Genomic DNA, 72089 nt, shown 5'->3' with positions numbered 1-72089 from the left:
AATGGATACAGCAAAAGACATTGTGCAATAATATGGGGTCATAGTTCATTATGTTTATTGAATCGTGTTTTGATGTTACAAAAGCGTGCAATAAGAATACTCTGCAATGTAAATCCGTACGCACACACTGCAGTACTGTTTAAGAAATTGAAAATTTTGAAAATTGATCAAATTGTGCAATTACAAGTGGCTACATTTATGTTTTCATACTTTAAAGGTGTCTTACCTGTCACGTTCCATAATTCGTTTACCCCAAATAGTGCAATCCATGCCTACAACACTAGACGTGCCAACGAGATATGTTTACCTTTTTACAGATATAAGTTTTCAAAAACTACAATTAGATACACTGGAGCAAAATGCTGGAATGAGTAGCCAATTTTTATTAAAGAGAGTCCAACACTGTCATCTTTTAAACGTAAATACAAAATGTTTTTAATCCAAAGTGCAATTGAGTAATTATTGTAATAATTTTGCCATTTTCCCCTTTTTTTATTGTTGTGATGTTTCATTGTTGTTTTTGTTCCTTTGATGTAAATTGCGTCCTATTTATTGTTGTAAGGGAATGGAATCGGCCACGATAGGCTTTATACGGCCTTTACTGGTCCTTCACGTGCTATGTTTGTATACATATGTATGGTGACTCTTTCTGAAATTGGTGAAGACGTTTTTTAACCGTTTATGAGCTCCTTGTCTCGGTATCTGACGCTTCCCTCCAAGAGAAGCACTTTCCTCTTAAACCTATGACTTTCCTTGTATACACTGTACTCCTTCATACAGTGCATTCCCGTTACAACTAACATGATTAAAACGAAATTTAGTTATAACGAAGTAAATCTTCCAGTCCCAAATTTATAATCATTAAAGTCTATGACGCAAAATTCGTTAGCAGCGAAATAGCGAAATTTTTGTTTTAACAGAGTCATGTCCGAGCGCCGTTGACAAAGGAAAACAAAAGAAATGTGCTCCTTTATGGAAAGGAAATTACACAGCAGAGTAAACATTTGCAGGGCTTATCGGTGAGGGCGACAGCTGCACATATCAGTGTTTAAAAAGAATAATTCGTCACGTTATACCCTGTGCAAACACCGTTTCCGAGGAGAACTTGCGTTATTAATCCGAAATGAGATAAAGTTCGTTATTTCGAAGTTTTGTTGTTAAGAAACACACGAATTAATTCGTTAGTTCGGAAATGAAATTTGTGTATGTTACAGTGGGGGGGGGGGGGGGGGGCTCTTAATTCCCAAGGTTCGTCATCCCTAAAGTTCGTTACTCATACCGTTCGTCAATCCAAAAACGAAGAGTAAGGTTCGTTGTTACGAGGGTTTGATCGTTAAACCAAAAATCATTGCTATTCCGACGGTTCGTTGATCCGAAAGTGAAGAAAAGAAATGATAAATAAGCCAACAAACCCTTGGAATTGCCATCCTTATATCCCTTTCCGATAGATGAATCTTCGAAATAAGGGACCTTTTTCATTTTTGGATCAACGATATTTCGCAATATCGAGCCTTATTCATCTTCTGACTAACAATTTTTTTTTTTGCATTGTCAAATTCGCAACGTACCGTGCACGGCAAGTCGTCATGAAAGCTAGGCGCAAACTCAAACAATCGGGAATCTCTATTGCAGAGGATCTCACAGCATCAAACTACAGAATTCTCAAAACAGCCAGACAATCCAAAAACGTCTCTGCTGCGTGGTCTCAAGACGGCAGAGTATATGTTACCATTGTTGGGAAAAGTGAAAGGAAGCACGTGACCTCTCTCCAGGACGCGCAAAAGTTGTAAAACATGTAAAAAAAAAAAAAAAAATCACGTCAGACCAGATGAACAATGAGGATGCTTGTTGCCATTATAATTCTTCCCACTGGCGGCACTTTTCTGTTGTTTTAACTTTTAAATTGATTGATTTTTTTTTTTGAAGTTATAATCTAGGTGTGTTGTAATTCAGTTGAATTTATGGGTAAAGATTTTTTATGTGGTCTATGTACCAAGTCAGTAAGGGTAAATCAAAAAGGTTTGAAATGTACGCAGTGCAAGAAATGGGTTCATATCTCATGTAATGGTATCGCAGAGAAGCTGTACAATGATGTAACAGAGCAGTTTGTAGGCTGGGAATGTCGTAAATGTACTATGAGGCGTATGCCGTTTTACGGTGAACAATATCATGAATATGAAAAGAAAACTGCAAGTGCATGTAATCAGAAAAGGGATAATTCAGAAAGTGTAAAGAATGAAAGTTTAAAAATTTCGCATATGAGTCAGAATGGGCTAAATTGTGCACATTTAAATGTTGTGAGTTTAACGAAGAATTTTGATGAGATTAAAGCTATACTTTGCAGTAATAATATTCATATATTTGCTATAAATGAAAGTCGGCTTGATGAAAGCATTCATTCTTCGGAAATCAAAGTTGACCATTATAGATTGATTCGGAAAGATCGTAATAGGTAAGGCGGTGGTGTTGCTGTATATCCCTCCATCAATGAGTTGGAGGCGATACTGTTATTGGTTGATGTTACAAAATGTACACCCCTACTTTTTGCGAACTGGTATAGACCTCCTACATTCAAAATGCAATATTCTCTCTGTGTACGAAGATATGTTGGTTTTTATTGAAGGGTTCGGAACACCTGTGATTTTGATGGGAGACATCAATCTTAACATTATGCAACAATCATTAAGTACTGATTGCCGAAGGTATTGTGAGATAAATGAAATTCATGATCTTCATCAAATCAATACATGTGAATATACGCGTATATCTCCTGATTCACGGTCTCTCATAGATGATATGTTGTGTGGTCAACCTGATAAGGTAATATCTTGGGGTATACATGACGTGGGATTCAGTGATCATTCTCTGAGCTATCTCTCATGGAAAGTAAAGCAGATGAACAATACAAATAATTATGCAGATGTGATCACGTTTAGAAAAACTTCTGGTGTTGATATTAATGCATTTAAAGATGAAATGCGGTCACAAAATTGGTCTGAAGTAGAAGACTGTGGCTGTTTAGATGATGCAGTGTCTCAATGGGAGAAATTGGTAATGGAAGTTGTAGATAAGCATATGCCAATCAGAGTCAAGAGAGTAAAGAAGAAACACTCTCCATGGATTAATGAGTTTATTTTTGAATTGATGAAGAAACGGGATAAATCGAAAAAGAATGCGAAATTGCACAACAGGGTCGAAGACTGGAGAGAATATAAGAAAATTCGAAATAAAGTTACGTTGGAAATAAAAAAGCAAAAAAGAAATATTACGTTGAAAAAATATGTGACAGTCAAGGTCGTGGGCAATCTTGGAACATCCTCAAATTATTCATGCCTACTAAGTCTTCAGAAATGGTTCATATTGTTGGAGACGGAAAAACTATAGCTGAGGAATTTAACAGTCACTTCTCAAATGTTGCCAACTCTGTTCTTTTTGAGGAAAACGAATCGCAAGATATCCCACTAAATTGTATGAATAGAAATGGAAACTCATTTGTATTAAGTCCAGTGAGGGAAAGAGATGTATTTAAAGAAATTTCTGCTCTTGCAAACAAAAAGTCAGCAGGCATTGATGGTATAAGTTCTTATGTTTTGAAATCACGTGGCTTGGAGCTTGTTAAAGGTATAACGTACATTATCAATAGATCGATTCGTGAGGGACGAGTTCCGAAGCGATGGAAAATAGCAAAGATCACACCATTGTTTAAAAAGGGAGATAAATCCGATCCGATAACTATAGACCTATTTCTCTCTTACCATGCGTCTCGAAACTCTTAGAAAAAATCGTCCAACGTCAACTGATCCGATTTGTGTTAGACAATGACATTATCACTCACCATCAGTCTGGATTTCGAAAATTGCACTCGACAAGCACTGCTGTAATTACGGTAACAGATGATTGGCTTATGTCACTTGACCATGGCATGTACACTGGAGCTGTTTTTGTTGATCTCCAAAAGGCTTTTGGTTGACATTGACATTCTACTAGAGAAGCTTGCTTCTACCTCAGGACTTAAGGGTAAATCCTCAGACTGGTTTCATAGCTATTTAAAAGGCAGACATATAAGAACTGCAGTTAACGGTACGTTATCATCAGAATTACCGATGACTCATGGGGTACCACAAGGATCTATACTTGGTCCGATATTGTTTTTGTTATTCATAAACGATTTGCCAAACTGCTTCGATAAATGTTCTAAACATTTTTATGCAGACGACACTGTCACCTACTATTCAAATAGAGATCCGAAAATAATAGAACATGTACTTAATGAAGAATTACAGAAATTAAGCGTGTGGATGAATTATAATAAGTTGAAAGTAAACTGTTCAAAAACTGTCTCTATGTTAATCGGCACAAAACATATGCTTCATAAACATAGTACACTCAACTTAAGAATAAAGAACAAATTTATATCTCAAGTTGAAAGTTTCAAGTATCTAGGCATTATCATTGATTCGCAGTTAAAATGGGACTTACATATTGGGCAATTGTGTAAAAAGATTAGTAAGATGATAAGTTTTTTGGGCAGAGTGAGAGGATTCGTCAACGAATCAACTATGAAATTACTGTATAATTCCGTAATTTTACCACATTTTGATTATGGTGATATGATCTGGCACTCTGCAGCCAAAGCCCATGTAGAAACGTTACAGAAACTACAAAACAGAGCAGGCAGGATAATACTCAAAGTAAAGTCGTCTGAACATAAATCAATAAGTGAAATTCATGATAATCTGAAGTGGGAAACTTTACAAAGTCGCAGCACAAGGCATGTTTATTTGATGATGTACAAAATTCTTCATGAAATGGCACCTACTTATTTACGTGATAAATTTATTTACAAAGAAATCGGTTACTCTTTAAGACAGTGTGAGAAATTGATTTTACCGAAACCTAATTCTCAAAATTGCAAACGTACATTTTGATATCGTGGTAGTACATTGTACAATGATCTACCTTTGTCTATTAGACAGTCCAGCAGCCTTACTGATTTCAATAGAGAAATCAAAAATTGTATATGTAGATTTTGAACCGTAAAATAGTAGAATTATTGAAAATGAATTGATGAATATATGTTGTATGTATTTACATGTATATTACCCTATGTCACCAGAGATCTAAGATGAGTCGGGGGGGGGGGGGAGGGAGGGGGTGTTTGAGGGATTGTTGTGTGATATGATTTTAGATATTATGTTTGGTATGAATTAAAGCCATGTTAGTTATTATATGTTCATAAATCTTGGACCCCATGGAAGAACAGATCTATCATGTTGATAGATCTGAAATGGGCTATCCACCGTTACATGTTATCATCATTGTCACATGTCAACTTGTTTTCATTGTATTTTGATACTTCAATCTTGATTCATGTTTTAGTTATGTCATGTTCAACACTGTTTATCTTGTATATGATTTTATTGTTTCGGAAATAAAAACAAACAAACAAACAAACAATTCTTTCGAATAACGAACTTTTATAAACAGTCCCGGATTAGGAACGAGGATTCGGAATAACGATCCTTACTTCACCTTTAGAGTTGCGAACTTTCGGAAGAACAAACCTTCGGAATAACGAACTCTCGGAGTAACAAACCTATTCGGAAATGTGTACTGTACCTAAACTGTAAATTATCACTTTTCCATGTGTTTTTAACCGAAGCATGCAAGACGTAGTAACAACTCTCTCTGTAAAATGTAAAATTTAGGCAAAATTAATGGGGTAACGTCGCATTTAGCATTAATATAGGAATCTGCGCATGGGTGGCATGTTTTCATCATATACTAAATTTGTTCGGTTGTAATAAAATTTTGAAGTAACAAAAGAAAGCTGTCAGTCGCGAGGACTTTGTTATAACGGCAAAGCACTGTGTTACCTTGCGGAGATGGGTCTTCTTCAAATACTTAAGCCATCATTCATTGAAAAGAAAGTGAATGAACAGGGAGACTCCTACTGGGATATTAATCATGCGCCTAGATAGATATTCTTTTGGAGGTTTGGGAAAGATCAAAACCATTCAAATATTATGTAACTGAAGTTCCTGAGGGTAAGAATAAGTTAATATATTCAGCAATATTGCCGATTACATTTCTCTGTTAATGATTAACACAGAAACAACGTTCTACACAGAATGCAACACTTTAAAGGAATCGTACAAGGCGCTAAATAACGTTATCATATTAGGGCTAGTGCACGGGAGTGCATAACCGCAGCTTATTTATATAGAAATGAAATAATGTCTGCTTGCTGCTCTAATGTTGCAATACAAAGCAATACTGCTGGAGGCATAGAAAAGCACATAGATATAGATTACAAATTGCTATAACCACGACCTCGTACACAAATACGTGTAATGAATAATTAGACGGGAAATGGGAATTAAGGTATCATGGCCATTCCCTTCGAATTTTCGAGATAACACTATAAAATTCAAGTCAACGACCATGTGCATGCCCAGGCCATACATTATAAAAAGGAAGAATGCGTCTATTATTCTTCTTCCTTAGTTTTTCTAAGTAGATCATGCTATTTGAGTAGAAAGATGTAGGCGGATGAAATTGAAAATTTTGGTATTATATCATATATGACATTCAACCAAACAAAAACAACCGTCAACAACCAGCGGTTTAGACTTAGGGAAGATTATATTACGCATTTACAAAACGAACTTTTCGTCCTAGCGTGTAACGACCTATTATATTGGACAAGGTCAAGCCAGTTGTCTAAGCTCAGGTCTTGTAATAAGTCGTTTCCACTAATGAACTCAATCTACCGTGAATCATGATCTAGTGGTGATATTATGACGAGGCATATCTTACGAAAGAATGAGAACCAGAGATGTATAAGAGCAATTATATTGGCCTTTCAAGGATTGCCGTCTTTAATGGTTACTTTCCGCTTCAGATATTTATCGTGTAATCAAGTGTAATATTTGTTACGTAATATTTTTCATCCCTGTGCTTTTTCCGCCTTCGACCTTGATCGTTTATCTCGCAGGAGTTTGGAAGGATAGATTTCCTTTTCTCAAAAGCCGAGGAACTTCTGTCGTTACAAAACAACTGGGAGAGCAGACTAAGCATATTTGTTTGTTTTATTTTAATTCTTCCATCGTTTAATCAAGGGTAATTGTTACGTAATATTTTTCATCCCTGGGCTTTTTCCCCCTTCGGCCTTGATCGTTTATGTAGCAGGAGTTTCAAAGGGTACATTACCTTTTCTCAAAAGCCGAGGAACCTCTGTCGTTACAAAACGACTGGGAGAGCAGACTTAGCATGTTTGTTTGTTTTATTTCAATTCTTCCATCGTTTAATCAAGTGTAATAATTTTACGCAATATTTTTAATACCTGGGCTACCCCCCCCCCCCCCCTCCGGCCTTGATCGTTTATCTCGCAGGAGTTTCGAATGATATATTATCTTTTCTTAACAGCCGAGCAACCTCTGTCGTTACAAAACAACTGGGAATGGACGGTATGGAGAAAACAATCCTTTAAAAAAAAGTCCAGAAAAATATTTAGCTCTTAAATCATTTGTTTTCCTTTACTTTCGATGTATTTTTCGTATCTTTGTATTTAAAAGCCTCCCCATCATAAATCATGATGTCTACAAAGCTGTCAAAATAGACCCTATGTTTGATATGCAATATGCATGATTTCTTTTTTCAGTAAACACTTTTGACATATATACACGTATACATATTTTTTATCTTCAAGACAACAAGCCACGTTTTCTTGCCCCTGTTTATTTGGTTGTCTCAAGAACAACGAAAGAAAAAAAAAATGTTTCTGCTGCTTCTCAAAAACCATGATTCATCGAACTGCCAAAAAAAAAAAGTCATCCGCAGGTTACAGCGCTTGTCATTCCATGGATATTTGCCTCACATTCACTGAATGATGGATTATTTATCCCAACTGCAATGGACAGTGTTTAATTAACCCATTTATAGTCCCTTAACCCACACAAATCCTTTGGTTTGGTGTAACAGAATTGCTGTGAATACGTATCTTGGTTACTATTCCCTGTTAATGTTTCACTGTAGGTATTGGAAAAAATAAATAAAAGGGGGTTGGCGTTTTAAAGTAAGCACTGTATCATAGCCTCAAACAGCTTTAATTGCAGATATCTCATGTAGACAAGAATTTGAGTTAAATCAATTTCCCAAATATTTTTCTTTACTTGAGCTGCTTGTTCTTCATTTAAAATGATTTTTGTTTCGGTGCAGAATAATCAAAACGTTCTTAATTGCTAAATGTATAGCTGATTCCTGAATTGGCAGCGCGCTTACTTCAGAAAATTCAAGTTCCTGTACCTCCCTCAAATAGACTTTTTTTTTTTTTTTTGCTTTTTGTGAATGTCTTTCTCGGTGTGTGCATAATATATATTGTGAATTCAAAATATGAAATGAAGTAAGATTCGGAGATGCCAATTTCATTTCAATAAAAGGGCAATTTCTGCAGCAAACTTCTCCTGGGGCTTGATCTATGTTGATGATGTTTTAAGAATCACAAACAAATTGCAAGTCGAGTGTGTGTTTGCTTTGACTGACGCTTTCTTGACATTCATCTCAATCTTTCTATTGATGTCCCCACTTCCATTTTCACTGAAGAAAAATAAATATGGAAATCTGTTTCAACTACAACAATCATTTCGCCTTTCCGCTTTCCCTTATAATACCCCAAACCGGCAATGCATACATACAATTCAATACAATTTCAATTTCAATTTCAATTTTCAATTTCAATTTCAATTTTATTTCCATTTCCATTGAATAAACGAAAAATATATATATATATATATACAATACATTTACAGAACAAATTTATAACAATTTTAAGGAAAACGTACAAGTGGTCACGAGTAACAACAGAATTTCGTTTCTAAGGTATATACCTAATACAAAGATTAGAATGGAAATGGAGGGTCCCACTTAAAAAGCAAAGCTTGTAGGGTATGGGACCCTCAAAAAATACGTACACAAAGTCAAAGAAACCAATGTCAACTGACATGAAATTAACTTAGGAAGGGAAAAAAAAAGAAGAAAAAGAAAAAGAAAGAAAAAGAAGAAAAAGAACAAAAAAGGGGGAAATGAGACTATGGTACAACACACGCCATCGTGGACACAAGCATACTGTACTTCATGATGAAAATGCAATAACAAAACAATACAACGCTCCCTGGTTTGAAATTGCGATTGATTGGGTGCATATGCCGGTATGAATGCATAGGAACGGATATAAAAAAAAAGAGAGAAAGAGAATAGACTCACTGTTATTGGTACAATAAAAGAAATATCTGAGGTAAACTTATGTTAGACAGATTGTTTTCCATGAAAGATAATTTCTGTGTGATATCTTAATACTTGTAAAAACAAACAAACAAACGACTTGATTGAGAGAATGAAACCGAACCTAATTTGGTTGTATATCATAAGATTTCAACAGAAAGAATTTTAATTTTTTCTTAAAAGAATTCAAAGTTTGTGCGGTTATTATGTCGTTGGGAAGTGAGTTCCAATATTTTGGCCCCTCGTAGATGAAGGTTTGCTGAGCCAGCAAAGTCCTAAAAAATGGCAAATGAAATTCGTTGGATTGCCTGGTAGGATAATTATGAACAGATTGATTTTTTGAAAACATTGATTCAAATATATATGGAAGATTATTTTTATTGTAATTATACATAAATTGTCCTAAATTAAACAAATACAAATCTTTAATGTTAAATATTTTATTTTCAAATTATTGCATTGGTTAAAGAGTCGCAAATTTATATGTGTACAGCATGTCTTTTGACTGAGTTTTTTGACTATCTCTTAAGCAATGTTAAGAGCACTGTGTACCATTTTTATCAATGCCAATGGAAATATTTGCGTTGTTGTTTTCCAATTTGGAGTGCTGCTTTTTCATTACTGCATGTTGATGAATGAAATGATTGAGTACCTTTAGCATGGTTAGCCTGTTGCATTGCATTAAATGCATACAAGGGGACGTACGGGTTATATTGAGTGTTTCGCGTAACCACGGTTACGCCAATGCACTGACTGTGATTCTATTGCGATATGTCAATAATGGATATATGAACTAATTTTCAGTGTGGCTTCCTTCATCAACATTATATCATACTGTGTTAACACTCATCGTCTAATTTGGCAAACACTTTGGGGAATATTATAATAATTCGGTGGGGGTAAAAAGAAAAAAAAATCTCCAGATATGTTATCACTTTTCTCCTCTGCACTAAATCGATTTTCACGAGATAATAAACCTATTTTGCTTACATGACTCATGAAAACTGTCATTTCGTTTGCTGAGCTGGAAATGCGTGTCTGAAAGGCTGGTGCAAATTTTCACCCATGCCTCCAAATAATGCATTGGGATTAATTCATTGCAAACCCCGGTTTCCTTTGAGCAAAGGGACTGGGAACGGAGGAAAAAACGCCATCGTTGCTCCGACCGTCCATAAAGAAAAAAACAAACAGCAATTTCCTGCGTACTGTAGAGCCACTTAACATTTGTCAGACAGTAAAGTCGGCAGCGACGTCCAACGTAATGAATCCAGCATTTCCACTTTGGCCTGACATAAGTCGTCGACTGATAGTACCGCTTGGTGATATCGCCTGCTCATTCATGACTTTCTTTTTTTTTTTTTTTTTTTTTTTTTTGGTAGCTTTGTGTGGAGAATTAATCACGATTGTACGGGGACAAAAGAAATCTTGATGGAAAGGTTCCGCATTTCAGTGACTGATTAATAATTAGAAAGACTGATTGATTTATTGATCTCTAGGCAAACCAGGCATGGAAATTTGCCGTGGAATGGTAACGTGTCCCAGCGATCTACGCTAATTATTACCTTGAAGAAAGAAGTCTCATTTAAAAATTAAAAATTAAATTAGTGGTAACCTAGAAAAGATTTTGTTCGTTGTTTTATATGCGATAAAACCCATGTTTTGTAACCACTGTGCAATTACTAGAAACATAATTATATCCCATCGATTTTACCATTATGTTCATCATCATGCATGCACTATAAATACAGTCTCAATACAAGAGTTTGTTGAACCTAATGTTTATAATCAAGAGAAATGGTCTCCTGATAGAATGAAACATGTCATGGCAATGAAGCAAAGAAGCAAAGATTTATAGAATAATGCAAGGTGGATTTTTTTTTTCCAAAAAGGAAAAAGGACCCGTTTTTAAAGATACTTTTTACCTTTGGAAGCAGTGATTTAAAAAAAAAAAATATTCAAGATATCACATTTGATGCATATGTGTAGGTCAGTTGTACCACAAAACATCCTACCATGTAAAAATTTTGCAATTTTGCCTAAAATATAAGGAGATATCACAATTTTTTTCTCAATAAACCAAAACTGTCGTGACTGTAGATAGTTTAGTCCAGAAACATTGTTATCATACTTCTTGTTCACATTTTGAAAATCTAACAATACTTAATATTGATTATACTGATTCAAAATTTTAGAACGCTTTTGAAGCACTAAAACTGTTTTTTTGTTTCATCCACAAATGGTAAATTATGCCTTTAATGACGAGTTATGTTGCTGAGATATAGCCATGGCAGATTTGTCTTAAACGTGAAGACATAAGTATGAACCATGTAGCGGAATATATGAAGAGTTTGTTTGCAAAAACCGATAAGTCCATTTTTGAAGATTTTGAAGTACGATCTCTGTCATAAAGTACAAAATAATACCTTTTAAATGATATATTGGTCACTACATATACAGGTATATTTCTTAAGTTATGGTCAAAAGAAGCAAAAATTTTCTTATTATTCTCTTTATTTTTCTTGACCTTTAATCGCAAATATCTCCATTTGGCAAATATGGACTTATCGGTTTTTGCAAACAAACTCTTCATATTTAGATGTTTAGTGAACTGCCAAGATGACGAGCTGGGTGTACTTTGGTATGATCATCCTCGGAATCATCATCTGTGCTCGAATCTGCTCAAAATTCATTTACCTTGATCAGTTTGGAATGAAGGAGTATAGGCTTTGCAATGGAGAGAGCAGCTAGTATCAATAGACTTATTATCATTTCTTCCGCATTTGGGTCTAGACCGCTGTCTTGAAAATGTCTCACCGTCAGGTTAAAAAAACAACACATACACACACACACACACACACACACACACACACACACACACACACACACAACAATGCACATCGATCTCTGTCAAGATAAATTTCCTGGAAGGCGCTGTGTTCATTTAGTTATCAACTACAAGGTTGCTCAGTCGGTGTACCTATCAAGTTGACAATACGGGTATTTTATGTCAGGAAGATAAAAGAACCCCGGATCGCTCAGCATACCGGAGAGCCAGTCCAAGATCAAAGGAATACGTCGGATGCACCAAGAGTGGATGCGTACTTGCGTTGCTTTCAAGTGATCACGTTTTGTCTGCGTCGCCGTGCGTAATTTTTGGCGCCTACAATTCACGAAGCCCAAACGGTGGTCTACCTGCTGCATGTACTCGCACGCGCGAGGACGCTTTATTTCCTCGTTAATCATCGTTACTCAACTCTGATCACATGGGCTGAACATGATACCCCTTTCAAAATCTGTCCGTGTCCTCTCCTGTGTTCTCGCTTGCTAATGGGGGTATCGCGTATCGCTAAGGGATAAGAAGTATCCATCTGAGAGAGTCTAAAGTGAACAAAAGAAAACAAAATGCATCGCCCACCAGTAGGCAGTAAGAGGAGAGGTGGTGGACGGACCCTCTTATCCCACTCTGATGTGACAGCGGGAGGAAATGTTTGATCTGCGCCACAGGGAACTTTACATGAGAAAGAAAGACTTCCGCTTAGAATCTGTACGGCAGAGATTTTGCAGCAGATGGTTTTTTTCTTCTTTTTGATATTATTATTTGTTTAAGATACATACGGCATAGGTTCTCCTCGAACAACTGCCGATTATCATTAAAGATTGTTTTCTTGACAACACACTCACTTCCACTTTAAGCTGATACGATCTCTATCTATCGTAAACATCTTTCTATCTCCCCCCCCCCTCTCTCTCATTATATACGTATTTATTTCTATAATCAAATGAGTGTGTGTGTGTGTGTATGTGTGTGTGTGTGTCTGTCTGTCACTCATTCCATCTTGACTCACATTATATTTTTCTCAAATCAGATTTCCTTCTGCTTGTCGTCTCTAAATCTTACATTTTTAAAGAAATAAAACTTTGGATACTTATTTTGACTGATCTGCGAGGTAGCAAAACATCAGCTTGGAAACTAATGCCTATATCTCCTACAGGAATTACTACATGTACTTCTTTTGGTAACTCGCATGAAGGTTTACTAATTAGGAGTTTTAACATCATATTATTCAATCAGTTTATTTACGCACAGTTCTAAATTCTACTGTCCCATAAGCCTGCTGATGACACCCAGACAATATTGACACTATGATCCTGTCATATGTATCAAACCTAAATGTGCATAAGCCAAACATTAATACATTTTCATATGTATGACACCGTATTATACTGTTATCATATTCAATTAACATCGTCAGAGGAGAAAATAAAAGAGGAAAATCCAGCACTGTGATATACGAGCAGTACCTTGCTTTAATAACGTTTTCAGAACGTTCACAAAACGTTTTTATTAGATCCGCTCTGTCTTCGTCATTTATAAAGGTCCACAAAGCGATTTTATTAGGTGTGCTACGTCGTCGTCATTTATAGACGTTTACAAAACGTTTTTATTAGGTCTGCTACGTCGTCGTCTTTAATGAACGTTTTAAAAACTTTTTTTTTTATTCATATAGGTCTGCTACGTCTTCTATTAGTTTCTATATTATTATTATGAATATTTATACATATTTCTAAATATTCAAATAAGAAAATATGAAATTTGAAAACTGGTAAAAACAGATAAAAGGCAATGAAATCTATAGCATTAATGATGGGTGTAAACGTTTTAACTGTGTTAAAAATAGTTGTTGTAATTACGTTATTCTTCAGTTATTTACAACTTCAAATTGCGTTTAATAGGTGTAATTAGGGTATGTGTGATTTAAGTAACCGTGTCTTCAGGCATTACAACATTTTTGCCGGTATTTAAAAGAATGTGATACAGATACATCAACTATAGCAATGAGATGTAGGAGGTATAGGTGGTACGACATTAGGAACAGGATAGGATTATATAGGATTAGGATTAGGGCACATCAATTCCAGATTGTGCTTGTATAATCTCATAACTAAAATAATAGTATGCCCAATGCAACCCTTATTTTTACCCGGATGCATGGGCCTCAAGTGGAAATGTCGGCTTGGGTCCCTCAAAAATTTTGTAAAATTTCGTAAAAGGTTCTTACACGGTTTTCTAAAAGTTTTTTACAAAGTTCTCTAAACGTCCTTTAAAGGCTTTCTGAACGTTCTCAAGACGTCTTAAAGGAATCGTATAGATGTTGGTTGAGACCTGACGTCAGATTTATAACTTGGTGAGATAATGAAAAACCTCGTTTATTTGATGATAATTGGTCTTAAAATGGCTGAGATATCCAAAAAAGCGATCCTAATCAAATTGACAGGCCACGACTTTTATTAGGATCTCTTTGCTTTTCCTTGATTTTGGATGTCTCAGTCATTTCAAAACCGATTTTAATCAAATAAACTTTTGATTCCCCTTATATAGAATTGTATGCTCTTGAACATTTCATATAGAGTTAAAAAAAAAACCCAAACGTTACAAGCTGAATCCCCACCTCAAACAGTACTGTAATAGTCCCTTTCAGGCTTTATGCAGGTCCTTCATCTGTAAAAGCGAATTCATGAAACTTTTTTCTTATAAAATCTAAAATCGTTTTCAGGCTTTGGACATTTATACAACGGTTTATAAACGTCCAAAACCTTCCATGAAAAAAAGAAAAAAACTTCAAAAAACAAACAAACAAAGTTTTAACCAAACGTATATCCAAAGAACCAACTTGGAACGCTCTTACAACGTTGAGAAAACGTCCGATTGTTAGCTGGGAGGTGGCCTCTTAATGTTTCTTTTTTGTTAAGTAACTTGGAAACATGCTAGCTATGCTCAAGTTTCGGGAAAGGTCCTTTGTTAATAATCAATAGACCTTGCAAAGATTAAGATCAATGATGTCACTTGTAGAATCTTGGTTTGGATTTTTTTTTTTTTTTTTTTGGGTGGGGGGGGGGGCTTAACCAAACACTCTGAAGAAAAGTAGTTGAAACATCTTTTACAAAAAATGATGACATGGTATGAATATAATTATGAATCATAATCCCTTCATTTTGTGGCTTCTTTAAAACGACGCAATATTTTTCGTTTTACCCTACTGGAAAGAACATGCAGTGTCCCACAGTGTGTTCACAGTGTGTTCATATATTCGACTATATACGTGAAAACACTCGAATTTAACAGTGTGAAGATGATTTCACACTGTGATGTAGTTTTCACAGAGTAATGCTTTGTTTCACATTGTAAATTGATGACTCACATTGTGTTCACACTATCAAACGCTCGAATTTAACAGTGTGAAGAGATTTCACACTGTGTTCACTATGTGTTCACACTGTGTTCACACTGAGGTTCTTACACTGTGGGACACTGTGTTCTTTCCAGCAGGGGAAAGTATCAGCAAATTTAACAAGAGGGACTTGGTTGCAGGATGCTTACATAAAAAGGATTCCGTCTTGGTAGATGAAAAGAAAATTATACTGTACGATCTCGAATCTTCGAAACTGCACTCTGTGATTAGGGGCAGAACTCGGGCGTGCGCAGGTGTAAACATTGATTGGTTCCAATTAAATATTTGACACCGGCCATGGAAATGGACTGTAGAAAGCAGATCATCCACTCTCCAAGGATGTTTGTTCCCTGGCTCTTCGTCCATTTGTAGATTCTGTGTGATCTAATTTCAGATGTGAAAGGACAAGTTGAAGGCGACTTTATAACCACGACAGAAATAAGAACAAGCATCTAAATTTAGATAATGTTTAAATTTGTCCAATACAAGTGCAGGTAGTATTTCATCTTAGTTAATTTGACAGTTCATGTCCATGCATGCACATCTACATACACATCAGCCTGTACAGGAGTAGAAATACAGTACATTTATATTCATGTATTCCCTTATAGAACTCAATATGTGTTGCTTTATTACGGAAGCTTTATTCTTGGAATAATCACGTGCATGGGAACCATCAGTATATACCGGGGGAACCGTTTATCTCATTTCTCAGCTATTTATTTCTCTACCGTCATTCACCACACATCAACAAGTGCACTCGGCTCAATACCCGTACATCAAACATCAAACATCGCAGTTTGCGAGTGCGATTGAGATAATTCTTGAGGACTCATTGCATGGTCGGGTCATTGAGCAATAATGGTTCGGGTAATGCACTCTCATGAAGTTACGAGCTAAAACAGACAGGTCTGTGCGTCAGACAGGCTGAAATATCTTGCTAATACTCGCCTCGGTTGCCTTTCACGATTGTGGTCTTTTCTGAGACCGCTTCGGATTCTAATCCGAAGTTGCGGCTTACCAGCTGAGAAACACGATCCTATTTACCACTGTACAAGCATTCACTGCTTTTTAATCGCGTCCGCTCGAAGTTTTGCCCTGGTGATGCACACGTATAGTAAGGTCCTCCGCGTATCTTCTACAGTAACACGATCCTAAATGTGACGCGTCCGTATCGAAAATCACATCAAAAGAGAAACACGTAACGTTCCAAGACTAACACAGACCTCGTCTAATTTCTGTGGCCGTTTACCTGTGAGTTTTAATGGACAATAATTTCCTTGTATGTTCATTACTTACACATTGCGTACATAAATATACTTATGGTAAAGTCCGTTAAGGTTCTTAAATTCGAAAATAAAACAAGGGCCTTTATTCCGAAGGTTCGTTATTTCACGTTATTAACACACATGATTATTTCCTACATACCTGTAGATGTTCGATATAAATCAGCAAATAAAAGATGGTCCGTTATTCAAAGCATTTGGCGTTATTCTGAAGGTTTGTTGTTTCCGAAACTGAAATAATGTTCGTTATTCTGAAGTTTCGTTTTTCCGAAAATGAAGAGAAGGTGCGTAATAATGAACCTTCTGAACCACAAACCTTATTTTGTTTTCAGTATTACAAACCTTCGGAATAAAATACCTTCGAAATAACGAACTGTAAACCATTATATAAATATGCCATATGCACTGAGATCCTCCTCCTAAAATTGACCAACTAATGAAATGAAAATAATGTTTCGTTCAATTTCTGTCACCGATTAATCTGTAATTACACTACTAGTTCTAAACACTGCAATATAAATGCAATAAATTCTTAAAGATGTATGTGGTTCAATATTGCGCAGATGATTAGCGTACTGACTGCGGTGGATGTGTTTATACACAGTTGTCAATAAGGTGATATTGATACCATTTTCATTCACTGTCGATGAAACCCACTGATTGATCACGTCTTAATAGAGTAATATTTATGGCACAGTGCACTAAACAGGTACCTACATGAAAATGGGAGCACAGATTACAACCCGAAATGTATCAAGATATAATTATAACAAACGCAAACAGAAAAACTGACCAGAAAGAATATTATTTATTAGTGAAAAATTGAGCAAAGAAAATGGGATTCCATCCCGATGGAATCCCATTTTCTTTGCTCAATTTTTCACTTATAAGATATAATTATTGCACATTAACCTGTATATATCTTTAGCATGCGTGTTCACTGTTGGAAAGATGTCTCTCAGATCTAAAAGAACAACAGGAAATTGAAGGACAAAGTCTTATGCAACATACGCTGATGTCTTTTTGGTCGACGAACAGTTTCTTAGCATGTTCAAATACGACGGGTTGACATTTCTTTCATTATTGGTTGCTGACGTCATTATCTCGATGGAGTTGTGATCCCAAGGTTTTGTGATGAACGTTAAACAAACTCTTCCCGTTATTTCCAATCAATAAGGGAAAAGGTCGCAGTAATTATCCAAAACTCTACAAAAAGAATGAACACTTAGATTAATTGGAAGCCTCAGTTTTTTTTTTAAATAGCAATATTCAACACGTTGCTTCTATTTTTTTTTCACAGAAGAAAATAGATTGTCGGCACTCCATTATGATTGTCATTCCACCTGCCTGTGATATTCATGTGACTTTGCGAGCCAGCGCGCGCAGACGTGAAGTGATTGCAAGGTTGATTTGTGTGTATGTTAGAAACAGCAATCAAAGACATTAACTGCGTTCTCATTCTTTTGGCTATATATAGAACGTCGGGGTCTTTAGTTTATTTTCTTAAAGCCTTCGGTCCACTTGAATCAAAGTGATGCAAGAGAGAAAGAGAAAGAGAGAGAGAGAGGGAGAGAGAGAGAGAGAGAGAGAGAGAAAAGGCAAGCTTGAGCGCGTTCATCAAACATGACCGAAATTAAAATGGCAATGAAAGTAACATTTTCTGTTTGTGCTTACTAGCCTTGTACCTTTTGTCTGAAATCACGTTACAATCCGTGGATGGGACGACATCGATGTTTGATCGATTTTTTCTTTTTTGCTATAATTATCAAGGAGTGTCATTCCACTTTGTCTGAAATCACATTACAATCCGTGGATGGGACATCGATGTTTGATCGATTTTTTTTTTTGTTGCTATAATTATCAAGGAGTGTCATCCCACTTTAATGTAAATCATGTGACCAAGATGGGCTAATATTAACAGACTCAGCTGCATGTGCAAGAAGCATACGTTAAATCAAATAAAAATAGATCTACAGAATAAGTTTAAATACTTAAAAACAGTAAGACATCACACCAATAATATTGATCAAAATACATGACAACTTGTGAGTCAAGTTCACAATTGAATTTCTTTGATTGTTATATTTATCTCTTACGAATGAATTTCACATAGATTAAAAAAGCAGAAGTATCATAAATTACCATACATGTAAATGCTTGATTTTTTTTTGTTTCATACTTTCCGTTTTTATTATTAGCATATTTATCCATTTACCTGCTAGAATTTATTGCACAAAGCCTTATCCAGGTGTTAAGGATCAATTTGTTTGAGACAAAATAGAAGGTTGCATAACCAGGTTGGAAAGTTTAACTTTCTATAAGAAACAAAATAGACTGCGTTTAGTGAGATATGCATACTCAAAGTAAAATATACGGCATATATGTTCACTGTTTAAACTGTTTAATACATATCATAAATACACATACTATTTCCTCTTTGTGTTAAAAAAAAAACAAAGAAATAATCACAACTGAGTTATAATGATTATTCACATACAATACTTTTTTTTTTCGACGTTAAAGAAATTTAGCGTTTTTGTGGGCCATGATTTTCCGACATTCAACGGAAGGAAAACGTGTCCGAAAATTTGGATTTAGCGCCGCAGATAGACTCCGCCCCTAGAAACGAGGGAGTGATCTCATTGGTCAGGCGTGGCATCCTGGTTTAATACTGATTAGTCATGCGTAATAAGACCGCTGGTGCAGCTAGACTTGAATGAACCGCCTTTGAAGGCGGTTTTCTCGAAACGCTGATTTCCTAGATCACTCGACATGCTCTCATAAAATCATTTATATCCGCAACCGAGTACTTTTATGTGTCGCGTTTATACTAGTACATATGAAATTAGAGCGGAAGAGTAAGGAAATATAATGTCATGCCGTTTTTAGATAATCGAAGTCCCCCGACTTTCGGATCCTTTTGTTGAGCAGGTCACATCGGTCATCTATCGATAAAAGTTTTACCCGAGAGAGAGAGAGAGAGAGAGGGGGGGGGTGGAGTGTTGGGGTGCGAGCGTGCAGTCTCGAGAGAGACAGTTGTAAAGGAGACCACTTCTTTAAAAAAAAAATAATAATGATAATGATGAATTAATAAATAAAAAAATATGGTGATTTATGTGGGCAATTCGTTTTATTCCGAAGTCCGTTAACTCGAAAATGAAATAATCCATATTGTTTATTATTCCAAAGATTCGTATGTTTTTTTGTTTTTTTTCGAGGGTTCGTAAATCCGAAACGGAAATAAGGTTTGTTAATCAGAAAATGAAAAAGAATGTACGTAATGATAAGCCCTGGACATTACCAATCTTATTTCATTTTCGGCTTAATTAACCTCTTGTTCGGAATCACAACTCTCATGTCATTTTCGGATTAACGAACCTGCGGTTGAACAAGTAACGCTGTGTATACTAAGTTCATTGTAATCCTAGAACTTACAAACATTTTCGAACATCATTTCGTAAGAATCAAAGGGCTGGTGATTTTCCATGCTGAAAAGATACCAAAATGTTATGTTTCCATTCATATATATGCCACTATGTATCATTTGATCGTGAAATATTGTATTCTTGTGTGTCCTCGTTATTCTGTAGTTAGCTCGTGTCGCGCCAACCCTGCTGGAAAGAACACAGTCCCTCACATTGTATTCATACTGTGTTCACTTAGTCGACTATGTGAAAACGTTCAAATTCCACAGTGTGAAGATTATTTCACACTGTGGTGTGGTTTTTCACAGGTTTTTCACATAGTAATGTTCGGTTTCACACTGTGAATTGATTCACAATGTGACCACACTGTTAAAATGCTCGAATTTAACAGTGTGAAGAGATTGCACATTGGGTTCACAATGTGTTCACACTCTGTTGCACATTGCTTTTCACACTGTGGGACACTGTGTTCTTCCAGCAGGGGAATTTCTGTTGTTTTTTTTTTTTATTGAATTACACATAATTCCAGTTTCTCTTTTTATAGAAATATTGTTTAAATTGAAGAGTTTAATCTCAAAATGAGGCAAGCACTTAAATAGAGACGGGGATTGAGGGGAGGGGTGAATGCTTTTAGTCTAGATGTAGTCACTTCCGGTACAGCTGGAGTGAAAGCAAACAGCTCTCCTGTCCAGTACATGAAACTGTGCGGAGCTGGAGTGTGAATCGGTGTGAATGCTGTGCGTGCATGTTCGTATAGTGTATACGAATCTACGTGGTAATACAGACGACACTACTTCGACGTGAAAAAAATCCTCGATCTACGTAGTTTATCAGTGTTATTCCTTGTGGCTATTATCAGAAATGTCATGAAATTGCAAAGCCAATTATGGAAGAAACGTAGATCAAAAAGAAAAAATGCACTGATCAGGTTGGTTTTCACTCCAGTCGTCGCTAAATACCCGGATGTCCGACCATGATAATACATACTATTGCTTGATATTTTTATTATCGTAGTGAAAGAGAACAACAAACATTAAAGTATTTCATTATATCACAGTTCAGAAATGCGTAATCATGGAGTGTCGTTTTACCCTGAAAAGGAAACATTGCAAAACATCCATCCTCTCCATAAAAATAAACCTAATTACAACTTGTTTTATGTAAGACAGACTTTCCTTGTTCAGTTATTTGTTTGTTCTATGCTATTATCAGGAACAAAGTAAATATGATCTTCATTATCAGCAACTACGCTCATGGACAACACGTGAGAGTAAAGGTGTGTTTTATTATGACGTAACATACCAGCATGTCCTGAAAAACCGCACTTTATTTGCAGCTGGTCAAAGACACCTGGTACGGGTCGAAGGATAGGCCAAGGTTTATGAATTGTTATGAATCAACCCAATCACCACATCATGACAAGCATAATGTTCCGCTCCAATCTAAGTAAATCGCACAAAAACCTTCACAACAATGTCGCAAAACGCCACGATTGGGAAGCCATGTCTTGGTCTGAGAGCGACAACCTGCTGCGGACCTCTTTATTGGAATTAGCCTTGCTCAAGACGCATCACTTAACATGATATAGCTACTCCCAAATTTCTTTCGTTTTTGTTCTTTTAATACTTTACTGCACTTACAGTTAATGTTCTTATTTCATTACCGAAAAACTAAATCTCGTGACTTTTTTTCCTGACTTTGAGAGCATCAGAAAGATTCCTTTTGGCTTCAAGTATTAAGCGCTGTGGATGTGTAATTACTCGGCTCAGTTACCTTCAAGAGTGTAATTGGGAATGAAGAAAAAAAAATGCCCAGGTAAGCTCTTGTCATAATTCTAACGCGTCAGCAATCGCATGCCTCTTTTATGGTCATTACATGGTTATTAGCTAAAGGAATACTTAAAGGACACATAAATTATACACATTATACAACCAACACACACACACACACACACACACACACACACACACACACTCATTCACACATACACCAATTGCAACTGGTTATCTGGCGGCTGAGCTACATGTCATATCAAAGGAATCATATAGTTTTGGTTGAGACTTAATTTCAGGTTTCTAACATTTTTTTTTTTTTTTTGGGGGGGGGGGTGAGATAATGAGAAACCTCTTGTGGAATATGAAAGAGCAAGTAATTCCATGAGGAATTCAACGTTTATTTGATGAAAATTGGTTTTGAAATGGCTGAGATATCCAAAACAGAGCAATTCTAATAAAGTATGGGACCCACATTTTGTTACGATCGGTTTGTTTTTACTTTGTTTTTGGATGTTTCAGTAATTCCAAACCCGATTTTCATCAAATAAACTTTGAATTCCTCTTAAAATGGTATGCTTTATACTATTTCATTAGTGTTTTCTTCGTATCTCACAAAAAGTTAAAAGCCCAATTCTCATCTCCACCAATACTGTACCATCCCTTTAATATTAATTCACATGGATTTGTATACAAACTAATGGTGAACAATGAATTCAACGACTAGTATTCATCCCTCTTTAAAAAAAAAACAAAAAAAAAACTCTTCATTCAAACACTACACAATAACATGATGCAAATCAAGCAGGATATCCGTAAATGTTTATGTAAATTGACATGAAATTCGGTGAATTTGAAGCAATTATCTTAAAGGCTTTGATTTCAATACACTTTTTTTTTTTTTTAGTTTGGTTGATTAGAAAGGTTGGATTCGATTTCATTATAAGCAATCATTCGTGAGATAATGTAGGCAATAAGGATAAAGGGCAATGCAGCGAGGGGACTCGTAAAAATAAACCATGTTCTTTTCTACCTAATCACAACAGCTCTTCCATGCCCCAGTATGACATTGATTCGATTGATTTCATTTTATTCTATTCTATTTCTGCATTCCTCTTTTTTTTTTTTTACAACACAATCCGATTGAACAAAGTTATTGATTAATATTTGAATCGAACAGTGGAGCTATTTGAATACAGATACATGTTTTGATAAAATGAGCAGCGCTGTCTTTATTGATGATACAAAATAAAGACGAAATATCAAATAAAATGAATTTTATGCATAATAGTAAAATTCAGACTCCAGGTACCTGCGGTTCAAGAGACAAAGAGAGTAGGATATCATTATCATACATTCGAAGATGCTTGATGAGGATAGATGTCAAAATAGCAGTCTTTGAACTGCTGTTTTCGAAAATATTCGTCAAGACATTTAACGCTGTACTGCAACAAAAGCTTGCTGCTGTAGATGGGCGACGTTAGCGATTCCAAAGGTTCGTTTATCTAAAAATGAAATAACGTTCAATATTTCGAAAATTCGTTTAAAACAGAAGAGAAGGCCGTAGAGCAAAGATGTATCGCTATATAGCAATGTCAACTGTGCCAGGGCTGGCCGGAAGGCATTGTAGGCATCATTATTGGTCTAAACGTCACTCAAATACATTCATTCCGACCTGTCTCACGAAAGATAAGCTTGAATGAGTCTCTTTCTTCTGCTTTTTATCTCTCTCATAGTCACGGGTACTGTGAAGTAGGGCGTGAAGTGAATTATAGCAGCATGAAATCGTAACACAATTATACCGTCTACATGTCAACCCCCATGTATCGAATGGTAGAGCCCCTTAAAGGAGACCTCCAGATGATTTTAAGACTTCTTGCATTTGAACATCTGTAAATATTGTTTATTTTGGGTGTATAAAAGATAAATGCAGTTTCAGAATTTGTTGTGCTTGGGATGAAGATTGCGAATGTTCTCAAAATAACAAAATCAGAAAGAACAAGGATGATGACGTAGCAGCCTCACCTAAGAGTTCGTGATTGGGTGTTCAGGGAAGCAGAACAAAAGAAGGAAGCAGGCATAGATTCTACACAGGTGAGCTTGGTAAGCAAGTGATATTGAAAAGGATTACATTACGTTGCTACATTATGTGAGCCTCCTTTGTTATCCCCATTGTTCAGTGTAAAATGCTTTGTTTTTTCCAGAGTTTTTGTGTATCTCCAATAAGGATCACGATAAATTCCATAAATTTATACATGGCACCATCGATTTATGTACTACATGATGCAAATATTTCATAAATTATGTGGAATGCCCCGTTCAACAGGAATGACCAACTCTCAAGTCATTCAAAAGCATATCATTGCATTTTCTTCGTTCCTTGATAAGTAACGTTCGCATTTTATACTTTCATCTGCACTACAATTGTAATTGCTGTTGAATATGTTGAATATGTTGTTGCAGTGCCAGCGAGTAGATAATCACGAGGTAGTTGCACACTATCTCATACACATTGGCGAAAGCGATCTTTCTAGAATATCCTCCACGACAATGGCCGTATTCAAACGCTGGACACACAGCGTACACTTTAACTTAGATAATGTACGCATAAAGGGTCCATATTGTGTTAATGAGTGGCGCATAACTACAAGAACGTCATAATGTTAGAGCTGCGTTTATAGTGGCATGTTTTGGGGGTTTGTTTGTTTGTTTTTTGTTTTTTTGGATGATTGGCAGTTTTTTTAATTCTGTATGATCTAAAACAAATACAAACTCAGAAGATTATTTTTTCTTTAATTCATTGGCTGTCCGCAGTGACTGTAGAAATGTGGTCCCTAGATTGCCGCTAAGTAGCAAATACAACTGAATGTCATGTAACGTTAGCAGAAAGATAATAATTATATAACTTGCGAAAACAAAAATGCTTGGTCATGCAGGCACAATTCATATTTTGTCGACATCAACATTGCATATTCGCTGTTGTGCTCGTGAGGACATTTTGCCCAGAACTAGTTTTATAAATTTCTTTGTTCCTGGTTCTTTTGTAGTATTTTTTGGTTGCTGTTGTTGTTGTTGTTCGTGTTTTTGTCTGCATAACACTCTAAGAGAGAGAGAGAGAGCGAGAGACTAACAATATGATAACAGAGACTAACAATATTTCAGTGACAACTCAATAACACATTCTTGTAATGGCTGCTTTGTTATGCCTTTCATCATCGAATTGCTTTCTCAATTTTCTTTTCCGCGTCATACGCATGACCAACCTTGATTTATCAATCAGCCGAGCATTTTGCGCTATTTAAAGCTACTCGCTGAAATTGAGTTTGACTTATGCATAGTACTGCCGCGTAGAGCTATAACTATTCAAAGATGAAGTTCCGTTAATCATTGCAATTGCATTACCTAATTGAATTTATTCGACTATATAGGACACGATGAGATGTTTTTTTTTTTTTTATTCTTGCTGTTTGAGATTTCTTTCATCTTTGAGATCCAATTTTGTTGAGAGCATCAGCAAATGCCTTGTCAGTCATACCAGTTTGCGTATTGATGTAAATATTTGAAATCCAATTACGTTGTGTTTGTGATTGTGTATATTTTTGTGTTTGAAATGGAAAATAAATGGAATGAAATAAAATTAGATAACATGACGAAGCTGAATGTTAGAGACGGGGAATTTTAAGACAACAAGAATACGATATGCAAGAAATATTCTGTATGCACCGTAGAGGGATCATCACTTACTATGAATTTCTAATATTTCCATAAGGACAGAAACGGACATAAATAATTCAATAGTGGTATGATTATGTTTTCCATTTAATGACGGATACGCGTATAAGCTGCGCCATCTAGCGACAACGCTCTGCCAAGATGCTATTGTAATAGTCTTTGCCATTTACCAATTCATGCTGTTTGCTGCAGCAAGACTTCCTTTGCGTCTTCGGAACCAGAGGTCAAGGGTCACCGGTAACTTATTGTTTCCTGAAAACTAGCCATCAATTATATGAATTAATCAAATTGACTTCAATAACTAGAGTAAAATCACATAAACCCATTGATGGAAAAACGTGCATGTTTGAAAATAATATCTCCTATACACAAGCTTGGAACAAGTTTTATCAAAAACTTGGCAAAGTTATAGAAATTCATTTTTTTTTATTGACATAATGTTCAATATTAATGGTAATGACACCATCTCGTCGTTATTCTCCTTCGGCTTTTACATAAAAAAAAAAGACTCTTTGTGTCATCATCGTGTACGTCATCACTGTTCAATGACCATTATAGTCTTATACAGAGTCACCACTATCATCTCCATAACAAGTCTAGAACGTTTTAATGATTAGGGAGCAATTTCTTCTTCTCCAGTAAATGTTAAGCAAAGAAAAAGTGGAGTATTTTTTTTTTGTCTGAATGAATACATCATCCTAAGAATTTGTATTGTATGAATAACAATACTTAATATATAATGGAGAACAGTATGTATTTGCATAAGATTAGATATGTAGTGCATGTATTTCTTTTGTTGTTTTACTATTTCTAACATTAGACGTGAAAACATTTCTACCTGCTCTGCAAAGGCCTTCTAGAATCTAAAACATATTCGCCTACTATAATCATTGAAACTTACGTTTTTCATATTCAGGGCCGGCGGAGCGTTTTCAAAAGTGTGGGGGCCCACTTCCGGGTTTCATGAGCTAACAAGCAACAACAAAAAAAAAAAAAAAAAAAAAGGTCCTCAGCTCATATCTCCCCGTCCACTTACGAGTTTCTTCAGCTAACAAGCGAAAAAAGGGCCTCAGCTCATTCTCTCCCCTTCCATTTCCGGGTGTTTTCACCTGACAAGCAAAAAACAGGTCTTCAGAGAAAAAACATCATCGCCGCCATACTTCAAGATCTCTATCTATTTCTATTTAGTGCCACTTGCGTACTTCCGGGTTAAAAAAAAGTGTGGGGGCCCAAAGTGATGACACCTTATGTATTCCTTTGTATGGTGCACAAAAAGTGTGGGGGCCCGAGCCCCCACGGCCCCACGGCTCCGCCGGCCATGATTATCCCTGAATGAAACACATTATTACCCGTGGGACCTATCAGACATTTGAGCTGTGGTTCTATGATGTTGTATTCCCCTCGTTTTTACGTGCCAGCAGGGACAAGCGAATGACAAGGGTATAAGAGTGGTATCTTTTTCATATCTCTTTCTTTGGCGAACGCCTATGGGATTTACGTGTTAAAAACGAGGGGAATATAACATCCGGGCACTTTTTAGCTCCCGGTGATGAAAATTTGCTGTTGATGAAAATTTCTCGCAGAGTGGTTTCGCGACAGAGGGAAAATTCCCATACATTTACACGTCAAAATTGAAGACGATCGCTGCCATCTGCTTTCTGAATGTAATCCTGTATGATATATAGAAAAGAAAAGTGATCATTACTATCAATACGGAAAAAAACTCTCTCCCTCTCCCTCCATCCCTCCCTCCCTCCCTCTGTCTCTCCCTCTCTCTCTCTCGTAGTTAGTCTTTACTGGAATGGTCTTACTGTATTTTCAAACTACTGAGTACGTCATAACTTGCTCCTTTCAATTCAAATTTTGTTGTTGTTGTTAAAACAAAAGAAATAAAAAGAAAAATGAATGTGGGGGAGCGAGTGCGCCCCCCCCCCCCTTTAATTTTGTAAAGGCGCCTCCCCTTTACGGAATTCCTGGATCCGCCCTGATGATTGTTATTTCTCTTTTGTTTTTGTTTTTGTTTTGTTTTTTGCATGCAGCTGTTGTAAGATTTTCTCTTTGCTGACGTCACAATGATAAATACAATGATACATTCATAGAAAGAGAGCGATATGCTTGGAAAGGTCGGTGACCGCTTATGATCCCCACAACTGATTTATACACATGTAAATTACACTCGTGATTATTATCTTCTTTTTTTTTTAAAGTGAGATCTATAATGTACAGGTTAATCACATTCGGCACGTTTGTTTTCCAATATTATGAACTATTGACAGCGCGTGGGATGATGCCATTTATTGTGATATGTTAAGAAATGTGATCAGCAGAACAAAAACAAAACAGGCACACAGATTATATCAAAATACAATGGAGACGTATACATGGGTAGAGGGCAACGAACGAACGTATGAAGGGGAAAAAAGCCGAAATTATTAACCCGTTATAGATAAGAATGAGGGCATTGTATTATGCATGTGGAAGATCATGTTTTGATAAAGAAACTGAGATCGCACAATTTCAGAGTATTATCAATTTTTCCTCACCTGGGCAAGAGATTTAAACCCGACATGAGCGCGGTGTGAATAACTCCCATTTTGCAAGAAATCACAATCACTAGTAACAGGAAATTGGATCACCTACATCAGGCTGGATAACGATTTTAAAAGCGCTCAAAAATTCAAGAACATAATCAAGCATCAAAAGCTTTTGTGTATAGGATACGGTGTATCGAGAGATGTAAATGTAACAATGGCTTCCGATCCTCTTTTCTTTTTTCGGAGCATATGTGAAAACTTTTTGCAGTTAAATGGTGGAACCACAAGTGTTTCTAGCCCAGGGAAATTTGGTCAGAGATTTCCGTTCATCCATCCACAGTAGTTGACACTGACATGACTGCTCCGTGCCCTGTCAGATACCAAGCAATCGTTTTGCCAAGAGTTCTGACATTTTTTTCTTTCTCAGAGGTCAAACTGTATTCTATGGTGGCCTTGAAGTACGCTCGACGACAGGTCATGTGCGCCGTGAATTTTGCGACCAGGTCGCAAAATTCGCGATTTGGGACGCCAAGTCCGTGACCCCGGACGCGAATTTCGTGACCCGGGACACAAACTTGGCGACCGGGGACACGAATTTGGCGACCGGGGACGCAAAATTCGCGTCCTGTGGTCACGAAATTCGCGACTTTGGGTCGTTAAGTTCGCGATTTTGGGTGAGGAATTATAAGAATGTTTTCAAAATGTATATCAAGTCACAATGAACGAAGATGATGATGTCATAGCTTCACCATAAGAATGCACGAGTGTGTGTGTGTGTGTGGGGGGGGGGGGGGGGGGTCAAGAAAAAAGAACAAAGGAAGAAAGTTCTACACAGGTGACCTTGTTAAAGGTGGTATCTCACCGGGCTTGAAACTAGTTCGCGACTCCAGATTTGCTAGTTTGGGAGACGTCTCCTGAAAATTACAGAGTCTCCGAGGAGTCGCAAGAAATTTAAACATGTTCGATTTTTCGCGAAGTCTCCGCGACGTCTCCGAGACGTCTCCATCAGTTGCGGAGACGTCGCGGAGACTAATAATATCCTCGACTGCTGAGACGTCTCCGCGATGTCTCCGCGATGTCTCAGAGACGTCTCAGAGACGTCGCCGAGACGTGCCGGAGACCAGAAAAACTGGTGAGAGGTCGCGGAGACGTCTCCGGGACTCTATTTGACGCTGTTTGACCTACATTAGAAACCACGCGACCAATCTGCGTGCTGACATCCTGCCTAGATCAAGTCAGGTGATCCTGCAACGGCTCCATCATATTTGAATTTTTTTGACACCTGCCATAACTCGTCTCAGAGACGTCTCCTTAGTGAGACCGCAAACTATTTTTATGTTGGAGACGTCGCGGAGACGTCTCCGTTGGTGAGATACAGCCTTTAATTGTTTAAGGGGGTATCTCACCGGGCTTGAAACTAGTTCGCGACTAGTTCGCGACTCCAGATTTTGCTAATTGCAGAGACGTCTCCGCGACGTCTCCGAGATGTCTCCTGAAAATTACAGAGTCTCCGAGGAGTCACAAGAAATTTAAACATGTTCGATTTTCGCGAAGTCTCCTCGACGTCTCCATCAGTTGCGGAGACGTCGCGGAGACTAATAATATCCTCGACTGCTGAGACGTCTCCGCGATGTCTCATAGACGTCTCAGAGACGTCGCCGAGACCCGCCTGAGACCAGAAAAATTGGTGAGAGGTCGCGGAGACGTCTCCGTGACTCTATTTGACGCTGTTTGACCTATACTTTAGAAACCACGCGACCCATCTGCGTGCTGACATCCTGTCTAGATCAAGTCAGGTGATCCTGCAAGGGCTCCATCATATTTGAAATTTTTTGACACCTACCATAACTCGCCTCAGAGACGTCTCCTTGGTGAGACCGCAAGCCATCTTTATGTTGGAGACGTCTCCGCGACTGCTGCGACTGATAAATTGGAGACGTCGCGGAGACGTCTCCGTTGGTGAGATCAAGGAGGTTCAAGAGAATGGAGTCACAACTGTCTTATTTCCTTTGCTAGATGTTCGATGCCGCCGCTAAAAAATATTTGAAGCATGTGCCAAACAGGATCTGCCACGCAGATAGGAAGACAATTGACTCGTGTCTCGTTGCATAATCACCAGCCACTTTCTAAGGAAGATATGTCTTTGTGATGGTAATTACTTTTCGCTATTCCTTCTTATAAAAGCTAGGTGGTACAGACACGAGGATGCGCGAACAGAAATTGAGGAAAAAATGCTGAAATGTAGATGAAAATTACTCGACTGGGCATACTCGGGCATTAATCTGATATATCTATCAATAAAGAATTATACTTGAAGATTAGTCCATGTTAGTTTTATTTGTCGGAATTAAGCGGAAAAGTGATAAACCTGCTTTCCAGGATGGTAAGTTTTAAACATTTTCACATGATACAGCTCTGATTTACACTTTTGCACAAATTTCTGCACGGGATTGACTTTTGTTTTACATGCTTTATCATCAAGTGAAATTTCATTTCATTTAGTAAATGAATAAGCAAAATATGGCCAATATTATGTTGCCGTTCAAAATGAATCTTCAGATTGCTCAACAAGACGACGGCTTCGAACATCGATCATCAAAGGTATAAATGCACCTGTGAAATTCTTTTGTACATCAATAGAAATCTGACGACTGTTTGAATAATTACAGCCAGTTGGAACTCCAACTCTTAAACCTCCTTGGTGAGATACAGCCTTTAGCAAGCGGTATTCTAATGACTGACATTGCTATATATCTGAAATGATTATGTGAGTCACCTACTCGTACATTTTTATGGGGAAGCTGATATGTCATCATCCTTGTTCAGTGGAATTTGTTTGGGGTTTTTTCAGAGTATTGGTTTCTCTGGTCAACGACCACAATATATTCCATAAATCTAAACATGAAGTTTTTGCACGACATGATGTGACATTATGAAACTCGCCTGTACTTCCCCTTTAATAGAGTAATGAACTCATGAACATCCGAATAATGTCAACTAGACTTATCATGAAAAGGAAGGGAAAATTGAAGGGGAAAGGAAAGGAAGACGGACACTCCTTCGTACAGACGGCAACCAGTCTATATATCTGTCATCACAAAGTCATTATCAGACAGTAAAATAATCGAAAAGATTCCAAGGCTTAACATCGAGATAAAGCATCCTGATACATCAGGAAGCACGACGAATTCGACATTGTCAAAAAACATAAAGACATGACCTCACTGTATACAACCAAAGACATTAAGCCATGTTCATTGCACCAACTATGTTTATGCCGTTCTCCCAAAGTACACCCTCAGCGTATTTTGACCTTCTACAGCAAATGGGGCACTTTCCATGCGTCACACCCTGCAAGCCTCCATGTGTTTCAACCATGAAATGACGTCACAAGCGCATACTCACTTCGGGGCAAGACACGTAGACATATGGTTTGCTTGACTGTGTGTGTGTGTGTTTGTTTGTTTTTTCTTTCTTTCAGTCGTTCTGGGTTTTTTTTCCCTCGAACTCTCAATTGAGTGTGATTCCTCAACTGAAAGACGTTGCGTTACTTCGATCTTTCTCTTCCGCAATACTTAGTACTCGATAATCCTTCATGTTACTCCGTGTACGTGCGCCCAGCCAACACACCAGTCAGTCACTTCAGTTCACAATTTTTCTACGTCTGTTATACAATGACGTGCAACATGTCACCTTACATGCGTGAGTTCGATGGCAAAACGAATCAACTCCAATTTTGTCAATTTGAGATAATTATGTGCGATTAGACCTGAACAAAAAAAAGACATTATAAGAAAATATGGATTATGTCACATCAAAACTTTAACAAAATAATCCTTGTTATGCAAAAACGTGAAATTTTAGTGGAGAGGTTTTCATTTTGGTGATGGATTGCTTCAAAGCATTTATGACAGAACTTAACCCAATTTGCTATCAATCTCTATAATATGCGTATACAAGTATACGTTTACCTTTCAGTACAATCATGTCAATGCTTACACAAAGAAATATAGTGTGTACCGTTGCGCTTTCAGGGGTCCTATTTCATTACTTGTAGAATAGAACTTTGCATACTCTACTCTCACCACACATCTTGACATCCGTGCCATCGTATTTGATAGCATACGTTTTGATTCCCCTCCGACACTGAAGTTTTAAAAGCTGTATGATAGCACACTGTTTTCAGAAGAAAAAGAAATCACAGTCGTGGTAATCTAAATTAAAAGGACATCTTAATTTGTAATTAAAGACGATCTTTACTGATCATTACACGTCTGCAATATATAACTTTTAATTCACAAAGTCGTGACATTGTAGTAGTCTTTGATAGATACAATATCAACACTAACTTCAGGAGCAATGTTATGTGTAAACATACCCGTCCCCTCTAGCAAGAGGTAAAACACTCTGTCCCTCGGATAGGTCATGTAATGGAAGTCCCGTATGTGAGAGAGTCACAAGTCATAAAAGATCCCTCTTCATTCATTCATCGCAAAGAGCAGGGTTCATTGACCGATGAAGTGGTCCCGTCATATTCTACTGAACCCATGGAAGACCAGCTAGTGCAGCTTAATATAGGCTATTCAGCCATCTTTGAAGATGAAAAATGAAGCAAACAAACAAAAAACAAACAAACACAAAGGCAAATTAAAACACTTGGCAAAAGCTCCCACTATGTTGGGTACTATAGTAGATTTTTTTTATTCATTGCGATTTTGTGAAGAAGCCTCTTATCGCAATATAGATAGTATGTCATAATGTGTAAACGTGGCTAGGTAATTGTCCCTTCGGCATGATATGATTCTTAGATCACTAGCGATGTTGCCGATACCTATCTAGAAACCAGTTCCTTTTTATTTCGTTCAGAATATACTTCCGAAGCGCAACGTTTTTACTTCGAAATGTTTTATAAAAAAGGAAAAAGTTGACCAACCTGACAGACGCAAATGGAACTAACCTTTCAACTGCAGCTATAAATGAAAAGAACATAGATAAGTCTCTGGGAATCTACGCCCTATAAAAAGCAGTGCTTCCACGTAGATTCCTCATATTTCACTTGTATTCCTTTCCTTATCTGTTGCATAAGATTAACAAAAAAAATCATTCACACACTCAATTATTTCTTTGAATGCTTTGTGGTTTATTCAAAAAACGTTGAATATAAGGAACAATCAAAACATAAAAATGATGAATGGATTGTGGGTATAACTGATATGATAATTCAGTCTGTAGTGTTATATTCCGATAAGATTATTTACTTCAGTATAAATCGCAGTGAGCACATTATTACGTCTGGTGGCGCCAAGCCCGTGTTGTCTGATAACACTTCGGATTGCATTGGTTTCTGTCACTGTCGTCGGATCCTGGGCACGCCGTTCATTGCCGCACTATCGATTTCTCCACAAAAGTCATGTGTTACTGCTATATACCACCCCACCCCCCTCATTTTTTTTTTTCAGACTGTCACGTTTACGCAAAAGCTTCCGTTCTCATTGTCCCGCCCCTCGCTTCATTTCCACTTAATACTTTTGACTCTAGGCGAATCACGACTTCACTATTATAATTCTGATCATTCCTAACAATACGTAACATCACTTCAGAATAATGAAAACACAAAAAGTGCCAAAAGAAACACTTTAATTCCTTCGAGAGGCGATCTTTTACTCTTCTCTCAAGTGCATATTGACGTAGGAGAAAAATACACGTTGTTTTGTTTTGTAATTACCGTGTGGAACGATATTTTGCGCTTATTATTTATGCACAGTGCGACTATACTTTGCTGATGATCTGCTTCCATAAGAAAAAAAAAACGAACAAAGTGCTCACCTCACGTATTTCCTGCGAACACACTAACCGTATACTTTACAGTTACGATCATACAACATCATATAATTTTTATGTGCGTCGTTGAAGAGCACGTAAAAAAAATAATCGGTGAGTCCTTCTAGTTCGTTCGACCAATGGAAGACAGTTGTATCGCTGTGGTGCTGATGATGCCACGAGCTATAAAAGGACCCGTCGTGTGCGCAGATGAGCACTTTCTCCTTCGAAAGACATGCGTGTATCTCCCAGCTCTCACTGCGCGTGTGTATCTCACATAGATAACGGTCTTTTAGCATTCGGTGGCTGGGTAAGTGTTCATTTCGGATTCTGGAGTGGCGCGAGGCGCGATTCGTGAGTGGCGTGTACTTGCTCTTGGTAGCTTCAAGCGTACTTCGGGATAAGGCAAGGGAAATTAGTTCTCCTACATCTGCTTGGTGCGATTTTTATCTGGGACCCAGAATATCTGACTAAGGACATTTGATACACATAGCTTAATCAATTCACATCCTATCATAAGGTTGCGGTGTTTTTGTTTTTTTTTCGAGCCTACTTTTCTTTGTGAATGAGTTCTTATCTTTCTCATCCCCCCCCCATCCTTTTTTGGAAGGGGTGGGGGTGGGAGGGGGTCATGTCTTTCCCCTATATCAACCTCTTTCGATTATTTGCTTTTTTCCCCAAAATTTTCAGCCTTTCCTGGTTGTCTATCGATACCATGATCCTTGAACGTCTTGAGATAGAGTGGAGTCTGAAGCAAAAATCGATTACGATTTAAGTATTACACAATGCATAACTCACCTTCCGCCTACATGTATGTGATGCTCGCATAAGTTGACTTTAATTGCAGTAAATAGTGTGATGACTTTACTATTCCGTGCAGGAGAAAAAGCAAGTATCCCCATGGTGATGGACTGAGCAGTACCGATTTTGAGCTAGCAAGCAGTAGCACAAATGATTTTGTTTCGCTGATTTGTGATTAAATGCCTTGATTTGATTTATTGATTTACATATCTGTATGCATGTATTATGTTTCTACTGAAAAATTTTGCATAATGATATTTGGGTCCCGAAATTTTAGCATGATCTTTGCTCATGATCTTAGATCTTTGCCTGGATTTCCTGCTCTTTGTTTTAAAATTTGCTTAATTTCATGAGATATTTAATGAATCGAGTATTACTTATCGTATAAAGATATACCGTATATAAAATTAGATATTATATAGTGATGTTGAAAATTATTTATCATCATGAAATAGAGTTGTCTCATCGTGTTCAATTCCCATTTTCATTTCCATCTTTCATCCAGAGTTTACAGAGCAAATCAAAGTTTGGACTTCCGGATCTTTTGACGAGTTTGTGAAGAGGATATCCAACAGAGAAAGGCAGTAAGAAAGTGTGACAGAGACAGGCGTGACCAGGGCGGAGATAAAGAGGATACTTCGTCATCACCGACCACGCCAAGCCGCCGACCCCGTCTCGGGCATCATTACCAGCACCATCACCATGCAGCCAGCTCTCCGCCAGTTGACTGCCGCGGTTGTCCTAGCAACCGCGCTCCTCCTACAAGCGGTTCACTGTGCTCCGGCAGCTGGTTCGACAGAAGTCAGACGGCCCCGGTCCCCCTCCATACCCCTCGATGATTACCTTGTCATGAGAGCCTTGCTCCTGAACGACAACAGGTTACCCGTCCCGAATTTACGAAACAGCTACCCAGTTGACCAGTCGGCGGAGGAAATGGGTAAGATGAACATTCCCATCGAATGATGTATTTGCGAAATTGCGTGTGTCTTGGTTTCCTTTTCTTCTAAAGGACAATGTCTTCATGCGCAAAATTTGCAAATTTGGAATATTCGTTAATCGATTTATTGCACTTTATTAGTCAGAGCGTCTTGTTTAGCAACTGTACATAAAATGTATTCAATCTTTGACACCCGTAATTCATGTATAGAACATTTGCTATGAAAAAAACCCCCCAAAAACCCACAATGTAATGGAAGGTGATCTTCTATCGGTCTCTGAAAACAACATTTAACAGCATCACTTATCCTCACTAACTCAATACAGATTTTAATTTTGAATTTGATTTACAATTTGTTTTCGTATTTCTCAATGAAAAATGCATGAAATATATACACAAAATATGACGACACATAATATTCAGCTTTGATATACAATAAAATACTACTAACATAGAACATGGCGCTCGAATCGTCAGAGATCGGTGAAAGTATATAAAATGCTACAGAGAAATACGATGAAAGAAGTTAGGGAGCACGGGTACAACTTGGAACCAAATTGAGGGGGGGGGAGGAGGACATTAATACTCGGGGTACAGAAGATTCTTCTTAAATACAATACGAGAACAAGTAAACCTCTTTAAACTGAAGAAAACAAATTATTGTAACTATTTTCTTGATCAAATGGAAATAAATCTACAGGCACTTTTTGCAAAACCCGTCTCGAGCGATCTTCAGGTTAAACCTACCCTTAACCTTCATCTATTACCTCTTGGCGATGATGTCGACTGGGGCTGTGTCAACCTGTTGCTCTGAAGTGAATATCAACAAGTTGAACGGTGAATTGTGTGATACTCAAAATGAAGGGAGAAGTTCATCAGTAAAATACTCCGGATGGCTGTCTATGTTTTTGAAGACTTTGTTTCATTGGAAAATGTGCAAGGAATAATATAGGTGCAGTATACTCATCTTGGTCTAAGCCTCCCTTCATATACATACCCAGTGGCTCATAGGTAATATGAATACAGATGGGGGTGGGGGAGGAGACAGAGGGAGAGAGACCAGGACAGGGCCCATTACACTTCTAGTTCATAATCTAAGCTGTTAGCTAATCACCTGTTACTATTCTCGAGCTATACGTGCTCAAACTGCTCTATAAGGAAACTGAGTTGACTGGTACACATACATGACATATTGCGTACATGTATACTTATTAAACGCATCATCGGTATTGGACACACTGTAGTCGTACGTGTGGAAATGATGCCTTGGAGAAGAGGACATATTTATAACTGCAGAAGCAAACGCAAATCCTTGCAGTTGGCTGGTTCATCCTCAGATATCTAAAATCTGGCTTTTTTTTTTTTTTTGGTTTGTTTTTTGCATTGAGACATAAAAGAAATCGGTATTATGATGCCTTGGAGAAGAAAAAAAATCGTACAGGAAAACAACAACAACAACAACACTGGACTGTATTGAATTTCTTCTCTTATTATCCAAGCAAATATCACGAAAATGTAAGCTCGACTACTGCGGCGCATACTAAGTGGTTAGTCTCAAAATTTACCAACCAGGATGAAGACGGCGTGTGTGATCCCCCTCCCCCTCCTCCTCCTCCTTCCATTCTGCTTCTCTCTTTCTAAATTTTCTCGCGTCCTATCGTTTGCCGTAATGAATAGACTTTGACATTCTAACACTTCGTTAATAGCATATCCGCTTATAAATAGGAACCGTAACTATGTGTCGTGCATTCGCCATGGGGAATCGCCTTTACATCGTGGGTGATTAATGAGGCTGTTATGATATGATTATGTTAGGTCTGCACTTATCATTAGGATTGATAGAGGTGTTAAGTTATCAGACTCGTACCTATCATGGTCGGCTCAATGTAAAGGGGGAAAAGAATCGTCTTTCTGTACGGGAACTGTCGGGGCCGGGTGGGCGATTATTTTATTTTTAGATTGAGGTTTGATCATTAAGTTGATATATATTCTTTTTTTTTTTTTTGTAGAACACCCGTAATAGTTCTAACTCAAACATAAAAATTATGTGCCTGTCTATTTACGTGTTGGTGTAAATACAGGGTTAAAAGGATGGGTGACGTTAGAAATAATATCGATGTATGCACGCTTCAGAAGAAAAAACAATGATAAACAAGTACAACAAAGAGCATAACCGTAGGACTTGTCGTCATGATAATGCGTATCGTGCTAAAATGGTGTTGAAGGCAGGACATGAGATACCCCGGACGGATTAAAGCTGCGTGCTCTTCTCACGCCAGCACGATATTCAGTTTCACCCGAGGACATATTTATAACTGCAGAAGCAAACGCAAATCTTTGCAGTTGGCTGGTTCATCATCAGATATCTAAAATTTGGCTGCTTTTATTGTTTTGCATTGAGACATAAAAGAAATCGGAGGACGGCGTGAGGTCGCCGACATACGTTCATGGTTAGTCAGTCAAATCCTGATGACATCTTAACGCAGCAAAAAGTATACTCTTAAAATCATTAAATTGGCAAATCTAAATTTCTTTGCATATGTCATATTCTAGAATGATTGGACGGAACTTGCTAACTTTATAACTCTTACATATTAACCGCATTCATAACGTACAAAATAGAGAGATGACGACCGGGCTCCAAATCTCGAGATTTGTATTCCTCTGATACATGTACGTGAGAATTCCATTAATGAGAAAGGTATTTACAGAAATTTGTTCATTTGGTTGACGAATAGTAATATAAATGATACTGCCAATCTAAGAATCAATCATAGATCTAGCGATCAAGATGCTTTTTGAAATTCTACGACAGAAACAAATAATGGTTCAATTCTTTTTTTTACCCAACTCTGTGAAACGTTAACAATGAACAACGAAAATGTACACCGAGTAAATCGCTAGGCATTTTGTTCAAAACTTTCCACGAATTTGAACTGCTGAAAAGTCTATAGCAAAGTCTTCATATGCTAAAGCTTCAAATGTTTTATACGCTATTGAAAATTGCCGTTTACTGATGTGTGCCCCGAGTAGTTACGCGTTCTTGGAACCCTTTTCCGCTTGCAGTGTACAAACTCCAGTTTTCGTCATGTTGGTAGCATGATTACTTTAAACGAAGCACGAACATGACCACCCCCACAATCTACAATCATATTCATAATATTCACAAATGCTTTTCCCATATTCCCTCAATCCTCTTATGTTTCAATGACCAAAGGGAACTGAATAAGGCTGTGTTTTTATTCTCAACGTCAAGTACTCTCAAAGATGTGCTTTGTTCCCACATAGAGGGCGTGTGCGAGAAGACCAAGAAATGACGCGTTAAAGATGTCGAGAGTCGCTTTTACTGGATCGGCGGTCATCATTATTGCAACAACAAAAAAAGAATAATGCAGCAAACGCAGACTGTAGAAATCTTTCAGAACGATACTTGTATACCTTCACGTGATGCTAACAAGATTGAAGAATTGTGAGGGAGTAATCTAAGTGTGCGGACTATACTTGAACGTTTGCCCCATTCCCAATTACACCAGGTCTTGGTTTTTATAAGCAATACTTTTATCTAACTACTTTCAACTTCTCGCGTCATTCGTTGCATTCCATCAGTAAGCGCTGACAATTTAATATTTGATTATCAAACAACATCAGACATATATTTTAACTTCAAATCCAATTTGTCACATCAATGCGTGCAAAGGCATTGGTATAGCCACAAAAGTCATGGCCTAGCGGTTTGAGCACTGCCTTCTATATATAGGGTTCGAAACTTGTCAAAGCAGATGTGTTTTCCCGCTGCATTTCAAGCAATTGTATTCACAATGCTTCTCTTCACGAACTCGAATTCGACAAGGGTTAGTTTAGATAGTCTCTGCAGGTAAAATGCAATTCAACCCAAAGGTCATAGAGTAAACTCACAGAACAGTAGCAGCTATGAAGTATTACTCGAGCTTTTGATTTTCACAGATTTTCACAGAAAAGTGAAAATGATTATTATTACACAGGCAGATTACAAAAAAAAAGACGATAATGTCGTCAGTTTACAATACTCCAACACGTTTGCACACATGAATGTTATAATATAAGTTTTTGGTCAACAACTGAAACAACAACAACTCACATTTTTCGTCACACAATAAAGTTGCTAGGTTATTAGGCCGTGGTATTTTGATGCTGCGTTCACTGCAGTGCCACTGTTCGTTTGTGTGTTGGTTTTTACTTCAAATTCAAAAATGCAAAAATTCTGTAATTTCCTTACTCTCGTTCACGTTTTGATGAAACCAATTTCGTTCTCTAGCTCTGCTTGAGTGTACCCTTCTTTTAAGAAGAAACTTTTATATCGCGTGGAATTGCGCTTGTGCGTGGTGTGCATCTCCATGCCTACGTGTTCCCCAGGGTGTGCATCAAGTACGCTGAAGGAGTTCGGGACCAGAATTGATTATAAAAACCCTTGAACCATCAAGACAGGAAGAGAAATATACTCTCCCCTGCCCCTACCCCCCCCCCCTTTCTCTCCCTCTTAAGCCCCCCCCCCCCCCCTCTCTCCCCCTCATTTTCTCTCTCTCTCTCTCTCTCTCTCTCTCTCTCTCTCTCTCTCTCTCACTCACACATTTATACATACAGGCCTATTTTTGTAATTAATAAGTCGCTGTAAATATAAAACTATTTACCCTGTGTTACTGTAACCGGGTCTCACGTCCCAGTTTCTTTTAGTTAAGGCCTTGAGCGCCATTGAATTAAAATCTCGACAAAAATGTGGAATTACGAAATGTATGTATCCCGAGGCCATGATGCAATGTACGTATGCCACCTGCATAGCCTTTATACAAATCAGAAGGTTTCATCAGTTTCCATGGCAGAAAGGAAATGAAAATATCGGAAATTGATCCCGGTTTGCCCTCAAGTATAAATCTTGCCATTTGTTGCTGTTTCATTAATTTCGGGTAAAAGTGTATCGTCAATATTTGATATTGTTCTTTTAGCCTTAATTGTTTATCAAAATAATTCCAACTTTTAACAGCTTGTAGATTTTGGTTGCGAGTAATTAGTTCTTGACTTAACAATGAAATGGTAATGGCGTATTCCTTTATTGTCGTGACGCGCGCAAAGTCTGTAAAACATACCTCATTATTCGAGAATTTGTTCTTTTCTTGCATGTTTCTAATGACGTCGAGACACTTGGCAACTTTACGTCAAAGAGTCTGTATCAACAAAGAGAATAATAAACAAACTAATGAACAGTGGTAAAACGCAACACGACTAATCTACTCTTCCAATGACCTAAACACTATGAAGATTGAATAATATCTATTTTTGCAGTACATAAAAGGCAAATATAAAACATTATGGAACGAATGTCACATACGAAAGAGTATTTGTACTTGACCGGAATTCCTCACAAACAAAAAGAAAATAAAAATTCTCATTGAGAAAAAAAAAAGGCTTTAAGTTTTTCAAGATTATCTAATGTTTGATTATGTGTTTAATCATTCAAAATCTATAGTATCTCTTCGCCTTTTTTAAATACTGACTACTACAATGTAATAAGTATTTATTTTAATTTGATATTTACATCTAATGTATATTTTCCCATTTAAAAGAAACGCAAATCAAGCAAAATAGAGATCGTCATAGGCAGGGAATCCATAGCCTCGCCTTATATAAAAAAGGACGAATCACTGTTCATGTTTCCTAGTTTCAAGCAAAAGGTTTAGCGTAAAGTTACTTCGAGGCCCGAGTTGTCCAAGATGTCCGAAGATATTTTGTTCCTGATTCCTCCGATGATTACTTTGACAACAAGACGCTTCCTCCAGCACTTGAACCACACAATAAGAAAATCAGGGCACGTATCTCATCTTTCATCTCTTTTTCAAAGCTCTCTCCTGTGCGAATTCAGATTAAATCTTTCTCAAATGACGCTCACGTGTTCACTGCCATTTTTGCAGAAATGGCGGGAACGGTTTTATGAAGACAGTGTGTGATAACAAGTGTATACTCACCCTACATAGTAAACACATGGTAAATCATGTTACTGACAAAAGGTGAAAGTAATACGAATTAAAATGTTATGAATTAAAAAAAAAATACAGAAGTGATAGAAGTAGAACTGTCTAAAGTGAATTCAATGCCTTCAAAACCAGAAGTTTTTTGTTGTTGTTTGTTTGTTTGTTTTTTTACCCTTCCGGTTATTTTTCCCCGTTTGGCAGTTTGCTTGTTTTTGTGTTCTTTGGTTTGTTGAAATTTCTTCCTAAGACAATATTGCGTGATTGAGTTAACTTATTAATGGTAGCAGATAAAATGAATAGAATAGCATATCTTCTTCCTGTCGAATCTCGACACAAAACAAAATTGCGACAGTCAAGCTATTTATTTCATCGTTTGTATAACCTCATCCACCCCAGCCCCCCCCCCCCCTAAAAAAAAAGAAAGAGATGCATAATCTCACATTTTGATAATGAAAAGGGTATATTGTTATTGTAGGTTTGAAAGCGTATATTTGCTCATTGTATTCCCCAGACCTACCCTTTCTATCTCTTTGTATCTGCGTCTTTCCTACGGTGTCAAATGGCAAATTCTTCCCATCTGTGTATTAAGCACGGGTAACGCAGAATGGGGAAAAGCGCGGTGAAGAGAACATTGCAAATAATCCCATCAGAACTCGTCTAAAAGCACTCAAAATCGAATGTCAAAAGCATGAAATATTCATCCGCCGCTGCCGCTGGCTGAGGGGCGGAGTGGGCTCTCGCTCGATTAAAGAGGCGATCACGTCTCAAGTGAGTCTGACATCGATCTTGTGCGATCTAATATTCATCTGTGTTAAGAGGAATTGTGTTCGATCATTCGATCGTCTCGCCGGAAACCGCGGGGATGGGATGGCGCTACACGGGGATAATCGATAACAACATTCCGTGGAGACCCGGTCCGCCGATCGTAAAACGCAACTGAATTGAAATGGGAAAACACTGGCAAAACGGAAAATATTGGCGAAAAACACATCAGCGCATGCTTGCAAGCTATGTCATTACCATTAACTGAAAATTCAGTTACCCATGGCGCCTTCTGCTAATAGTGACATGACTTCGCCTCTTTCTACCATTTCACTTTGGGGAATTAATCAGCTACACACTTAAGAATTTGGATCGTAATACGTTATCGCACGATTTTTCTCTTTTTTTTTAATGACAAGAGTTTGTGTTTATCCAAACACTTGTGATATGATTAGGCAAGCATTTCTCACCCCGTTATTAATGGTAATGAAAAATCGTCTAGATTTTTTGTAACAAAATCCTAGCCATACTCTAGTCATACTCTACTGCAAAGAACACAGTGTCCCACAGTGTGTTCACAGTCGACTATGTGAAAACGCTCGAATTTAACAGTGTGAAGATGATTCCACACTGTGGTGTGGATTTCACAGAGTGTTCACATACTAATTGTAATGCTTGGTTTCACACCGTGTTCACACTGTTAAAACGCTCGAATTTAACAGTGTGAAGAGATATCACACTGTGTTCAATGTGTGCACACTGTGTTCACAATGTGGTTCTCACACTGAGGGATACCGTGTTCTTTCCAGCAGGGTATGCATAGTGTGAAAGTTTAAAGTGGAAACTCTGTCTCTCTTTCTATGTCACTTGCTCTCATTTCCAATTTTAAGTTGCGCCTTTCGTTTGAGTGTCACATCTAGCCATATTGTGTTCGTTTCTCCTGCTTTTCTACTTAGCGGACTCATCCTAGCCACTCATTTCCCTCCTCCCTACCCCACCCCCATCTCCTCTACCTCCCCTTATGCACACACACTTTCCTGTTGCTTGCCCAGCTCTGTTAAGAGGTGATTACACTCCCTTTCGATCATTCAGCTTGCACAACACTCCAGGCTTATAATCAAAGTGCTTTGTGGATGATAAAAACTTACATTTTAGTCCCGCCGCGCCTTTTTGTTTGGTTATCGTTCGAGAAGGAAATTAGTTCCCTCGTCGTGCTCGTGCCGCATGCTTTGATTTACATTCATTTCTGGGAGTCGTCACTCGTAACAAAACGGCTGATACAACATTAATCTTAGCAGATTGCTATCCTCTGCCATTAGTCACTACATAGAATGCAGAGATTATTGTCAAACTTCAGAAAATTATATTGCAAATCCCTCCCACTGTACTTTGATGAAACTGATATATCTGTAGTATTTGCTCGGGTACGTGTTTCTCATGAAAGAGCTGAATTTATATTGATACTTTACCTCTACCTTTATGTACGAAATAAACCTTAAAGATGGCGCACAAAACTTTCTAATTTGACTCTGACCGTAAATTGATGAAAGTTTCAGCCCAAAGACTTGCCTTGAACAATCGCGCTTCAGGAAAATTCTGGAACTGACCAAACTGTTTTAAACATTTTACAATGCATGTAAGTCCGTCAGCAGATAGAGCGAAACAAAACCTTTCCAATGACAAGTGAATGATACCTCACGTGTTGCATAAGAAAGGATAACCATGGGCCAATTCTTGAAGTTATGATAAAAAATGTCCCGTTTTTTCTTCTTATGTTCTTCTTTTTTGCAGGTTATTTGCAAATATCTCAAGAATTAGGTTAACTCAATTTGGGTCCAAAATCTTCATATTAGCAGACAAAGGAGTCTGGATTTACTTCTACCCCAGCTTCCCCAACCCCAATTTTAAATGTAGTGGTCAAACTGAAAGAACATCTACCATTATCAATCATGCACAGAAATATACATAGAATGGCGGAAATCTTCACAGTATCGGTTGTATTTCAAAGAGTCTACGTTATCTAAAAAAGGTGACAAAGTCAACAGAAGTAAATCCCTCTCATCCCGATTGGAAATCAGGGCTTTCGAAACAACCATGAATAAATGTTGATAATACAAGTAGTGTGATTGTAAAACAACAACAACAACAACACTCATGCATAGCCGAAACAGATGTTACCGTCTGCGAAGTATGAAATGACTTGAAAGCTCAAGGGAAATTTAGGGAAAACGAACTAAAGAAAAAAAAAAGTGTCATGAGGCAGTGTTGAATACGAGTGGATGCAAGATCCAAACTAACACGAAGGAATTTCATAAAAATTCATGAGAAAAAGACATGATCGTAAAGCTGGGGATTGAGGTTTTATTTTCGGAGGTTTTTTTGATCTCACCGAGTGTCATTAAAAATCGGAGAATCATTGGCTTTTCTGTTGCGACGGAATGATTGGAGAAAACTATGGGCTTTAAGATATTATTCATTATTTTTCAGATGAAACAAAAAAACCCAGCTTTAGTGCTTCGAAATAGTTTTAAAATGTAAATTAGAGATAGAAACATCCAGTGTATAAATGTTGATCTGTGTGATCAATGTTAAGTAATGTCAAATATACAAACTGTGAACTATAGTCTGATAGTTATAATGGAAAAAAAAAGTTCTAGACTAAACTGTGTACAGTTAGGTTTATGGAGGAAAATAGTGACATCTCCTTATATGTTTTGATTTGATTTGATTTGATTTGATTTTATTGGTTCCTGCATTATGTCATTGCTCATGCAGATACATACATATATATCATATACATTGATGGTACCATACGTATAAATGGATATACATAAACATTAATTGCTGACAAGGTAAGTTTCTTCATTACCTTTAGAATGTACAGCAATACAGTTTCTTCATTGCCTTTACAATGTACAAAAGAACATATCAGTGATGCAATGAATAACGCAGAAGGGCTACAGCTTAAGCATTGCTTGATTTGCATGCAGCCCTCGTACATAATACATAACATATAGGAAACTAGGGGGAGGGATGACTTGCGTAGAGATATGATAGGAGAAAGGAGAGAGGAGAGGTCTGTCTGCTTTCGCTAATACACAAAGTTAGATCACCTGGATCACTGAATAGTAAAGCATGGCAAAGTATTTTCTCACCGAGGTACAGGTGAACAGTTACAGGTCATGGTCGGTTACATAACATTACGCAATAAATTCTAAACGGCGATAATTCAACGAGGGAATTTCATATACCATACAATTGCAATGCCACTATAAGATCACTGATATCCAGAGAGCAGCATTGTCTTTACAGCTTTCTTGAAAGAATACATAGACTTTAAAGTTCGAGTTTCTGAAGGAAGAGAGTTCCAAATATCAGGCCCAGTGTGTCTGATAGATTTGAGAGCCATCACCGTTTTAGGATTTTGTAGATGAAATTTATCAGATTGCCTTGTGGGATAAGAATGTATATCCTTGTTTAACTGAAATAATGAGAAGAAAGAAGATGGCAACTGACCGTTATACAAACGAAACATAAAAAGTGAATTTTGCAAAAAACTAAGATCATTTACCTTTAGTGTTTTTAATTCTACGAACAAAGGATCTGAATGGTCCCGATGACCCGAATTGGTACATATACGTATAGCTTTCTTTTGTAGAAGCAATATACTGTCAATGTGACTTTTCGCAGTTGCCCAAACAATGTTACAATATGAGATATTTGACAATATCAACGAATTATAAAGCATAAATAAAATATTCTTTCAGACATAATACTTAAGCTTACAGAGTATACCAACGTTACGAGACACTTTACCTGAGATGTATCGCACATGAGCATTCCATTTCATATTTTCATCGATATATATTCCAAGGAATTTGACACTTTCTTTTTGCTCCAATAATATACCATCCACCATTATATTCAAATGGCACATTTCATTTTTATGCTTCTTATTATGAAAATAATTAAAATTTGTCTTTTTTAAATTGAGTGACAATCTATTGCTCTTAAACCATGTAGATAATTTCGGCAATTCAGTATTAAGATTTCTTAAAAGCGACTGAAAATCAGAATTGGAACAAAATACATTAGTGTCATCGGCGAACAGAATATATTGCAGTAACTTAGAGGAATTTGTAATATCATTTATATACACTAGAAATAGTAGTGGTCCCAATATGGATCCTTGTGGGACGCCACAATGTATGGGTAAAACTTCAGAGTTTACCGATTCATAGTATACGTATTGCTGTCTATTTGATAAATAATCTTCAAACCATTCCAGTGGAATGCCACGAACTCCATAACAATGTAATTTGCGTAAAAGGATAGTGTGGTCAAGAGTGTCGAATGCCTTGCTTAGGTCCATGAACACACCAATGACATGTTTTTGTTCAGCTAAGGCAGTCGACACTCTGTCATACAACTGGGCTAGTGCTATATCATTAGAGTGAAATTTCCTGAAACCATATTGGTCTTGGTTCAGTACATCATTTTGTAACAAAAAATCATACAGTCTGTTATAACAAGTCTTTCTATGACTGTAGAAATACTAAGAAGAATAGAGATAGGTCGGTAGTTCGAAACAAAAGAAGATTCATCTTTTTTGTATATTGGAATAACTTTTGCAATTTTACATGCGTTCGGAAATACACCAGTTGACAACGACAAATTACAAATATGTACTAAACGTGTCAATATACTCCCAACAATCTGTTTTAAAAAAAGACGTGCTCATTTCATCATGCCACATGTATGACTAGATTTTATAGAATGCACTATATCAAGGATCTCATTAAAATCTGTTGGTTTGAAAAATAATGAATTATCGTTTGACGTGCCCAAGTACTGCGAGAAATCTGTCTGTGTATGATCAATCTTAGAAGCTTGACAAGGACCTACATTAACAAAGTACTCATTAAAACAACATGCTACATCTTTAGGATCACAGAACGTTTGTCCATTATTCGTAATTTGAGATGTTGACACCTTCTTTTGCTTACCAATGACGTCATTAATAACCTTCCAAGTGGCTGACATATTTCCAGTGGCATTTTCAAAATCTTCCGTATAATACATTCTGCGGGAAAGCCTGATAATCTGTGTAAGTTTATTTCTATATAATTCATATCGATTAACATTATCATTATCTGTTCATGTTGGTATTAAAACGCAGGATATTGGAAAAGGGCAACTCATAAACCATTTGATATTATTGATAAAATGGATGATATTTGTATTTTCGAAGGAAAAGAGCAGGCCCCCATTGATAAGAGAAATTAGAGAAAGAATGTTAGAAAGTCGAGAAGAAGAGAGGAAATTAGCAATGAAACGAGGAACGCTGGCCTTGCACAGCAGGAAATGGAATCAATTAATGACACGGTGATTCGTACTCCGCATCTATTGCTACCTCTTTGTGCTTTTTGTTGTTTATTGTTTGGTGAACAGGTTCGGTGTTTGTGGGCGTGTGTGTGTGTGTGTGTGTGTGTGTGTGTGTGCATCTGTGCTGGAGTGAGGTATGCCTGGAGTATGCCTATCTAGAGGAGGAAGTGTTGATGAGGTTATTATACGGGTGACTGATGAAGGGGTAATGTTTTATAGGTATAGATTATGTATAGACACTGATCATGTAGATTTGTAAAGCTTTTGTATGTATGTGTGTGCATAGGTATGTAGGCTTTTGTTAACCCCTGATACATAGGTATGCAGGCCTTTTGTTTGACCCCTCAACAATATTTGATTTCATTATCTAATAATTACTGCTGTGATGAGTATACAGGACGCAGTCAATGGATATATTTTGTAATGTGTATTGTACATACATATTGGTATTGCTGACCCATTAGGCATTATCAAAAAATATATATTTGTGAAGCAGTTGCTGTGTATTGTATAGTAGAATAATCAGAAATTGACACAATGACAGTCCTAAGAATTATTTTGTAATATTTTGATATACGTTTGAAATGTCACGCAGCAAGCAACACAACTAAATGTTGAATTGTAATCAACGATGGATGATGGAATCGAAATAAAATATTGTTTGAAACAAAAAAAATTATCAGGATGCCTTAAACTATTTTTATATAAAGTATTTTTTTTTTCTTAATGGAACGAAAAATTCCCTTTGTTATCCACGGATTTTTGATTTTTTTTTATTGTTTGTCTTTTCAATTGTTGGGATATGTTTGTTAAAATGAGAAAGGAATATATCCCAGAAGGTGTCATAAGCAATGTTTGGGTCTGCAGAAATTAATCATCCCACGTTTCCGTGATTAAATCATCGTTGAGTAATGATATATTTTCTACTGTGAATTTCCGCTTCTTCTTACGTTCTTTCTGCTTAACATAAGAATTCTGTGTGTCGCCACAAATGAAAAATATAGGTAAATGGTCAGAAATATCACAATACAAAAGACCAGATTTCGAATAATCTGTGTCAGTATTCGTAAAAATATTATCGATTATCGATCGATCGTAAAAATATTATCGATAAAAATATTATCGATATGTCAGGGTTTATTGTGAATTTTTTATATGGCAGGATGTTTTGTGATTACTGACTTTATGGACTATGTATCAAATGTGATAACTAAAGGAAAAAAATCACTGCTCCCAATTGTAAATAGTACCTTTAACATGTTCGTATGATTGTTATGTCCAGTGGAGATTTTTCTCTTTTCCTTTGTACTTGCATTGGATCGTTATGACTGTTTCCATGGATACAGAGGAGATTTGTTCATTGTGTCCCAGAAAGTTAACAGATCGTGATGATAACAATGACAACTAACAACAGGTAGTATACTGAACCAGTACTAGTCCAGTGATGAAGCAATAAAAGAAGTATAATCTTCAAAACATTTTTTCTTTCTTCTCGCTGGCGAAAACTCATAGGGATGCGGTATGCAGAACCGCAAACGTTTACTCGGACGATAAGAAGGAAATATATTTGCAAATGATATCGATATATATGATGCTGTGGTCTGTTTTCTACCGTTTGAATAAACCATATCCTTATCTATGACATCTAAATACACTTGGCAGGCCTTTCTTGGATGTAGGTCACCATTGCTGTGACCTAATTAACTAATAGGCTTCATAGGAGAGGAGAGATACAGGGGGGGGGGGGAAATCCGTGAAAGTAGAGCAGTCGAGAATTTGATATGCTAATAAAAACGCTGCCATCTGCTATTTTACCGTCCTCATTTCACGCAAATTAAAGCATAAAAGATGAAGTGTCACATCTACCCCCCCCCCCGCGCATAATTGGGGGGGGGGGGGGGGAGGAGGGGAATACAAAGATAATGCATAGAAGGGGTATAAGGCACACATCGGATTCGACGAGTTAACACTTAAGAAAAGAAAACTGTCGAGATTTTGATTGGTTACGTAAAGGGGTAAGCGTCAATGTGCTTTCACATAGATCAATAGCCCGTACTGAAATATTGACAGATGGTAAACACGGTGCTATTAATAGCAAAAGGTCATGCTTCATCGGGTATTGAGTCTTTATGTAAGTGGAGTTGATATCTTTTGAAAAACTTGGGGCAATCAATATTGCCTCCACATTGATCTCGATTAACCTTTGCCAATACGAGCATCTAGATTGGCGGGAATATCTCTTGCTCTTCCAGTTTAATTGTTTACATCCTATCCTTTGACTCAGAGCTGTCTTAGTGGACTATATGATATTATGTAATATAATATAATATAATGTAATATGATATGATATGATATAATATAATATAATGAAATATAATATAATATAATATAATATAATATAATATAATATAATATAATATAATATAATATAATATAATATAATGTAATATACATGTATATATGTATATATATATATATATATATATATATATATATATATATATATATATATATATATATACTGTATAACAATATTTGAAATGTGGGATATTTTTTTAATCACAACTTCAAGAATAGTCCTCGCTACATTTTACATAGAGGTATCACTAGAAAGATTTCAATTTGCTCTATCTAATAATGAGCCTACTTTGAAATGTTATAAATGGCACTTAGCCCATTTTGGTATTATACGCCAAGGTCACTACGTTTTCTTTCCTTGAAATATTTAAAGTCTGTTCCGTTGTCGTGCTAGCGTAACAGTGTAACGGCCAATTTGAAGGATAACTGCTAAATATTCTAACTGTCGCGGTGACTTAAAACCTTGGCGACACTTTAAAAAAAAAGTTGGATTCTCGACAATACTCACAAAAATCTGAAGCATATCGGCAGTGCCATTATCTCAATCTGAAACAGTCCATTCTTCAGCCACAAGACTGCGTTCACTAGTGCCATTTACCCATCGAGTTTTCATCACAGCTTGCACGCAAATCATTATCCGTGCATATCATCCGCTTAAGCTCTTGGGGATTTTTTTTTTTTATAGTTTGAGAGAGCAGCAAATGAGAGAGTCGACTGCGTAAAAGAAAGCCTGAAAGTTAATGGTGGGAATAAACTTTGGGCTCATATCGTCGCACTTAGTTATGTTGCCACGAACGCCGCATAGTCCGCAATTGCAATTACTGTGACTTTGTGGAGTGTTTGAGAGAGATTATTTTCTCTTGCAGAACGAACTTTGTGTTCAGTCCCTGTCATACTCTATCTCTTCTCATCTCCTCTATCTGCTCGCCGTATTAAAGGTCATGTTTACCTTTGGGAACAGTGATTTTAAAATGTTCAAGATATCACATTTGATGAAATGTGTAGGTCTATTGTATCAAATGAAATCCTATCATATATTTTTGCAATAAAGCCTAAAATATAAGGAGATATCATCATTTTTCTCATCAAACCATAACTGTAGACTGTTTAGTCTGGAAACATTTTTATTATAACTATTGTTCACACTGTGTGTATTTAACAATACTTAACATCAACTATACGGATTCAAATTTTTGCAGTGGTTGTTTCTATCCCAAACTCACAATTTAGTTCTATTTTAAAGCACTAATGTAGGGTTTTTGTTTCATCTGCACATGGTAAATTATGCCTTTACGTTGGTCTTGTTTTTTCAGAGTAAAGGGATGATATATTATTGGATGAGGTGCTGAGGATTCAGCTTTTAATGTTTTGCGAGATGTTTAGAAACCACTCTATGAAATGTTAAAGATCATACAATTTTAACCCTAAAAAGACTGGGCTATTTTGGTAGCTCGAAAGACTGGGGGGGAGGGGGGGGGGCCTAAAGGCCCCCCCTTAAGATCTCGGCCGTGGATCGCGCGATCGCCGCGGAAATTTGCACAATGGTAGTGTGCGATGTAATCTACAAGATCGTATATTCAAATTTTCCAAAATAGTCTTCTTTTATTTTATTTTGATTAATTATGCTAATTTATGCGAGAAATCAGACTTTTTTATCTAAATCAGTAAATAAAGCTCCAAAAGTGCTCATTTTTGGTCTAGATATTTTTTGTAGCATTCTGAGCAAATGTACTTGAAAAAAAATTTGATATCAAAATTAATTTCTTATTTATTTTATTGTTTTATGAATTTCTTATGTATTTCTTTGTTTTTTCGACCTTTTGTTTTTGTTGTTTTTTTTTCAGCAAAATTTGTGGCAGACCCTTTTTGAAGCATAACACTACTAAAACAAATTGATTTTAGCCATTGAGAGTAAAAATAAGCATATTTATATGAACCATGTGATAAAACTCAATTTGTATTGACTTTTTACACAAAATCACATTTTTGAGCCATTTTCGGTCTCACGTGCATGTACAAAAAGTTATGTAACTTCAGAACCGTACCCCCGGGCGTCACAAATTTAGTGTCAAAATGTGCGGGAAACTCGAAAGAAAAAAGTCATAGAGCATCGCGGCGAGAGCATTGCGTGTTGCTGAGTAATCGCGCGAAATGTCGAGGGGGGGGGGGGGGCCTAAAAGGCCCCCCCCCCCCCAGTCTTTTTAGGGTTAAGGGGAATTGAAGGTTTATTTGATGAAAAAAAAAATAAAAAAGCAATGCAACACAAGGAAATCCTAATTAAAATCGTGGCCTATCACATTTCATTATAATCACTTTTTTATATTTATATCTCCGGTATTTAAAGACCAATTTTCACCAAATAAACTGTGAATTCCTCTAAGAATTACATATTCTTTCATATTTCATAAGAGGTATGCCATTATCTCACAAACACAAGCTTTACACCTGCAGCCCCATCTAAACCAAAACTGTATCAACTCTTTAACATGAGGAAAGGTGATCGTTGATTTGCAACTTACATCTACTGACATCACACGTCATAATGAAATTCCGACAACTGAACAGTTTCATCGCAAAGTGGGGTAAGCTCCATTAATAAACATGTTAAAGTAATTCCATTATTGAATAGAGCAAAATAAAACTTTCCAACTATTCTTCACTTGTAAACCTGATAAGGAATATTCTTGAAGTTATGATTGAAAATGTCATGTATTTTCTTATTATCTTCTTTGTTTTTAACAGCTTGGATTGCAAATATCTCAACTAAACAAGAATGGAATTTGCTCGATATGCGTAAACACTCTAAGTCCAGTGTTAACTAAAAACAGATTTCAAGAAGTAATACAGTTAAATAGAGATTATGGGGTAAGCGCCATTTTGTAAACATGTTAAAGTAAAGTCTACCATCAAATAAAGCAAAATTAAACCTTTCCAATGATACTTCACTTCTGACATAGTAAGGAATATTCTTGATTACAGAGATAATGAATAGGGATTATATCTTGAATATACCAGTATAATAGAGATTATACCTGGTGAACATATCAGACTAAGAACAGCTGGCAGGACGTTGCTCGTCAGCTGTTATTTTTATATTATCTTCTATAGGGAGATGGGTGTTGTAATTGACTTGGGTAAAGTTTAATTAGTATCTCGTTTATGTCCTCTTACTTTGTTTTTGTTTTTGTTTTGTCTGTGTACAGTTTATTCATTGCTCATCGTAATAAGCCCATCATCATTCACCTGCATGTTGCATATTGATCCTGACTGCAATATAGAAGACTAATAATCCCTCAATTTATTACTGCACGACTATGTGAAAGATAATTACAGGTTAAACGAAAACACACGCTGACAGTAAATTCCCAACCTGTCCTATCATGACTGTTAACACTCTCCCAAGAAGTGAAACAAACAACAAAAACAACAACAACAACAAAAAAACCATCAATAGAGATCAACATTTTGATTATATTTAGATTGTAGGGACCTTGAAACACAATAAGAAAGTTTCGGCTTAGAGGAAATTCGTTAAAAAAAAATAAAGGAATCGTATGTAAAGTGTTGCTGTCAGTGCAGCATCCAAACACTAAATGAGATATCGATCTATACGGTTTGCTATTTCGATCCCATCGGAGGAATGCTTGGTTTTAGATCCTATTTCGATTGATACAGGCGCACTGCTGAGATTAAAGATTTGAAAGGAAGATTTTTGAGAAGGAAGAACTTGACATTCCCCACAAATATTTCCTCCAGGGGGCAGCACCAATCACTGGTGGCTTGCATTGATTTCAATCTCGCTGGAAATCGAAGAAAACGACACGTGGACACCGCCATTGAATTCGGAAGAAAAAGAGCTAGACGTCAATGTCTCATCTTCTTTTGATAGTCTTCTCGGTCTCTGTCTCTCCGGATTTCGCATTATCTATTTCTCTCGCCTTATCATTTTCTATAAGTGTTGTTGTATCTATGTCTGCTTCTTCGGCTAGCGGCAGCAGCTGTTCAGGTATAATGTGAAGAGTTTGATTACAAAACATTTTGAAGTATTAAAGTCCGTTATATTAGTTCAAGCTTTTCCGGTGACACAATCACTTGTAACATGTTTAGGAATGTTCTTGAAGTTATGGTAAAAAAAAAAAAGCAATTTTCTTATTATTTTCTTTCTTGAGTCTTCTTGGCTCGAGTTAACGAGAATAGGGTTAACTCGTTCTGCTATTAAACTCTTAGCATGTTATTACAATTGTATTTCTCTTGTGCAACACGGGCGTGAAAGACGTCACATCTCTAGGCATACCGAAGGCAACTTGTCATAGGAACGAAAAGCTGAAATCTCATAGTGGAAGCGCAGCGATATGAAGTTTCTGTCATAGCACTTAAGTAACATGATCAGTGGGCAAATCATAATATGAACAGCCCGCGTTACGTCTTCTGTTCTTATCAGAAAAAGATAGAAAGTCGTTGAGATATGTCACAGACTGAAATATCAGCCGCCTGGTAATATTTTTGTATCATTTATCATTGCACATTGAATTATTTTTCTCTATATTTGCACTCTTCATTTTTCATAATACATCTCTCTCTCTCTCTTTCTCTATCAAACTATATAAGTATCTATCTATCAATCAATCAATCAATCAATCAATCAATCAATCAATCAATCTATCTATCTATCTATTTATCTATCTATCTATCTATCTTTTATATTTGTGTGTCTGTTTTTGCACTCGGCTCTACCACCATTTCTTCCTATACCCTACTTTGATGTATTAAGAGAATTCTGACAAGAGTTACATCTCTTCGCCCTCGGCTTCTCACAGTTGTTAATTGTCTGTCAGCGACTTGTTATTTTATACACAGAACTCATCGTAAGAAATGTAGTAGGTTTTCTTGCGAAACATTACGTAACTGAACGTAAGCCAATTAAAGCCAGTTTTGAGTTCCACAGAAGTTGTCGGAGTGCGCGTAGTGTCTAGCGGATGTAATTAGAACACTCTTAGATAAAGTCTACCTCTCTCAAATGTAGACTTAATATACACGATGTATTTTTCATTTTCATCTTTAGTACTTGTCAAGCTATCTGTCCATGAACAATTGATGATATGTATGGAAAAAAAAAACAACAACGCATAATCCAGTATAGTGAAAATAATATTATATGAAGTCGACAAGTATGAAATTCAACAAGTTAGAAATTCTCAAGAATGTGGAAGTACCTGGTTATTAACAGAAATGGCGCTTCAGGAAAAATCTAGACATACCCAAAGCTTCGATCAGATCTTCAGCTTTTTGTGAGATGGTTAAAATTCACTTATGAAATGTCAAAGATCATACAATTCTCAGAGGAATTCAAAGTTTACTTGATGAGATATTGGTTTTGAAATGGCTGAGATATCCAGAAATAAAGAGGTCCTAATAAAAAGTGGGACCCATCTTTTATTATATAAGATGGGTCCCACTTTTTATTAGGACCTCTTTATTTCTGGATATCTCAGCAATTTCAAAACCAATATCTCATCAAGTAAACTTTGAATTCCTCTGAGAATTGTATGATCAAAGTTTAGTTCATGAAAATCAGTTTTAAAATGGCAAAGATATCCTCTTAGAATTGCATGCTCTTTCATATTTCATAAGATGTTACTCTTTACCTCTCAAAAATTTAAAAGCCGAATCCCCCATCACAACCAAAACTTATACCATGTATACCATCCTTTTAATCCCATTTTTGTTATATCTGTACAATCTGTGTCTATTTTGCTCATATGACAATTCGTTATTAGCTCATGTGCACGTTAGTAGGAATGACCTTTCTTTTTTTTTCGGTTAGGCACTTCACTCGTTTTCAAAGATACATAACACATAAGTCTGCCCGACGTAACATTGTATGGAATTCGTGTTTTAAAGAGGAATCCGCCCGAAAAAAAAAAATATATATATGTATATATATAATCTCTAAAAGAAAGAGGAAAAAATCCATGCAGAACGTTCCAAAAAATGGGGAAAAATCGGATAAGAAATAAGGACATTTTGAAATATCACATTTTTTGCGGAAAACATTTCTTGACCAGTCTTTATGAATATTCAAATGAGCGAATTGATGATGTCATTCCTGCACAATTTTTCATTTATGCTACTGTATTATATGAAATTCGGAAAAATTGTCACTTTAGGCTATACACAGGTATATAAAGAAAACATACTTCTTTTTTTTATTAAGGGTGGTTTTAAGGCAAGTTTTACACCTGAAATATGAGGTTTTTGGTGTTTTTTGTCATTTCTTTGAATGAAATGAATAAGAACTTGGGGAAGAATGGCATCACCAACTTGCTGAGTTGATTCGTATCAACTAAGTGGTCAAGAAAGGTTTTTCCCCCCCCAAAAAAAAAAAAAATTGCAATTTCAGAATGTCATAACTTCCGTATTTTTTAGTCCGATTTCGATCATTTTTCACTGTTCTGCATGGACCTTTTTCCCTCTCTTTTATGAAGTTGATAAAATTCTGGAGTAGATTTCTTTTTCAAACAAAGAACGAACCTGCGTAGACCAGGTGACCAGAATGGTTTTATTAAAACTTTGGGAATTTTCCGTTTCATTGTTTTGCATTGGATGTATTATAAAATCCATTCTATTGATACTAACAAATAGAAGGCTTGCTGTCACGTGGATGTGCTAGCAAGCACCATTTATCAAGATTTCGCCAATTATTACATGTATCTCACAGGTGCTTATCTCGGTGAACTGAAAAAGCAATATGGCTATTGGCACAATTGACTTAATCTGCTCATGCTCATTTGGAAACTATTCGAACTGGCTTATTATGTATGTCCTCCATTCTTCGCAAGAAGGATTGAGGAGGAGGAGGAGGAGGAGGGGGAAGAGGAAGAGGAGGAGGAGGGGAGGAGGAGGAGGAGGGAGAGGAGGAGGAGAGGAAGGAGGTAGAGGAGGAGGAGGGGGAAGAGGAAGAGGAGGAGGAGGGGGAAGAGGAGGAGGAGGGAGAGGAGGAGGACGAGGAGGGGGAAGAGGAAGAGGAGGAGGAGGGGAGGAGGAGGAGGAGGGGAGGAGGAGGAGGAGGAGGAGGAGGAGGGAGAGGAGGAGGAGAGGAAGGAGGTAGAGGAGGAGGAGGAGGTGGAGGAGGAGAGGAGAGAGAGAGAGGGGGGGGGGAGAAGGGTGGGGGAGGGGAGAGAGGAAAGGAAGACGTAGGACCCCCTGCGTCCCTTGTGCTCCACTGTCACCACTGAGCTATCGTTAAGAGCGCGCTTACAGGGAGCGAATGTTAATTCTTCTGTCTCAAGGGCGTTCGTCACTGATGTACGTACATACATAGGCCTACATACATAGGCATACACCAATGAATACACACATAAATACATACATGCATGCATACGTATATAGACACGTACATGATAAGATCATACAGTAGATACATGCATGCACGCATTTTAACATTCATGTTTCTCCAGAAAGAAAAGGCGATTTCTGGCAAAAAAACAAAAACAAAACAAAACAAAAAAACACCTCATCAGCACCATCATACTAAGGATAGATTTAGAGTTTTGGAAAATACAATCGTAAATTTCAGGTCTTAAAAGGAAAAAGAATATAGCAACAGGAAACAGGATTATGTTTGAGATAGACTTGATCTCACTGGAAATGTTGCGTAATGTATTTCTTAAATACATAAAGAAAACACGAGGTGTAGAATGCACGCATTATGTCAAACGCATTAACGTCAAGCTACGTTCAGAATGTCACCTGATTGATATTGACACATCTTTATTCTTTTTTTCCATCCTTATATACAAGCTGTAAAATGCTACTATGTAGGGATGGCTTAACACTGATAATTAAGAAAAATAGTACTACAGTTTCATAACGATAAATAGGAGTGGGGGATATAATTGGAATATGAACATCCCGTGAATAGAAGCATATGCATGTCTTAATTTCAATCAAAATGAATGGTACAATCATAGGTATTCGAGTGTTTCTCGGATATTAATGTAACCTACTACCGTGACGTACTTTATTCCTGTCTGTTTGGAGGTAGAAGGGGCGAGGTTAATTATCCTCTCAGCATGCTCACTGTGTATATTTCACAGCTTCAAAGCCTCTCCATATATTGGGGGGATGCGCTTGGATGTGGATGTGTTCCCATGGGAACGGACGCCATATTTGTTTGGCATCTTTACACCCGCTCGCAATCAACTGTAATTTGGCCAGCAAAAGTCACTGGGCTATTAACGAAACAGGCCGGCTATTTACGCAGCTAAAGGATCCCGCTTTCTAATGAAGGTGAGTTCTTGATGTTGCTTCACTGGCCAGTCAGTGCCAGTAAGGGGTTTTTACAAAATCGCCAAAAACTCTGCCCAGCTGAGTAAGGTAACCACAATATTGTTAAGAGGTATCTGATACAGTCTGTTTTCTTTTTAAAGCGAGGAACCAGTGATCAGGGTTATGTTCGTCTTTTCTTGGACTTGTTGGAGTGGGGTAAAGGCAGAGCAGTCTGAAAAATCCTTGAAACCTTCAAAGAAGTCTGCTGACGTATGATTTTACCCAACCTTTCATTTTAATAGTTTATTCATGTGGACAAATATAATACACCTTTTTTTTTAATGTGCTATAGCTCGATATTCATAATGACCATAGTGATTTGAAAGAACAAATGAACAAACTCCCGTGTTTGCCATGGTAACATAGGTTCCATGAGCAACGAAGAGTGGGTGTAATAAATCAGATCGTCTTCAACAGCTTTGATCTAAATGACGTCAACGTGTTTTCTATGTCCACTGGCATATAATCTTTCAAACAAGCAAAGATACAAAAATGGAAACCCAAGGAGAATGTCGAAATGAGTCGTAAGATATGTTGCTCAAATCTTTGACTAGCCTTGATAATTCCGGTCGGATCGTGGAGTAACGTTCGACAGGGGGAAAAAAAGATGAAATCTCAGTCGCCTGGAGAAGAGCTCAAATAGGATTTTCTCGAGTTCAAATGGCGTCGTCTCAAGTTGGATGGGATACAAATTACCATATGATGACGGTCACCAGGTGAATGACGTACATCTCAACCTGGACCCCGTTACACAAGGCATATTTACAACAACTGCAACTGGCAACTTTCAATTTAGCGTTGCTATGACAACATCCAGCTTCTAACCAATCAGCTGTAGGCATTTTTTTTTTTCGTGGCTGCTGAAGTAATTACAATCTAGAAAAAAATAACAATCCCCTTTGTGAAAGGGAATATTTGCAATTGTCGTCATGCACCAGAGACTGAACTGGCGTAATAGGTTTTCTAAGCTTGGAACAAAGCATGCTTGCAGCTGCTGTTTTGAACTCTTCGAGTCTTGGGTATGTTTTATTCTCACTAGAGTTAGTTCGTGACACGCACGAGTCAAGGAGTAAAGGATTGACGAAATAAAGAAAAATGTAACTAACGTACCAAAGCCATTACACGTGTAAAAAAAAAAAAAAAAAAAAAAAAAAAAAAAAAAAAAAAAAAAAAAAAAAAAAAAGGTATCAGGGCAAAACAAACGCACGCATTACATGATATCGACGAGAAGGTCAGAAAGTATACAGAGGTGTATTATGCCACATTAAAAGACACATGTATACAACATGTAGGTGCAGAGGATGAGATACAGTGTCAAACATTAAAGCAATTGAATTTTAATGATAAGATCTGAATGTTTTTACTCCCTGGGTAAAACATGCCCCTCGTGGTATTCTAGACTGCATGCGTCCCATTCATTCTAAAGTCGAGTTACAATAAGTTTGGAGCCCATCTCGGAAAGATTACACTCGAGTCGTGGCCACACGCGCAGGCGAGCGGCGCTCCCCGTACCGATAAGTGTTTGTATGTAAGGGGATATAAGCATGGAATGACGCAAAGTAAACTTGTATCAAATGCCCTATCTGCGATTCGTTAAAGATCAAGGGCGTGAGTATGTAGTATCTCTTCACATGTTTCTGTGTTATATAATCAGTATCCTGGTTATATCTTGCAAATATTTCAGGCCAGATTCGTTGGATACTCATTCTCTGTATTGGAAAATTGATATTATTCTAAAATGGCTCAGCAGCTTCAATCATCAAATTGGCTGGATTCATTTCGCGACATGTAGGGCAAAGTGTCATATTTAACTGACAATTTCTTCCCATCATCTCATTACAATCTTCGAGCCACGTGTTTAAATGATGTGTGAGTATCAAGCAAACAAACACGCAAAAAGAAACTAAAAATTCTGTCGTTTTCAGAGCTAAATTAACGCTGCTGGCTAGAAAGCGTAACAGAATACGAGATCTTGGTGTTCAAATTCATCTTTTGTTCCCTCTTCGTCATGTTCGTCAAGAAATTGTCATAAAAGCTTCCCTCGGGGAATGTCGCCCGATTTCCTCCAGAAGTTGTTCTACCCGTCACGTTTTCGGTCGGAAGGGGAGATTAACATTTCACTTTTTCCATATTTTTGGTCTCTCACACGCACTCTCTTTCACCCTCTTGCTCGTACTTGACTTATTAAATGTCCTCTCTTTTTCCTACAGATGTCGTGTTTCTTTGTCTTCCAGATATATGACTTCCCTGCTACTCCCCCCCCCCCCCACCCCTCCATTATCATACCAGCTGTTGTCCAGAATAATGATGGCAGTATCTTCTGACTTGTTAGATAGGAACTTCTGTGGTGACCGAAGATATCATGGATCCTTCGATTGTTGTTACGACGCCATTTAAGACGCCATTGCATACACACTACACACACCCTTGAGTTTAAGCTTCAGTCGAGATCTCGATTTTGTGAACCACTGCGAGAGTCCACATGCTCGGCGTTATGTGGACATTAAAGCGTTATTTGATCAGTGCAGCTAGTTGTGGTGGAACGAGAAACGCGGAACTGTACACGTCATCAATCATTGCGACGCGTCTCAGTTCCAAGAAATGGACCTGCTGCTTTCATACCGGAAATGAAGCGCGACGCCGGTGGGTGGGTACCGTCAAACAATATGAATTTCGGCAGTAGCAGCGGAGAGTGAGAAGGGAATCGCAAGCTACGTGTCGCTTTCGCATTACATGTCGAGCCGCGATCTTCTTGAAATGAAGGATTGGAATGAATGAAAAAATAAACTCCATCCGTTTTCTCTATTTTCATTGCAGTGATGATGATTATATACATCACTGCTTCCGATCGAGAAGAAGTTATGATAATTGTGGATACATATCAAGAACTCAGTAGGCCTATATCTTTTCACATTACAGTCCGACCTCTCTTATTCGGACATGTCGGAACCGGAGCTCATCCGGATAATGGATTTGGCCGGATATGAGAGATTCAATATTTAATACACGCAGCTGCCTACCTAGTGGTAGCTACATAAATCATATACACTGTACATGTAACCTCTTGCTGATAGCGTATACTAAAACTCCTTTGCTATTAACCCCGTCGCGGGGCGCTGTAACACAGTAACAGCGCCCCGAAGCATCGCATGCGATTTTTAGGAAGTACTGCGACGCGTACAATTCTGTCACAAACTCACCGTTCAAAACGACACATGGATTCGCAACAAAAAGCCACATGTTGTAATACCATAATGTTGAATATTATAGCCGACTATGTATTACTCACCATTACCTCCGAAAACAAGAGAAATCGCCATCATCTTTGCTGGAACCCCACTCGACACTATCGACACTGCCGCTCGCCATTTTGAAAGTATCACGTAAGTAAATTGATCTGGGCATGCGCAAATGAATATTCATGTTTACGTCATCTGCCATATGTACATGTACAATGTTGCTCGTAGTTCTCGGACCATTCATAGCTATCACTATAGTATCAGTATCATCATCATGGAGTTCAAAGATGCTCTCAAGGAATTAGAGGAGGAGGCTGGAATTAAGTTTAAAGAGGAGCAGGTAGAAATAATGGAAAGCACAGTGAAACAGAAGGACACCTTAATGATATTGCCAACTGGGTTTGGCAAGAGTGTTTGTTTTGGTTTCCATCACCAAATCTTGGATAAAGTGAGTATACAATGGCATCAATAAGTACAGTGAAAGTAGCCAACTGAAGCCATACAGGGTACTAGTAATGATTAGATATTTCTAATCATGATAATAATAATCATTATATCATTATCATAATCTTATATAATTTATCAAGCACGGCAGGTTCTGATGACATATTAATAATATTAAAATATTGATCAATTAAAGCAAGCATGGTTATGAGATAAGGAAAAATGATTATTGAACACGAATAGAAAGGCTTAAAAAAGCCATTGCCGGATCAAGCAAGACAGCATCAAAAGAATAAAAATGTGTGAATGGGGTCTACAAGTTATCTTTCATAGCAATAGGCCTACTGATTAGACATTTATCATCTTACAGTTTAACAATTTGACAAGTTTAACTATTCATGAGAATGAGTACTAGGGACATGACAATAATTTAGTGCTTATTTTATTCCTAATGCGAATGAGAAGGAAGAGAATAAGTGTATGAATATACTTGTACATTACCATCACTAATACATAAAAGGTGTAATCACACACTCATATGTATAAATAACAATATCAATATGAAGCTATAATTGAGTGTATAGTGTTATTAGATATAGTGTCGATAATAGTGCAAAAAAAAAAAGACACTAAATGTTTTGAAAATGACATAGGGAGCAGTGGAATACAATCCCCATGACCATATGGATGGATCTGAAAGGGTTAATTTCTAGTTTTTCATTAACCAATCCATCATACCTTTAAGATGAAAGCCAGTCTAAAACTTAATCTATATTTCATGAGAATGAAAAAAAAATCCAGGATAACACTGCAAAAATGATAAAATCAGATTTAAAAAAAAGGAAGTTATGACATTCTGATATAAAAATTTCGGAAGACACTTCTTGTCCCGTTGCTATGAATGAATGAATGAATGAAGAAAATGAAGGACTACTCAGAGTCAACTTTATTGATCTCTATATTACAGTACATCCAACTTGTTACACACAAATAATCATTAAACACACATGCGTGCAGACACACACACACAATCAAACAGCAAGTGAAATGCCCGAAAGAAAAAGACAGGAAAGGATTCCCATACGGTGGAAGTCTTTGAAAAAAGAAAGGTCTCTTTAAGAAATAATCAAACAATCCTAAAACATTGAAAATAAACAAGACATGTATGTAACAGAAGTGTATTCAAATGAAATCACAGCAGATAATAAACATGAAGCAAAAATGAATATGAGTCCCCAAGAAGCAGAGCTTGTGAGTGGAGCCCATTGTGAATGTACAACATTTTACAGTGTGAAAGGAAACTTGATTTATAGATGAGACATCTGGGACATTGCCCCTGCAGACTGGGAAAAAACAAACAAACAAAGAAACAAACAAAGAAACAAACATACCCTCTATCATGAAAATCACCTGTTATTTTCTTAATCCGTCATATCTCCAGATGTTCATTATGTGTGCACTTCCTTTATTGCAAATAAATAATGAACCACACATTCGAAATGTGCTTTAAAAACGAAATTAATAAGTGCCGGTAGGCCCGATAGTAAATCAGCGCCCAGCATGCATTCTTTTTTGTTACGTCTCATGAATATTCATTTCAGTTCTCAGCGAGCCGTCCGGTTTTTTTCCACACGCATACATTGCGTATTATAGTATGTGCTACGTTTTATCCATATTCGCGCATGCGCTGTGTAAGTCGTACCACAATACGAAATGCGGTAGGACTATAAAAACCCTCGGATAAACTCTTTCACTGGGCTCTCAAAACAGATCATATTGTAAATCGACTTCGCCTGCTGTGACTGTAAGTATCTTATCTAAGAGTAAGGCTACTAATTTCAGTGTAAAACCCTGTATTTTGGTCTCTGGTCACCGAAATGCTAAGCCATATCGGGTGCTTCAGTGACAGGTATAGGCTTGCTGTGCGACCCCTTTACGGTACGTATTTGTCCGTATGGGGTCGCTGCTGCGGTTACTTTGCTATTAGCCCAACATTTTGGGGGTAGGGAATGTCTGAATGCATGTTGATTAGATGAAAGTTTGATGTGAAGGCATGTTGGAAATAATATGTAATTCATGTGAGTTTGTGCAGGAATTTTGTTTGAGTTTGAAATTCCCCTTTCCCCTGTAATTATTAGATTGAAGAAAAAAAAATCCCACCGAGATCGCTCCGGATAATAGAGAGATCCGGATAAAGGAAATTCGGATAGAAGAGGTCGGACTGTATATCTTCTTGTTCATAAATATTGCAAAGGATAGTTATAATTCATGGGTGCTATTGATTACAACATAATACGTCTTGCCGTCATGACTGTCGGGTAATGAGTTGATAAAAGTGATGTATTTGAAAGTCATAACAGGACTTGTCCAGGTTGTGCTTACCTTCTGGGCCAATAAATCACTCACTGAAGAAGTACTATGTAATGCATCAAAACAACCCGAACTCTTAAAAACTTGCGCTCTCTCTCTCCCACACACAAACACGTTCTCAAAAAACAACAACAACAACAACAACAACAACAACAAAAACATGAATAAATCTTGATAAAAAAAGGCAATCGCAATTTAATCAAGTACCGCGGGCTAAATTACTATCGATTCTGTCTCATCCAGCAAAGAATGCTCGAAACCCTTTGCTGGCATTTCAAGGTTGAACAGCTAGAATCAGAAAATGCCATCTATGCAGAACTGAATATATCACAATATCGTTTATGATATAAAATTTATAGGGTACCTTGTAAATGGAAAAGTTTCAGTATGAGTTACGCTTGGACATAACGATTTGAATTTGAATTGAAATTGAATTGATTAGACATCTAGAAAAGAAATCAAACAGTTGAACGGCCTTCTAAATTTCTAGCAAATCGAAAAGTGAAGGTATCTCTTTCTTTGTTATTTCTAATGACACTGAAATCAGACCGTTCTAGCCTCATAGTGGGATTGGTCAAGGGAACGATTTTGATTAATTTGGCTTGAAATTCAATCAGTGTTCAACTCCCGTGAACGAATTGAAGACACTTTAAACTGTCGCTTCTTCCTGAGTGCCGAAACTGATTTTTTTTTTCTTTTTAATTCTTAACAATTGATGGTGGCACAAAAATGGCAGTGTGACACGGGTTTATAGGGAAAGAGCTGTGGCAGGTAATAGAAATGGTTATCCCCTCTGTAATCCTGGCAGCTCGGGCTGACGAACCTCTCTCTCTCTCCCTCGTTAGCATCTTTGACCCCCTTCAAGGGGGTGAACTCCACTCCAAGACGCAGGGCGAGACGGGAGAAATGCAAGTGCGGCTTCTCTCTCGACGGAGAGAGGCGATATTTCCGCCGCTCCCATGGCGCAACCCCCCTCACGGACCAATGGCCTTTAGGCGCAGAGCAGTTTAGATACATCGGCCTCTTCGTCTTCTCTGAAAATCTTACGCCACCCACTCTATTGTTTTTTGTTCTCTCTTTTTCTTTCGGGGGTGGGGGGGGGGGGAGGGGGTCCCCCCACGATGCATCTCTTCGAATGGTCCTCCTCTGAGACGTACAAGTACTTGCCTTCATCCAGTTTTATTAATGTTTCTATTCTTGACATCTGCACCGAGTGTTATTCCATACTTTCGGGGAATGTCACTTCCAGACCAGAAGTGAGGACCACTGTTTGACAAAATATATTCCATATTTGATAGCTGTCAAGTTTTGAATGAAACCTTCAAAGTATATCTCTCCTCTCTCCCTCTCTCTCTCTCTCTCTCTCTCTCTTCAATTCTACTTGCAAACATTCATTTTCCGAGAAGCTGTTCAACTTGTTCTTCTTCTTTTTTTTATTAGTCTAGAGCCTCAGAAATGACCAAGTTCATATTTACACCCCTGTCATATCCCTATACGCTGATCTATCTTTGGCCTTCTTGTATTTCCAAAAGTCGCAACATCTTGGGGAACACGTAGGATGGAGTTTTTGCCCACGCCGGTCCCAACTTATGGAATAACTGACCTTCTGGTCTTAACCCTGCGTGTGGCACATTAATTTCATTGCCGTAGGTTTGTGTGTGACAATTTATGCACATGACTCGTTAGCAGAGAAAGGGTTAAAAAATACACTTCATCAGATTCCACTAAAAGGGGTCTGAAACCCCACTTGTTTCATGTCTCTTTTTGATTATCGATGTTCTTCTTTTTGTACTTTCTAAATTTTTTGTAATCTTCTCCATTTTGCGCCTAGACCACTCCACAAAGTGGATGCGGTGCATTTATAAATTATGTCGATTATTATCATTATTATTATTTTCCTTTTAGAGTGTCAGACGTGGTGACGCTTTACAAATTTGCGTGAAGTTGGAGTTGACTTCTTTGACACTTACGAACACTGACGAAAGGGTGTTCATGATAAGTCATTTATAAATTGCAAGATGGCTGATGATCTGTTTCTTTCTTCTTTCTTTTTCAGTTTCTCTGTAAGTAGGTGTCATTTTTGCCCCGGACTGGGAGTCTTTTAAGTCCTCGTAAAATACTCACCGCGATTTTGTATCCCCTGCATTTACAATAACTATCGAATGGAAAGCAAAGGGCTTCGACGCGTGGCGTAAAGAGTGTTTACTCTCCATGAAGTGTTTTCCCGAAGATGAAGCGGAAAACATCCTGCCCCGCTGACACTTCAACGTACCCCCAAACGTTTAAGGCGAGGGATAAGGATGACGTGGGCGGGGGAGTGAGCAAGTGTCCTCATCGGGAACGATGGGAAAGAACGCTCACACATCATTATTTCCAAAGTAGATAATTCCCCTCGCCGTCCCTTTGCAAACCCTTAGAAGATGTGACGTATCTGACGCAAAATTGTGTTAATGCATTTTTCCTGTCATTATGATTCCCCTCCTTCTTTCCTTCTGAAAAGTGTTAACTGCATGATGTAACATGAGGATTCTTGTAAGTTGAGAGTAACTGTACTGATACACTGTTAGTCTGATTTATTGTTGGTTGTATAATATGAAGAAAAAGATTTCTTCCCTAAGATTCAGTTTACTGTCAACTGTGCACATTTGAAAGATGAGTTAAATAATGATAATAAAAAAAGTGATGACATCATCACTAGCATGACTAGGGCGTGACTAAAGTTCTCTTCTCTATTTTTTCTTTCTACATGATTACTTGTTATGAAAAGATAATAACTATTAATCATTAACATGATTTTTAAATCATATTTCTAATGGTACATTGCCTGTCAATGAGGGTGTCGGAGTGTGTTTACTCTACAAATCATGTTTAGCCTGACTGTGTCGCCTAATTGAAATGACCGATATTGATGCGATAATCGTTGCCTACCTTTCATGCTCGGTCAGACTTGCTGTTTGATATGAAACGGGAATTCCCTTTTAGGATTATCATAATCGAAGTGGAAGTTATTTTTTTTTTTTAATATTTACCCTTTTAGTTTGACGGTGTTGGTGAGAAAAAAAAATAGTGCCGTAAATGCCACAAAGTTAAAGATATATCATAACACACTCTGTGGCAGTGGCATACTTGCTATGACATTTGCTCATGTGATAATTCAACTTCTATAATGCCTTTAGTCATCATTGTAGCCATAATTTTATACTACCATTTGTGAGTCCCACCTTTGACAGTGTGGTGTAATTTTAAAAGGAAAGTAGTAATAAGTGAATCAATAGATCTAAAGACAGTGATATATAAATTTACGTCCATAATAAGCCAAGAGCTTAAAGATTTCAATTGAATTGAATGCCTCATCTACAGAATACCCGTAAAACTACACAGACACACAAACTGACACTCAACATATACAATTCTAAGGGGAAGTAAAAGTTAATTTCATGAAAATCGGTTTTGAAATGGCTGAGATATCCAAAAACATAGTAAAACAAAGTGATTTAATAAAAGGCGGATCCCACCTTTTATTAGGATCACTTTGTTTTGGATATCTCAGTCATTTCAAAACCGATTTTTGTCAAATAAAGTGTAATTCCTCATGGAAATGTATACTCTTTTACATTCCATATAAAAAGTTTCTAGTTATCTAGGTATAAAGCTAAAACCTGAATTTCCATCTAGTCAGGACCATTCAATCCCTTTGATTGTTAAGGGTCACCCTAATTCTCATCTCTCTCTGTCTCTCTCTCTCTCTCTGAACATTCTTCTTTTGTACTCCAGGAAGAAGCAGGAGAGCGAAGCCCATCGTGGAGAGCTTCGAACCCCTCCCGATCGAGCTCCTGAGGCGGATGATGAAGGACAGGATACAGGAGCAGACGGAGCAGCAGATTCAGAACCGCATTAACGACAACACGGACTTTTTCAAAGCTATCGGGAGAAGATGATGGAACCGTGGAGGAGGAACTTACGCCCCTATGTCACAGACACTCTCCATTTGTACACCTGTTGACCGGTACACGTCACACCCCTCCTTTCCCCTCCCCTATCTCTCTTTCTCTGTCTGTCTGTCTGTCTGTTTTTCTCTCTCTAGAAAAGGGGGTCACTTTGGGTCACGTGCATCTGTCGCCCTCACCTAGTCACCATGACAACAAGGACAATTGGTCAACCTCGTCTGTACAGACACGTAGACGTGACATTGTCTTTGTTTTCTTTCATTGTTAATATTTGCCGTTGAATGGTTGTATGGTTCTATTTATTTGTATACTCACGTCCTGTGCAATCGTTTACAAAGTTTTAATAAGTGCAATGAGAAAATCCAGCAGACAGTATCACAGATTGGTTTTGTCAGAGAGAGGAAAGCACTCTGATTTGCTACTTTTGAGGAGCACTTGTAAATAATTCCAAAACGTCCAGGGTCTCGGTACAAAGCCATCCCGGGCTTTCGACAGGGGGAAAGGGAGGAGACCGCTGTTTGTAAAACTGCCTCAAGGTATCGCTAGTATGAAAAGATAAGGAGATTCGAACAGAACGTTATAACGCTCCCCTTGCATTGTTAAAACCATTGATCATTACTACCGACATCAGTGTTGTAAGGACAGGGGAGTATAAAGTTGACTCTTAACCGACATTGAAGAAGTACTATAGCATGACTACTGCCGACCGATATCATTGTTATTATATCGAAATTAGAAGGTCCAATTTTCGTTGTTGAACCCTGGTCTGCATTTCATGTAGGTTGTTCGGGGTGTTTTTTTTTTTCTTTTGTGTTGTATTTATGTCGACCTTGTTATGTCTTAGATATTTCTCTATGATCAACATCTACTTTTCTCTATGTTATTATGTCAAAATGTTGTTCCCCTCTACTTGGCTGAATTAAAACAAAAATGTGTTTCAGAGATGGGTTTATTTTCATTTTCAGAAACAAAAAGTTGTTGTTGTTGTTTTTTTCTCGATCAACGACCGATATGCTTGGAGCTCAAAAGGTAAGGTGATGAAAGTCTCCTGAAAGCCGGCAATTCACCAGGGCTTTGGTCGAAGACCATCGCCGGCACTTCATGCCCACAATTCTCGCCGCACTAGAATTTGATTTCGGATTCAAGTGGCCAGCGAGTGCCAACGAAATAAGCAAGTTGGTGTCGCAGACTGCGCATGCGCAGATCGGGGGAAAGGCCATTACTTTTTCTTTCTTTTTTTAACATCTCAGACGCCATTGTGTATCTGCGATTTTTAAGGCCGTTCATGTTCTAGACTGATAGATTATGTCGCCCTTTATTTGTTGAAGAGAGCAAGCTGATACTCCTTCAAGCCATGAACATAAAAATATTTTGCTAGCATCGGCGTCTTCTGTAATGCGTGTGCAAACACATAATGCCTTGTTCTTCAGTAACTAGATGACGTGCTTTATAAAAGTATCGAGTGCAGAATTTCAGAATGTGTTGTTCTTAGTTTTCGATTCGGACAAAAATACGGAGTACATAAACACAAGTTTATCGTCATGTTACATTTGTGATTACATTTTTTTTTTCGGGGCGAGGTTTGTCTTGTTGTGTTCCCAATGGTTCGTTAATTTCGGTCATTATTCCAAACATTTGTGACGTTATTCCGAAGGTTCTTATTCCAAAGGTTCGTGAATGCGAAAATCAAACTAAGATGAGAACTAATGAGTTTTCGGATTTACGAACATTCAAGATAACGAACCCCTTTTCACTGTCGGAATTTTGAGCCTTCCGTAAAAGCAACCTTCGAAATAACGACCCGTAATCGTTTTCGATGCCATACCAACACTTACAGTGTAGTCAAAAGTAAAGACGTACACAGTAGATTTCTGTAGGGGATCCATGTCAAAATATCTGCTCACTGCACATGTCTAATTGAAAGTATGATATATTTCTTTTTACTTCATAAATTGTGTCATAATTAAATCAGTTGAGTATGCAATACAGATGGCCTTTTGATAAGATGGTCCTGAAATGGTTAATTGCTCCTTGCAGGTACATTGTAAGGTTTCGTACATGGATAATGAAATTGATAAAATCGTGCAATACAGGATAGGGTCCGAAAGGTATATCTGTTTGTTTGTTTTTATTACAAATATAAATCAATAGAAGGTTTCATCTTAACAGATGTAACAGTTTGCCATGTGGTGCACATTTAAAGGTACGTGTCTTGTAGTAAGCATGCATTCATACACCTGGCTCGCATTGAGTCGTAAATGTTCAAGCCATGTCTTGTTACAATTGGTCCATTTTACTCAGCTGAATTTGCTTTTATTGTTTGTTTCTTTTTTTCTCGATATAATTTCCTTCGATGGGAAAAAGGAAGTTCTGCCACTGCTGTGAATTCGTTTCATTCACTTAAGTCATACAAGTTAAAGCCGTGCAACCAATTCAAATTTCTCTTGTAAAATCGTTTAAAGGATTGTATTTTTCCAATAGATCTTTAACTTACAGAGTCAGGATTTGCTACATTTTTACATTTCTCTAGATATTTGCAGATGCACCAGAAGAAAGATAAGTTTCTTCAAAGAAAAACTTTTAGCGTAATGTTATTTAATAGCTAGTGGAGACAAACACGTTAGAAATTTAGATGTTCTATTCGCTTTACAAAGTTAGTAATCTATCTACACGCCAATGCTTCATCAGGAAACACGAATTAATTGTATTTGCTTTGACTTCTGAAAAATATAATGTAAGTTTGGTATTCTGTGACGATTTTCAATGATACTATCATTCTTCAATTTACATTCCATATATTTTTAGTCACATGTAAATATTTCGTGGTTATTTTCAACTTTGTCGTACCGCAAGAAAGTCACTCAAAATCGGTTGTCGTAGTTACATTCAAAAGCTGTTTGTGACATTTTAGAAGAGGTTCAGGCTAATGTATAATTGTGTATTCTTGTTCATGTTGCGGGAAGTTAATAAAAGCATATAATGTGTTCACATAATAACGCTGTCAATAGTGGTGTTTCTTGTGTCTGCAAGATAAAGAAATTAGATCTTTAACAACGTAAGTATTCATTTCACTTACGACAAGATAAACTTTCACGAGTGGACACAATTTGGTAATGTTGTAACTTATTTAATTTCGACGTTGTTATATGCACAAAATTACAGAAACTTGAGGAACTCATTTTGAACAATTCATTCACTACTTCTGGAAGATGGAATATTTCTTCTCGAATGACTGACGGAATACAAGAGTTACCTAAATTGGTGCTGTAATACAAAATTCATGTATAGAAATTAACTCAATATGTAAGTTGATGTGATTTCAGTATTTCTTTGTTACCATATCTGGACATACGTATTTTTTTTTTTTGCTATTTTTACTCCCATAAAATATTTTTTATCTATGGATCACAAATAACTATGTGATTGTTACTTTAT

General features: G+C 37.3%; 1 protein-coding gene across 1 annotated transcript; it reads left to right on the top strand.

Moving 5' to 3' along the window:
* The first annotated feature begins 35476 nt into the window (after nucleotides 1-35476).
* On the top strand, nucleotides 35477-68645 carry LOC140239539 (uncharacterized). The gene is made up of 2 exons (XM_072319372.1): nucleotides 35477-35819; nucleotides 68482-68645. The coding sequence occupies exons 1-2, from the start codon at nucleotides 35585-35587 to the stop codon at nucleotides 68643-68645; spliced, it is 399 nt and encodes a 132-aa protein (XP_072175473.1). The 5' UTR covers nucleotides 35477-35584.
* Nucleotides 68646-72089: the final 3444 nt, after the last annotated feature.

Source organism: Diadema setosum, chromosome 16 (genome assembly GCF_964275005.1).
Source record: "Diadema setosum chromosome 16, eeDiaSeto1, whole genome shotgun sequence".
Taxonomy (NCBI): Eukaryota; Metazoa; Echinodermata; class Echinoidea; order Diadematoida; family Diadematidae; genus Diadema; species Diadema setosum.
This window is presented reverse-complemented; position numbering and strand designations above follow the sequence as displayed.

Bases quoted from the DNA above. Each gene is read 5' to 3' on its own strand.
- LOC140239539 (XM_072319372.1), top strand. From the start codon at position 35,585: ATGCAGCCAGCTCTCCGCCAGTTGACTGCCGCGGTTGTCCTAGCAACC. The intron at 35,820-68,481 runs GTAAGATGAACA...TTTGTACTCCAG, and splicing joins CCAGTCGGCGGAGGAAATGG to GAAGAAGCAGGAGAGCGAAG.